The sequence below is a fragment of the Lactuca virosa genome, chromosome 2, assembly GCF_052849685.1.
Source record: "Lactuca virosa cultivar CGN04683 chromosome 2, Lactuca_virosa_CGN04683_v6, whole genome shotgun sequence".
Taxonomy (NCBI): Eukaryota; Viridiplantae; Streptophyta; class Magnoliopsida; order Asterales; family Asteraceae; genus Lactuca; species Lactuca virosa.
Window position 1 is genome coordinate 14,165,020 of NC_136427.1, and position 72,089 is coordinate 14,237,108.

The 72,089-nt window shown below is 36.8% G+C and overlaps 2 protein-coding genes and 1 long non-coding RNA gene across 4 annotated transcripts; 2 read left to right on the forward strand and 1 right to left on the reverse strand.

Annotated features, from left to right (window-relative positions):
* Positions 1-15,367: 15,367 nt before the first annotated feature.
* LOC145158904 (uncharacterized) lies at positions 15,368-20,018 on the forward strand. 2 transcript variants are annotated; one of them, XM_079077761.1, is made up of 12 exons: positions 15,682-15,793; positions 16,139-16,200; positions 16,531-16,588; positions 16,685-16,795; positions 16,937-17,074; positions 17,199-17,268; positions 17,356-17,411; positions 18,201-18,326; positions 18,560-18,699; positions 18,838-18,910; positions 19,193-19,267; positions 19,479-20,018. In XM_079077761.1, exons 3-12 carry the CDS (start codon positions 16,541-16,543, stop codon positions 19,785-19,787), a joined length of 1,146 nt encoding a protein of 381 aa, XP_078933887.1. In that variant the 5' UTR covers positions 15,682-15,793; positions 16,139-16,200; positions 16,531-16,540; the 3' UTR covers positions 19,788-20,018. The 2 variants fall into 2 exon arrangements, with proteins under 2 accessions (XP_078933886.1, XP_078933887.1); XM_079077760.1 differs by lacking the exon at positions 16,139-16,200 and having other exon boundaries at positions 15,368-15,793.
* A 9,839-nt stretch (positions 20,019-29,857) lies between these two features.
* Positions 29,858-31,745, reverse strand: LOC145156244 (uncharacterized). Its single transcript, XR_013736562.1, has 3 exons — positions 31,556-31,745; positions 30,563-30,626; positions 29,858-29,968 (listed from the first exon to the last, which is right to left on the reverse strand). It is a non-coding gene; the product is annotated as an uncharacterized LOC145156244 (long non-coding RNA).
* A 9,128-nt stretch (positions 31,746-40,873) lies between these two features.
* On the forward strand, positions 40,874-47,174 carry LOC145158905 (DHHA1 domain protein). The gene is made up of 9 exons (XM_079077762.1): positions 40,874-41,068; positions 41,170-41,363; positions 41,776-41,874; positions 42,033-42,372; positions 42,446-42,580; positions 42,695-42,777; positions 42,884-42,989; positions 43,062-43,133; positions 46,996-47,174. Exons 2-9 carry the CDS (start codon positions 41,224-41,226, stop codon positions 47,089-47,091), a joined length of 1,071 nt encoding a protein of 356 aa, XP_078933888.1. The 5' UTR covers positions 40,874-41,068; positions 41,170-41,223; the 3' UTR covers positions 47,092-47,174.
* The last annotated feature ends 24,915 nt before the right edge of the window (positions 47,175-72,089 follow it).

Consider the following 72,089-nt stretch of genomic DNA (forward strand, 5'->3'; position numbering starts at 1 on the left):
CTCTTAGAGCCGAACCTCCCTAAGAGGAGAGACCCTAAGGAGCCGAAGCCCCCTAAGAAGTTGAACCCTCCCTAAGGAGCCGAAACCCCCATAGTCGATCCTGCCCGAACCGAGCCCTGTCAGAACCGAAGTTATCAGCAGCCGAAATGAACCGAGCCTTCGGTCCATTTCGCTTCCTTTCCCCCTGCGAGCTTCGCCTTCGCCTCCCTTCCTCGCATGCGAACTTACCCGACCGAACCTCTCTCTCAGTTCTCACCTCCCAACCGAACCCCTCTCTCCCGGTTCACCTCTAATGACCGATCCCTCCCCTCGGCTCCCTCCTACTTTCGGTTCTAAGCATCAGGGGCTGAACCTCCGGCCCAGACTTCGGATTTTCGCATGATTTTCCCGGTTTTTGACCATTTTCACGTTTTAAGCCCGTTTTTCGTGATTTTAACGCGGGATTTTCACCCAAACTTATATTTTAACATATAAGACCCCACATTTCCATAATTTAAACACATTTTATGGGAATCTTTATTTAAGAATAAAATATATTAGGTAAGTTATGTGGGTGGAGTGTTGACTTATCCTTTGTACAATAACACAAGCAACCTCCCACACTCACTCCAGGGCCATACCCAGCCACTATTCCCCCATACCTAGTCAATCATTGTCCTTTTCCCACCATTTTTTCAGCCATACTCTTGAACAACCCTCATCTCTCTTCCCACTTCACTCCTCCTCCACCAAAGAACAAACTCCTTTCTCTCTCACTTCTCTCTCTAAATTTCGAGATTTCAAGGCTGATTTTTAAGTTATTCATCTACTTTTGGTAAGTAAAATCATCTTTCATATGATTATTCCACCTCTTTCTACTCCAATCATAAGCTTCTTACACAAACTTCATCATATTTATGTTAGAACTTCGAATCTTCAAGCAATCTTCTAAGTGTTCTTGAGTTGAACACTTCCGTTCTTCAACATCCATCCACTGAAATCACTCAAGGTGAGTTCATACCCCTACATTTTCATGTTTTCTTCAAGTTTTATGGGGAGAATACAAGTTAAATCACCAACAACATAACTAAACTCAAACAACAGCTTTCAACAGAAAACTTAATGTTCATTCACGAACTGTTTTGCACAGCTTAAACTTTTTAGTTTTCAAAACTGTACTAGGTGAAAATAGTTCAGGTTTATACCTTTAAAATGACTACTTGCACACATCCATACGATTTTTCTACAATTTGTGGTGATTTTATAAAACTGCCTATCACTGTAGGTACGAATTTGGACTAGTCTACGAATGTGAACATTTTTACACCAGTTAAGGACTTCTAAAAATTGTGAATAAACTAGACACATTTTCTAAACTCTTAGAGTTTACGGATCTAGTTTTCGATCTCGTGTGAATTTTCTGTGATTTTTCTAAATCAATGCAGAAATGGTAAAAACAAGTTCACAGATTACAACTTTATTAACACTTTGTAACTTTTTGAGCAAAGTGCAAAACCTTGATGTTTCCATATTTTGCATGAGTTTTCTGTTTGGATACATTTATGTTATAGAAAAATGTTCACTAAATTGTAAGAATTCTTTATCATTACAATTAATGCATTATGAAGCATGGAAAACATAGAATCGTTTTGCTATATATATTCTACTTACATAGAAAGTGAATACTACACACTACAAACATTTGGATAAACTATAATAGGTATAGTTTATGTTACATATACAATACAAAATAATACATTACTACAAAAGTGGTTTTCATTATTACACTACGTAAATCTGTTAATGAATAAATTTGTGAGACGTTCGCTTCACGTTACTTCCAAGTAGCGCAATAAAAGTCCTTTAATTATAACCAGAATCTCTTGTAGGGAGAACGTGATAGTTGTATATAGATATATATTGGGTTTGACAAACCCACACCTTAGCTACATGCAACAGCTAGACCGGCAGGTCTGGGGTGACAAATGTCATTAACATTCCGACGCCTGAAGAACGTCGTATATAAGGCCAACTAAGTCATAGTATGGTTATAATAACTCACATGATGTATTAACAAACACAAGATTTATGGGAATTCCATTTAAACTAACAAGTTTATGCCGATTTAAACTTGCATGATTCAAAATTAAATGGAAAAATATTAGCATACTAATAGTCTTGGCATTTTAGATTACAATACATTTTAGAGAGAAAATATGGGATTTTCTGGAACAAACACTAACTTTACAAGAAAGGATTTCAAGCTCTCATTCTAAAAGCTTATGAACTCACCAACTTAATTGTTGACATTTTTTTCAAAACTACTTGTATTCTCAGGGAATCCGTAAAACAGGTAAATAGCGGCTTTTGAGGATGGAACGCTAAGGCGTCAAACATTGTATTTTTGTCAACATAATGTAATTGATTTAGAAACATGTAAACCTATACTATGATGTAACTTTTTCAATTATATGTATGTTGGTTGTTTGTACTTTGAGCACTATTACACTTGTTGTTATGATACTACACATGAAGTCCTCCACCCCCGGACGTTTCCGCCATCCTTGATTTGGGGGTGCGACACTCTCGCACCTGAACTTCAAAGATATCAACAAGCTGGTGATTGGCGATCATGTGCGAGGGCTTCCCCTTCTCAAGTTTGATAAGGAACACTTGTGCGCAGCATGCGAAATGGGAAAGCAAAGTCGAAAGAGTCATCCTACTCGTATTAATACAAAGATCATCGAACCTCTTGAACTTCTGCATATTGACTTATTTTGCCCTTCGGCTATTGAAAGCATCGGTGGCAGTAAGTTTATACTTGTTATTGTAGATGATTTTTCACGCTTCACCTGGGTTTTCTTTCTTAAATAGAAATCCGAAGCAACTCCCAAGCTGAAAGTTTTTATCAAGCAAGTAGAGCTGCAATTGCGAAAGGTGGTAAGAAACATAAGAAGCGATAATGGGCTCGAGATCAAAAACAAAGATTTTGAAGACTTGCTGGCTGAAAAGGGAGTAACTCATAATTTCTCTGCTCCCTATACTCCACAGCAGAATGGGATCGTTGAAAGGCGAAATCGTTCATTATGTGAAGCAGCCCGAACCATGCTGAGCTTCGCTTCTCTTCCACTGTACTTCTGGGCTGATGCAATTGCTGCTGCTTGTTACACTCAGAACTGAACCTTCCTGAACAAGCGATTCTCCATCACACCATATGAGATTTTAAATAATCGCAAGCCTAATGTGAAGTTTTTCCATGTGTTCGGTTCAAGATGTTTAATTTTCAACTCCAAAGAGAACCGAAATAAGTTCGATGTAAAGGCCGACGAAGGGATCTTTCTTGGTTACTCGCTTACTTCAAAGGCATATAGGGTTCTGAATAAATGCTCAAAGAAGATTGAAGAAACCTACTATGTAGCTTTTGACGATAATTACTTGAAGAAGATTCGAACAAGCGAAAGTCCAACTGAGGAAATCTTTCCAGAATCAGGTCAAGTCTCGGTTCCAATTTCCAATCTATTTGAGGAGTACATGCTACTCTTTGATGAACCAGAGAAGGCAATTCACTCGGAAGTGGAAGCAGCAGATAATAAAATCGACAACTTGAAGAAGATTATCGACGAAGCTGTAAAAGACATGGAAAGTGAACCTCAAGTCAAGAAGCAGACTCCAAGCGTACCTATCGAATCAAGCAAAAGTCTAGCTTCAACTGACCCTCGAAAAGAAAGCTCTATATTCCAGGGAGAGGGTTCATCTGCACCACAATCAACCGAATTGCCTTTCCAGGGGGAGAATCCATCACAAACCTCAACACATGAAAGTCCAACCGAGGGGGAGCTTTCTGAACATGACATGGGATATGCTTCGCCATTTGAGGGGGAGAATGAAAATACAAATGACGAAGACGATCAATCAGAACTTGAAGAAGAAATTAACGCTGAATTGGATCCTGCCTAAGATCCAAATTACCCTCCTCTCACAAAATGGACAAAAGATCAACCTAAAACTCAAATAATTGGTGAATCATCTGAGGGAGTTCTAACTCGCTCTCAATTAAAAGCGAAGCAAACTGCTTTATTCTCTCAAGTAGAGTTTTGCATGTTTAATTCGTTCGTCTCCAAGATTGAACCGAAGACGGTAAATGCTGCTCTTGATCACTCAGATTGGGTGCAAGCTATGCAAGACGAACTCCATGAGTTTGAACGAAATCGTGTATGGAGGCTGATTTCCACACCAAAGGATGTATCTGTAGTCGGTTTAAAATGGGTTTTCAGGAATAAGTTAGATAAAGAGGGTAATGTTATTCGCAACAAAGCGAGGCTGGTGGTAAAAGGATATTGTCAGGAAGAAGGAATAGATTATGAAGAAACATTCACTCCTGTAGTAAGGTTGGAATCAGTAAGAATCTTTCTGGCATATGCTGCACATAAAAACTTTGAAGTTTTCCAAATGGATGTAAAATGTGCTTTCTTGAATGGAGAACTAGAAGGAACGGTATACGTAGAGCAACCACCTGGATTTGTGAACAAAAAGTATCCTAATCATTGCTACATTCTGGATAAAGCTGTCTATGGTTTGAAGCAAGCCCCAAGAGCCTGGTATGAAACTCTAACACGCTTTCTCAAAATGTCGAAATTCAAACAAGGTTCGGTTGACCCAACCTTCTTTCGCAAGAAAGAAGGCGAACACTTAATGATAGTTCAAATTTACATCGATGACATCATCTTCGGCTCTACGAATCCTAGCTTGACAGCTGAATTCAGGAAGTTGATGGAGACTAAGTTTGAAATGAGTGCAATGGGTCCAATTAACTTTTTCCTTGGACTGAATATTAGATAGGGACCAGAAGGCATTTTTATTAATCAAGAGGCTTACACGAAGACTTTGTTGGCGAAGTTCGGCATGACGGGAGATTCCAAAGTGAAGGTTACAATGGCTTTTGACACGAAGTTAACACCGTCTCTGGATAAACCGGTTGTTGATGTGACACTCTATCGCCAAATGATAGGGTCTCTTATGTATCTAACGGCTAGTAGACCAGATATAATGTTTTCTGTCTGTTATTGTGCAAGGTTTCAAGCGAATCCAAGAGAACCTCATATGGTTGCAGCGAAAAATATCATCCGGTACTTGAAGCGAACCTCGTCTCTCGGTCTCTGGTATCCTGCTAAATCCGAATTCTTTGTTCAAGCCTTCTATGACGCTGATCTTGGTGGATGTGGTCTAGACCGAAAGAGCACAACTGGCGGGTGCAAGTTCCTTGATGGAAAACTTGTCAGCTGGCAGTCAAAGAAACAAACTTGTGTGTCTCTCTCCACAGCCGAAGCTGAGTACATTGCTGCAGCATCCTTTACATCACAAGTCATATGGATACAAAGCCAACTTAGAGATTATGAATTAAGCATGAAGAAGATTCCCCTCTACTGTGACTCTGAAAGTGCGATTCAAATTTGTCACAATCCAGTGCAACACTCCAAGACTAAACATATTGCACTAAGATATCATTTCATTAAGGACCATGTTGAAGATGGTAATGTTGAAGTTCACTTTGTTCGGTCCTCAGATCAACTAGCTGACATCTTCACTAAAGCCTTACCAGAAGCAAGCTTTAATAAAATTCTACAAGGCTTGGGAATGATGGAAGCTGAGTCGGTACCGAAACCCCTTTCATCTCACTAAGATTGGAAGAGCGAAATAGGGTGAACGCTCGGTCTATTTCGGTTTCGGATTTTTCGGGGACCGAAATGAACCGAACGCTCGGTCCATTTCGCTTCATCTATTCTAATGTTTGGTTTCGGTTGTATATTTTTGTATATCTTCTCTCTTGCTGTTATTTCGGTTTTGTCTTAATTTTAAAACTTCAAAAATATTTTATTTTCTGTTTTTATTATTTTTCAGAAATTTTAAAACTCCAAAAATATTTTATTTTATATTCTGTTTTTATTATTTTTCAGAAATTTTAAAACTCCAAAAATATTTTATTTTATATTCTGTTTTTATTATTTTTCAGAAATTTCAAAACCCCAAAAATATTTTCTGTTTTTATTCTCTTTCAGAAAAATCCAAAACTTCAAAAATTTTCTTTTTGTGTTTCGTTTCGTTTTTGTTTCCTTTCTTCCTTAGGTTTAAAGATCACATATGTTACATCATTTGGAGTTAGGGCAAGTATAACATTTTTATCTATGTACTAGTTACGTGTCCCTAAAAGCATGTTGTTGTATGTAGACCGAAGCCTCCAAGACTCTGAGTGAAGCCTTAATGATTCGATCGACACCCATCGTTTCTTCCCAAATTAGGCTACTAAATTCACTATACTCATGAGCTACCTTACTCTTCTCAGATTGAGTTAAGAGTTTTCTGCTTTGACATTCTTAAATAGCAGAGGTACTTTCGGTTCCTTAACCACCTTATCTCACTTCTCCATCTACTTTTGCTCCACAATCGTAACCCTTGAGACTCTCCACAATTACCACTGAGGTTTATGGTTACACAACATATGTGTTGATGATCTTAGATACGTTTACCACGTGCTAAGTGAGACCCAAAATCCAACACCTTATATGAATTGACGGTGAATGCTTAAATATTCAAGCTATTACTTCTTACCTCGAAGAAATATCCTTTTATTTTTGCGTGGTCTTTATGAAATTGTCTGAAACCAAGATGTTTCTTCCCATAAGATCCAGTTTCGTTTTTGTTTTTGAGATTTCTCATAATCATCCAATCACTACATATTTTCTCAAACCTACTTGTTCAACAAACCACGTCGGTCTCACAAGTACTTCATCCTACTCTCGGTCTTATCTTAAGTATTGAAGTTCGGATGAAGATTAACCACCCGTTAAAGCCTATATATATAAAAAATGTCTTTCAGTGTTTCTTAACAAACATTTGATCGTATTTCAACGGGAAACCACACAGACACTTCTAAGTCTCTCTTGACTTTGAAGGACGAGATTCGTGCCCGGGATCCTTCGTTTCATGTCTTCATTGACATCACTTATATCCCAAACACATCTTGCTTTATTTCTTTTTCTTTGGCACACTCTTGCACGAAGATCTTTATGATTTTCCAAACTCTTGGTTGTGGTCCTAATAGCACTTTTTCAGTTTTGTGCTTTCGGTTCTAAAAGAAATGGTGGTTCACTATATTATGGAGCAAAGGTTGTTGCACATGACAAGATCGGATGAGTCTTGTTTGTAGCTACCTGTAAGGGAATTTGAAACGTTTTCAAAATTCAAGGGACGGTAACTGGATAAGCATTTAACATGACTCGCAGGATAAGATTTTGAATAGGCGCGTGAATTTGAAATGGTTACTAAACTCATGCCTAGTGACATATATATAGGGAACCCCAGCTGTCAAATCATGCTTTTTCAGACGCCATTTCAGGGATCGTATCATCATCACATCCGATTCTTTCTCTTTCTAGGCAACGGTATAAAAGGGGTTTCTCACACATCCTGTACCTCCTCATCACCTCCAAAACTCTCTCAATAATACAACATGCGATTTCCACTGTTCATCTTCTTTCTTTCAACAACCATGGCAGAATCCTCTTCCGTCCAAGAACATACTACTACTTCATCACTTCTGACCATCAAACCTAATCAGATTCTGATTATCGATCTGAATCCATTTGTCTATGAATCCTACATGCTTCATGTGGTCGAATTTATGAAGTATTCCCCACTGGTGGTTGCGCTCACTCAAGTTGAGTCTGTTCTAATGTCTCTACTCTCACAGGTCTATTCCACCGCCTCTTATGACAAACGCAAGGAACTGATCTTATTTTAAATCTTCAATCACAAGACATCAGTCTCAAAAGCTCGTTTCTGTTCTCTGCTACAGCTTGCTTCAGATGCTTCTGTTATCGCTCCAGATTTCATCACTACAACTCAGCTCTTCACTATGCTCTATGATATGGGGTACACTGATGTCCTCACCACAGTGACTATGTTCAAGAAGTCCTGCTTACCACCGCAATGGAATGGTCTTTTCACACTCATCTTCAAGGGATTAGCTGAACGAGTCGCTGGATCAGATGGTGCCAGTAAAGGCTTCATGACCATTATGTATGGTCTCTATCATGTCATCAATCTGGACTATGGCTCTCTGATATGGTCTCAGTTGGTGCAGAGTCTCAACTCATCGTCCAAACACTCAGAAATCTCATGTGGACGCTTCTGGACTCTGGTAACTCGCCGGGCAATCGAGCATTATCAAGTTCCGGTTATGGCGGATGCAATGCTGTCTTCAATCGCCACCTTTCACACGACAAAAATCATTGTTTTTTATTCCACCAAGTTATTGTTCAACGGGACAATTCCTGAAATGATGTCCCGCTGTGTTTCAAGTGCGAGTCGTGTTATGGCCGATTATCGTAAGCTGACACCTTCAGGGCCACAACCACTTACTCCAGAGATGCAGTCTGCTTTGGATGCTGTTGGGAAACCAGCTAAGAGGGGGAAGAAGCAGGAGTCAAAGAAAACAAAGACCGAAGGTCCATCATCTCCTGCTGAGACAACCAAAAACCGTAAAGCTGACAAAGCAGTTCCTTCCTCTCTGAAAAAGAAAAAGGTCAAGAAAATGGCAAGAAAACTGAAGGAGTCTTCGCCTGCTAACTCAGATGAGGAAGAGGAGGTTCACGTTGAAGGACTACAAAGGGGAACCACACCTCCACGATCTCCAACTCCTGAGGTACAACCTCATGTTTCGGTTCCTACTCCTCCTCCTATTACAACACCAATTTCTGTTGCTCCAATACCACCACCTGTCTCTTCTCAACCTACTATCGCTGCTCCACTTCCACCTCTAATATTTTCTCAAACTACAACAACCACTACAACCGAACCTACGGTTCATGTCAACGTATCTGATACGGGGGCACCTACCGGAGACATCGAAACCCCTGTTACCACCAAACCTCTTTCACCATCTCTTTCCATAGATTCTGCACCTATTCTTAGTGGTGATAACTTTGATTTTGACTCTACCTACTATAGTCCTTATCGACTTCCAAGTGAAGATGATGATGATGCTCCAGTGACAAGGCACCATTTAAAGAGTCTTAATGATAAGCTTGACAAATTAATTGCTACCCCGACAACTTATTCTAATGTGGTTTTAAAGGCTTTTCTCGACACAACTCTTCAGCAATATACAGCCTCAATTGACAAATCTACAAAGGTTGTGGATGCCTGCACATCTTCCTACAAGAAAGCAACAACCAAAGTGGCAGATCTTATTCATGATTCGAAGATTTTCTTAGACTCGTTCAAAGGCCATGCTGACTCCAATGTTGCCAAAGTCAATGCTTCGGTTGATTCTCTCTCAAAGTCACTTCAAGAAGAGAAAGCGAAGTTTGACTCCATTCGATCGGAAATCAAATCATATCACACTTATCTTATTTCTTCTGTCAATACTCGCCTTGATAAGCTTCAGGCTGATCTTGCTACAGAAAACAAGATAATGGATGAACTAGCTAGCAAAACTACAACGATTGAAGTCCAAATTGTTCAACTTGATCAGGCAAAGAAGGAAATTGACTCACTAAAAACTGAGTGTGTTGTACTTAGGAGTTGTGCTGGTGATGTTCTCTCCATTCTGGCTACTCTTGTCAATGCCCACGATCCGGTTCTCACTCTTACCATCCGGAATCATTTAACTGCAAAACTACTCCCATCAATTGAAATCCTGAATCAGATGAAGGGTGTTATGGAGCCGACTGTCACTCCACAACAAGGGGGAGAAGGTGTTCAACATCCTCCTATTCCACCTAAAGTTGTTATCAAATCTCAACCCAAAGAACCGAAGGTTAATGCAGCTTCGGGTTCTGACGGACAAGAAAAACTGAAGGGTGTTTTAGATGAGAGTGGTGAGGAAGATGAAACGATTGCAGATGCCTTGAAAAGAAAGAAAAGGGATAAATAAATCGATGATAATCTCTGAATAGCCAGACAAGAAGAAGAGAAAGAACGTAAGCAAAAAGAAGAACAAGATGAGCTGATCTGCAAAAAGGCTCTCTTTCCCCCTTGGACTCAGGAACAATTAATTAAAGATGCGATTGAGTCCCTAAGCACTCACTGGTTGGAACCGGTTGCCTCATTCGAGTGTGTTAATACGAAGGACTCTCAGTTTGATATGCCTATTACCTGCAGGGTATTCGTGTTTCATTGTTTTGATTCAACAGTTGAAGTTCCTACTCCTCATCCACAGGTTGATCAAGATCTTATTAACTATTATCTTGAATTCGCTCAACCTCAATACTTGACATGGAGTGCATAGAAAATAACTTTTGTCAAGGTATTGAAACCCTCTGCTGCTGGAAAGTTTCTCAATGTTCAATTCAGGTTGACCCGAGGTTCAGATAACTCGGTTCATATGATTCCTTTAGATGATCTTCCAAACCTAAATCCACATGATTGGATTTTGTTGTTCAACATTTTGCTTACCAATCAAGAGCAGTATGTGCCGATTCTCGATCATATCAAAAAGATGTTAGCTTCCTACATCCATGAAGTTGCTAAAATGGATCAGGAGATTGCAAATGTTTTAAGGAAGAAGCCGATAGTGAAGCCCATTGGGAAGCCGAGTGATCTTAATAAAATGAAGATGGGCAAGATTGATCCAACACATCATACTGTTATTTTTACAAGAGGCGAAGGTGAAAAATTCCTTTTCGCTCTTGTCGACAAGCACCTGTTCTCCACAACTTGTTTGGAGCATGTTCTTGAAATAACTCACAGTCGTAAACATAACAGTGTTTCGAATAAGAAGAACTTCTCAGACATGCTTCGGTGGTATATTGCTTTTCGTCAAACTCTATTGGCCATTATATCGAAGGTGTTCAAGACAGTGAAGAAGTCTGTTGTCACTCAACGGAACTGATCTCTCTCGCATCAATTGACGCAAAGGGGGAGATTATTGAGTTTATGAGAGTTGTGTCATTGGGCCTAACGCTTTTGTCTATTTTGTATACCCGATTTGGGGCTGTCCAACCGTGGATTATTATTAGGGTTAGCTTATATATAGTGCATGCATGTATAGCCTTAAGGGGTAACGATACTTATTATTTGTTGCATTGTAAGCCTAGACACCTCTACAGTCGAAGTTCTTAATCGAGCTCTTCTGAGGTGTTGAATATTAATCATTCGACATTATTTGATCCATTCTTGTGTTCTTTGCTTCATTATTATTAATTGTCTGTTTAGAATCTATCGATCTTATTAGTACATTATTCTCATCAGGGAGACCTTCAGTAGTACCATGTCGCCGACCTGAAATTCCAACTCCAATCGGCGCCAGTCGACATAACTCTTCTGCCGACTCTGAGTCGTCTGCAGTTTCTGCTTGAGACGCTGAATAAGCTTTGTGGTCTGAAGGACTACCTCAGTCCTTCCCATGACTCTGTGACCAACCTCCCCCCAACAAACTAGGGTACGACATCTCCGACCATACAGGAGCTCATAAGGCGGGGCACTAATTCTGGAGTGGGAGATTTATCCCCATTCCATAAAATTTACACGCTTAATCCTTTACAAGTCTGAAGCCAATAAAACCTCATTTGGTTAAATTTCACGTTTCATCCTCCGTTAGTTTAAATTTACACGCTTGATCCTTTGCGAGACATAAAATGACTATAATGTTCTTGGCAGTTTTATTTTTCATTTATTTTTATCATTTCTGATGATTTTTAATTATTAAAAATATTTTAAATAAAATTATAGGTCCACCTAATATCTCCCTGTCTCTTCTCTCTCCCTCACTCACACACATACATCCACTTTTTCTCTTTTACTAAAGAATACTTAACCACCACCACGATCACCAAAAATCTACATCGCCAACAGAAACCCTCACCTCACTCCACTTCACTCCCCGATACAAAGCTCAAGACCACCACCCTCTTTCCATCAAGCCACCCGTTTCACCTCCTCCTTATGCCACATGTTTCCGGGAAAAGAACCATAAACCACCACCTCCTTCACCATCACTACCCTCTTGTACAAACACAAGCCAAAAAATAATCATGAACCTCCATTAACCACCTAACAGCAACATCATCACCTCCAACAGCCTCCACCGAAAAACCCCCACATGTGATCACTTCAAACATTAGCTGTAGATCCTCGACCCACCACCATTACCACCAAAATACCACCACCCTCTAAGGTGATGTTCCATACCTCGCAGGTACATCCATGAGAGAGTTGTAGACGAATTTTTGATTTGGAGGATCGCCATCATCACAGCCTTTGGTGAAACCACCAACATCACCTTAATCATCACCACAGTCTCTGGTGGAACCACCAACTCTGCAATCACCATCACCATTGTCCGTTGTTCGACAATTTATTACACCATAACCTGCAACTCATTGTCTTTCTTCACTTCATTGAGATAAATAAACCCCAAATTAGAGAGGGGGTTCTCTAATCTTGATTTGTAGTGAACTAGAATCGGGAAAGAGAGGTTTAGGTTCAACTTCAGGTGGTCTGCTTTGAAATGTAGAGCAATCATGGACATGGCTTCAACTCCTAAACAAGAAACAAACTCGAAGAAGATGACAATGACTTCGAAATGTGCTGCCATCGATGAACCATCTAGGGTTCGTCATCACCTAAATCATCGTCACCCACACCTGTCTGTACCTCATATTCGTTGTATTTCAAACGGAGATGGAGGTGGATCTATGGTTTTGAACGGGGATGTAGGCGAAAATAAAAAAGAAATCATCATAAAAATTGCAAAAATGGTCCCTATGGTTTGCCAATTTTTTTGGGTAAGGTTCAAAAAAAAGTTTATTAGCAAAAAATGTCCTTATTTGGTAGTTTAGCTGTGGTTTTGGTCCATATTTCGTTAACTTTAACATTTGCCTGTTAACTTTTTTATAATGACAATTTTACCCTCATGGACCATTTTTGCAGTTATCTCTTTTTACCAAATTACAAGGACCATTTATGTAATTCTTCTTTTTAAATTTAATGAATTATTATATATTAATTCTTCTTTCTTTTTAATTTTATTGAACTATTATACATTAATTTTTAAATTTTTTTTTTATTGGATTAATTTTTTATCTGATTATTATATATCAGTTAATTTTATTTTTAATATATAATATTTATATATTAATAAATATTATATTATTATATTATTAATCTCTTTTAACTATTTTTCAAAAAAAAAATTATTGAATTATTTTTTTTAATATTAGATTTTTTTCTTGTGTTATTACATTTAATTTATTATATTCCACATATAACAAATAATTTAGTGGATCATTTTTTAAATGTATAATATTAATTCTTTTTAATTTTCTGGTTCTACCTCAAAGTCTTCGGAATACGCAAAAGCATTGCATCCCATTGTCGAAAATCGTCAGGACCAACGCTAATCACCTTCATCGGAGTTCCGACGGAAACACTACCAACCTATTTCACCCAACGCCGCTATCCAGTAGACACCTGCGACAACCTCTTCACAATCCGTCAGAATCCTTTATATTTGCCACCAAGTAACTATCACTATTTGAACCACCAAGAAGTCCAACCCAAACACCCCTATGAGTTCCTCCATTTGTTGCCTTTTTACTAGCTTACCCCACAAAATCATACTACCTGGTTAGTTCCTCCATTCGTTGCCTTCCACAACCTATGCACAATCTTATAACATCGAAGCTTCAAGTCGGTCGTTTTCTGTTACAATCAATATTGTGTTTAGGAGGTCCGATCCAAACACCGATGGTCAGTTCCTTTATTCGTTACTTTCTACCACCTTTCGCCGCCACATCATCTTGTCAGAAATCGTCGATCGTTGCCTACAATCCGTCATTCTCAACTAAAACTACACTAATTGACTACCCACACTGCCGTCAATAGTGACAATGTTAGATATAGGGTTTTCAAACCATCAGATCCACCGCTAGATCTTTTCAGGTAGTGCAGGCTTAAAGCTTCGATGTTATAAGGTTGTGCATGGGTTGTGGAAGGCAAAGAATGAAGGAACTAACCAGGTAGTATGGTTTTGTGGCGTAATCTGGTAAAAGGCAACAAATGGAGGAACTGACAGGGGTGTTTGGGTTGGATTTCTTGGTGGTTCAAATAATGATGGTTCTAGTGGAAAACGATCAGTTTAGTGGCAAATATAAAGAATTCTGACGGATTGTGAAGAGATTGTAGCAGGGTGGCTATTGGATAGCGGTGTTGGGTGAAACAGGTTGGTATGGTTTCCGTTGGACCTCCGATGAAGGTGATTAGCGGTGGTCCCGATAATTTTCGACAATGTGATGCGGTGCTTCTGCGTATTCCGAAGACTTTGTGGTAGAACCAATAAATTAAAAAGAATTAAATTATACATTTAAAAAAAATTAACGATCCACTAAAATATTATTTATTATATATAGAATATAATAAATTAAATGTAATAATACAATAAAAAATCTAATAAATACATTTTTTTAAATAACCCAATAATTTTTTTTAAAAATAGTTAAAAGAAATTAATAATATAATAATATAATATTTATTAATATATAAATATTATATATTAAAAATAAAATTAACCAGTGTGGTAGTCAGATAAAAAATTAATCTAATAAAAATAAAATTGAAAAAAGAATTAATGTATAATAGTTAAATAAAATTAAAAAGAAAGAGTGATCAATATATAATAATTCAATAAATTTAACAAGAAGAATTGCATAAACGGTCTTTGTAATTTGGTAAAAAGAGATAACTGTAAAAATAGTCATCGAAGGTAAAATTGTCATTTTAAAAAAGTTAACAACCAAATATTAAAGTTAATGAAATAGAGACCAACACCAAAGCTAAACTACTAAAGATTTTTTTTTTGCTAATAAACTTATTTTTGGACTTTATCCAAAAAAATTGGCAAACCACAAGGACCATTTTTGCAATTTTGCCTCATTATAAATTAGGAAAGGGGTTAGGGTGTTTTTGGGTAGAGATATTTTTTTCTTTTTTTAATCTAAAAAATAAAAAATAATAAAAGAAAATTAAAAAAAAATTATTAAGAGCAAAATAATTAGTTTATATCCACAAGGATGACCCAGTAAAAAAATAATAATACACGGACATTTATAATTAATTTTAAAAAATATAGATCGAACGGAAAATTTAACATTTGAACCATTAGTTGAACCATGAAGGAATCTTATAATTTACTGGTTTGATTATATTACTCCATTTCCCACTTTTAAATATCATTTTAAAAATTATTAAATATTTTACTCCGTCTTAATATTTCAATTAATCAGCCCATAATAACCTAGTAAAACATAGGAGTATCTTTCATTATTGATTTGGACGACAGTATATGGATTAAATAATACTTAACAACCCGGAGTAAATGAGAAAGAAACAAAACGCGTGTAACTAGGAAAGCCCACCCGATAAGTCACTTTGTCTGTTTTTCTCTCTCTAAGATCCCATCGCCATCGCCATCTTGCTCTGCAACTTATTTGTTGATTTCGTCGCTCCCCGCACAATAACAACTTCGCAAAGTTTACAAGAAAAAAATATACAAATCTATTAGGAAGCCGACAGATGTCTGGAAGTCTTTGATTTAATTGCTAATAGCTATTCAAAGTTCCAATTGAGATCGGAATGAGAAGATTACACTGTTATTTTTGCTGATTCAGATGGCGTTCAACCTTCATCATAGTCGTCATTTCATTACTTTATCCTATCTGTTTTTGTTGTTATGCTCTTGTTTCTCGAGCATTTTCTGTAGCAGCGATAATGATTTCCCTCCTGTTACGCCTATCAATCGTGATCTCTACCGCACTAGGTAAACTCAGTAGTCTCCAAATACTTATAGATTTGATATTGATTTCACTCGTTTTCGCGTTGTAATCTGTCTAATTTGATTTCGTGGTGCTGAATTTATTTTTATCTCATTTTCTATAACTTTTTGTTTGATTATAGAGGGATGTGATCTCATACTAAAAACGGTAGTCAGGGATCTGTTTTTGTAACCGTTAGAAAGTGTTAAAATAGAGGCAATTTGATCTGTATGTCAAAATGGTTTATGTGACTTAAAGATTTTGGGAGAATTTATTTGATAATTGGTTCCTTACATCAGAAATTGGAAATTATTGGTATTAAAATGCACATTTTACATTTGTTGTTTCAGCTTCCCAATATAGATCTATTTTTCATTCCCTGGTCATGGATTACTCTCGTAAACAAGGCAAAGTAAGCAAACCAAGAACAATACATTAAGTTAATGCACTAGTATTACTGATTAGAGTGCTTGCAAGAAGAGAAAACTACACAAGTATAGAATAATTAGTTGATTACAAATTAAAATGGAAGGATCTATATCTATACATGAGTGGTGTTCTTGCAATAACATAAATAAACACTATTTCTTGATCATTTACAATCACACAACTCGTACTTTTAGATCCTTCTAGCATCTTCTTACTCTCTCTTGAAAGTTCTTGATTCACATAGAACTTTCTGGAATTTTGAGTCGACCTTCTTGTTTATAAACCTTTTCATCGTGTTGCTTCTTTTTTTTAGTGACGCCTTAATGGAAGAGATAGAAGCATTGGTTAATCGACACCAAGATAGACTCCATGTAGGTGTACTTTGGATCTTTCTTTTTTTTTTCTTTGTCTCCTGCTATTTGTTGTACTATATATTATGCTCATTTGATTCCATAATTTTTCAACAGATGGAGACATTTCAAAGTACAAATAAAGGCTACCATGCTGAACTAAATGTAGTTACATATTGCCGGAATAGAACAGCCATTGAAGACAAATCAAAGTTTAGAATACTTCTTGTGAGTTCTTTCTTTCTCTTCAAACTGTTGCATCAAATGAAAGGAAAAAAATTTGAAGAAAGTAACTTTTTTTTTTTGCCATGTATTGTCTCATATTGTGATATTGCTGATTTTTTTGACAGATGATTACTTGTCTTCCAGAGTTTTGGGCAGCATGCACGGGAGCTTATTACAACCGAGCTTGCATTAAGGATCCTCTCCATCTTAAGTGAGGAGCAATTTTTACCTAAAATGGATCCACTGTTGCTGAACAAGACCCTTGAGAAGATTGTTATAAAGGTCATCTCTTTCATATTGTATGCTTCTTAAAGTTATCTCTTTATCATTACATGAAAAAAAAAACATACAAAATTAATGATCAAATTAAGCTCATGATATTAACACACATATAGCAATCTCTCAGGTGGTGCCAATGGAAAATCTAAATGGACGCAAAAAAGTCGAAGCAGGAGATGTTTGTGAGAGAAGAAATGGTCTCATTTTTTATTTTTTTTTTAAATTTCCTTACTTGAAAATAAATGTGATATTTCTTGATTTCATGACTGTTTGTTTCTTTGCAGGAAGAGGAGTTGATCTCAATCGGAATTGGAGTGTAGATTGGGGGAAAAAAGAGAAGGTTAGTGACTAAAAAGAGGGAAAATACGTGTAACTTTCACTCTTTTATAGCTACTTAACTATTTTCTATAGTCATCAAAACATTTCACTTTTTTCAACCCTTTAAAATAACTATTTCCCTGGTTTTGATTTCAGGTTAAAATACAAAAAAGAACCTTCTTTCACTATTTTATCAATTTAGCCATTGAACTATTACTTTTTATCGATTAAGTCACTTAACTATTTTCTGTTGTGATAAAAATATAATACCTTTTATACTGTATTAAAAAAAAATCCTGTTATTAGGGGATCATACCTATATATAGAAAAGCACAACATACTTTCACCATTTTATCGATTTAGAGACTCAACTATATTTTTTATCGATTTAGCCACCGAACTATATGATAATATGACTAAATTACAGAATTGGTCCATGTGGTTGGCATGATTTTGCAGTTTTAGTCCTAGTTTCTCGATTTTTTCAAAAACGGTCCCTATTTCAGGTTTGGATTTCCCCTTCAGTCCCGGGCTCTGTTACCATTTAACCAGCTTCTGTTATCTACATATGAAATGCTATTTTGTACTTTAACCTTTTTGAGAAAAATGTTTTTTTTAATGTTAAAAAAAAATAAGTATAGAAAAGGGTTAAGTTACCAATAAAATGGTGAAAGTAGGTGGCTTTTTTTAGATTGTTTTGTTCTCCATCTCTACATTTTGTATAGCAATAATACCAGTTTTGTAGGTATGTTATGTAAATGTTACATATAACATACCTTGGCTTGTTGTTTATTATTATTATATGTTTCAGGACTTTGATCCTTATGAAGAGAATCCTGGAATTGGCCCATTTAGTGAACCTGAAGCTCAGCTAATGCGAAAGCTCTCAACATCATTTGAACCACATATTTGGGTCAATGTACATTCCGGAATGGAGGTGAGCACTAATCTTTGTTTCTCTTCCCAAAATACCCCTCATTGCCCCCTTTTGTTTCTGGCTTCAAACTGCAGTAATTACTTATTTGATGTTAAATCTTTCGATGTTGCATAATATTACAAGATTAATTCCATTCCATGTCCTAAATTAATTGTTAATCAGTCATTCATTCATTGTTTTTTTTTACATATATATATTTCCATATGATTAGTTTTATATATAATTTTTTATAGGCTCTTTTTATGCCATATGATCACAAAAACACAACTCCATCTGGAGTAGAATCACAGAAAATGAGGTTGATGCTTGAAACATTAAACCACCTTCATTGTGGAGACCGTTGTGTGGTTGGATCTGGTGGTGGATCTGTTGGGTAAGTATTATTATTATTTATAATATATGTTAGACTCTAAATTCAAAAATATGGATTTTTTCAATAAGAAAAAAGTTTAAAATACAATGTTGTTAATTTTAAACAGAAATAAGTGAAAGTAGGTTGGTATTTAAACAGGTATCTGGCACATGGTACAACTACGGATTACATGTTTGATGTGGCAAAGGTTCCCATGGCTTTCACCTTCGAGGTTTGTATATAAAAATAAAAATAAAATTATTTTTTTGCAATTTGGCTGTTTAACCATTTATATGTTTTTTCAATCAAACCATAAAAGTTCCATTCAGTTTAACCATTTTTTGACATGATATAACAGGTCATAATGGTTAATTTGGAAAAATGTTTGAAACTTTTATGGTTTGAATGGGAAAAATTGAAGTATTAGGGGTTAAACTGCAAAACTGCCCAAAATATAATGGTTTTCCTGTAAATTTCCCTCCCTTATTTTCAACTCAATTTGTTGACTTGCCAGATTTATGGAGATGAAAAAGCATCTTCCAGAGATTGCTTCAAAATGTTCAACCCTGTGGATCATCCCACATTTAATGTAAGTGAAATAAATTTAATCATATCCATTTTGTATTCTTTTCAATGGATTACACAGTAATTTTCTCAAAGTTTTTTATCTTATAGCCATTGAATAGCAATGGCATTGTATTTTCAGTTTTTCTCTGATTGAATTCAATTTTAAAAGTATAATGTTTTAATGCTATTTCAAATTACTGAATCTACATTTTTTTTTATTTTTTTGACTCCAGAGAGTTCTGAACGAATGGTCAGCCACATTCTTTACAATGTTCAACATGGGAGCACATCAAATGAAAGATCCACAAGAATCAACCCCATTTAATATGGACCATTTGATCTCAATAGATGATTATTTAAACGGATATTTAATCGAGAGAAAAAATAGATATGGTGAAAAGAAGGAATTTCTGGACCTTGGTTTGCAAGAGATCCGAACATATTTCAGGCTCTTTTTGCTGTCTTCGGTCATGTTAATGTTCATGTTTTGTTCTAGAATTGCAAAGAGTAATAGATCACATTTGCCTTCAATTTCTCTATGAAATTGAATAAAAAGGTGTGTATTGTTTTAGTTATTTGTTACGAGTTTTCTCATTGATTCAAGGTTTCTAGCTTCTTTTTTTTTTTTTTTTTTTTTTTTTTTTTTTTTAATGTAACGGGGAGATTGGGTTGGTATATTAGTGTGATTTTGTGTAACATTATTGACATGTCATGAACGATGATTTGTTTGTTATTTATTTGTGCACTAATAGAAAAATGAAGGTTTTTGTCTTTTTGATATGTATCCCATTTTTGCATTTTATAAGTTGATGGCGTTGGATGTATGATCAATGCAGATGAGGCAACCATATGTGTCTAATGCAATTGCAACTGCGTATATACTTTGTATGTGCGGTAGTGCTCTTTTTGTAGCTTAATTGATTTGATGGAGATAAAAAGGTAAAATGGTCATTTATCTTTGTAATACTTAATAGGAAGAACATGGCTTTAGTTTAATAAGTTGTAAGCAATATATTGATGTTTTTAATGCAAAATAACAAATTAATTGAGATGGTTTGGAACAGAACGTTTTTTTTCACTAAACTCTTTATAATTTGAGTTTAATTCTCCAAGTTTGTACTGATTTTCTCAAATGTTTTTATATCACTTGTCTTGACGCCCATCTTCCAATTTTGAAAATTCAACATATTTTGGGCTTTTGGTTCATGTTTAAAGTCTTTTATACGTAAACTAAACAATTCTTTTCATATTAAACATCGAGCCTAGAAAGTAAAATATGTTAAACCCTTTCTTTTGTTCCTTCGATTTGCATGCAAATTGAAAGAAAGAAAGACTTTCTTCTTCAGATCAACTTCTTCATACGATATATATATATATATATATATATATATATATATATATATATATATATATATATATATATATATATATATATATATATATATACACACACACACACACAGAGAGAGATGATCATTTGAGAACTCATAGTTTCCCGAGAACCCGAGAACTAAAAGTGGAGCGTTGGATCAAAAAAATGGATGATCAAGATGCACCGTGACATTTTTGTAAATAAGTTGAAAAATAAAGGACGGGAGCATCAGAATTAAATGGAATCAGGGGCATTTTGGGGTTATAGAAATTGACTCGTACACATATGTCTCCTATCACCATTCCTTATCAGATCTCTCTCTCTCTCTCTCTCTCTCTCTCTCTCTCTCTCTCTCTCTCTCTCTCCACCGTATCTCTTCCCCTCGTCTCCATCCTCCCTCAATCGGTCCACCTCTATGTCCGTCGACAATGAACGTCGGCTACCAATCAACAATCTTTCATATCCAGATCATCGGTGAAGAATTTACGAACCTATAGATCGACAATGTTCGTGTTCATCTTTCGATTGCGATATTTGAAGCCCTAAATCGCCCGATTCATGATCATCTATTCATCGAGATCGATCAACAATAATCTCTCAAGTTTTTGTAAGCATCAATTTGTCATCATTGATCAGCTCCTGGGATCAAAAAGTCAAGCATATGACCATGGAAATTCATTTAGGTATCGATTCGTCATAAATTGGAAGTATTCTTCTGGCTCACTCTCCATCCTCCAATCTCCCTGATTATTTTTAACCATTAACTTTGTAACACCCCGAGTTCAGAAGTGCAAGTTCAGGGTCCTTAGTGTAAATAAGGAAGGTCGACTCAGCGAGTCGATGGATAGACTCGGCGAGTCGAGTCGCGATTCTGGTCATGTGTTAAGTGACCAACTCGGCGAGTCGGAAGTGGACTCGGCGAGTTGGTGCTGAAGGGAGAAAACCTAATTCCGGGAGTTGTGCCCTATATAAAGCACATTATAGCCACCCTCAGCCTCTTTACTTCCCATTTGAGTTCCAGAAACCCTAATTAGTGTGTGTGAGCCTCCATTGTTAAAGTTTGAGCTTGGAAGAAGAATTTAAGAGGAGAAAGTTAGGAGATCAAGAGGCTAGCATCGGGAGATCATTGTAGATCCGGAATCTACTCCTTCTTGGGCACATTTCTGAGGTAACAAGTCGTTACCTTGAGTTTTCTCCTTCTAGATCCATTCTTTGTTGTTGTTTTGGGAATTTTAGCTTGATTGGAATCTATTTCGGGTTTAGAGGTTAGATCTGAAGTTGCAACTTCAGATCTAGGTTAATAGTGAGCCATGGAAGCTTAAAGCATCAGCCATGGGGCTTTATTTAGAGTATCTATGTCCCAAAACCTCCTTGTAGCTTGATTAGAGCTTGTTGAGCCTTGCATGCACGTAAAGTTGGAAACTTTACGTGTGAATCTGGCCCTAGGAGTCCAGATCTATGTATTGGAAGCAATGAAATGGCCTGAAATCGTCTGAATGAAGATGTCATGTTTTGGACTCGGTGAGTGGAAGAACAACTCGGCGAGTCTGTTGAAGATTGCCTTGGACTCGGCGAGTCTCTTCTTGGACTCGGTGAGTCTGGTCGTGGAACCCTAACCTTTTCTGGTTAAGCCTCGAATCGGTGAGTCGAGGGACGACTCTGTGAGTTAAACAGGATGGGACTCTGAGATTGTTGAACTCGACGAGTCTTGGGGCGACTCGGCGAGTTGAGTCGTATGATGGGAGTTTCTGAGTAAAGGAACTCGACGAGTCGACGGGTTGACTCGGCGAGTAGGGTCAACCAGGAAGGTTGACTTTGACTGAGGACTTTAACTTTGACCAAGGGTTGACCAGTTTGACTTCCAAGGGTATTTTGGTAATTATTGGTATTTATTGGATTTGGTTAATTGGTAGTGTTCAGTGGTGGAGTTTGTGTCGGTGGTCGGAGCAGCGTGATCTTACCTTTTCAGTCAGCTACAGCAGGTGAGTTATCCTCACTATATCAACAGGGTCTAAGGCACCAAGGCCGACCCTTTATCGGATGGAAATCCGGATAGTTGTTATTATGTTATTGTTTTGCTATGTCTGCATCCCAGTAGTTAGGATGGTATATGTTAGGGACCTGGTGAAGGTCGGTATCCTGGTATATAGGATGATGCTATGCTAGCGACCGGTTAGGTCGGTATCCTGGTTAGGATGTTGCTATGTTATGTGATATGCTGGATCGGTTTGATTAGTTGTGTGATGTTATATGATTATATGTTTATGTGCCCAAGGTTGTTGGACTGGGGTTGGGTTGAGGCAGGTCCTGCTTTGTGCTGTAGGCCAACATACCCAGGGCAGACCGATTAGACCGAAGGCCCGGCGAGCGGTCCGGATAGGCTGAAGGCCCAAGAGGGCGGACCAGACATGCCGAGGCTCGGAGAGTGGACTAGACAGACTGAAGGCCTGATGCGGGCGGACCAGTCATACTATAGACTCAGAGAGTGGACCAGGTGGGCTGAAGGCCCGGTGCAGGCGGACCAGTCATACTGTAGACTCGGAGAGAGAGAGGACCGGGTGGACTGAAGGCCTGGTGCAGGTGGACCATTCACACTGTAGACTCGATATGCATGGCTGTTCTGTTTATGATATGATATGTGTATGGTATTGTGGTTGGTATTTTGGGGGTAACTCACTAATCTTTCGGGCTTACAGTTTCAGTGTATTGTTTCAGGTACTTCAGGAGACCGTGGCAAGGCGAAGGCGTGATCGTACCGCTCCTCTGTTTTATGTTGATGTTTCTGGGATGCTCTGATAATAAATGAGTTGGAAACCTTTTTGTAATAACTTAATGAATATGGGTTGTTTTTGAAAAGTTTAAATTGGTTGTAAATTTTCACGGTGTTACAAACTTCTAATTAATTACATACAGATTACATACCTTCCTATTTACACTAAAAGTAACCAAATCTCTCTTCATTGTCGTCTTCCACTACAATGGGCTAATATCATCGCTCTCTTGTATATCTGGAACTGAAGTTGTCGTCTTCAATCGCTGCCTCTCGCCCTTCCCTATTGATTAAAGATATCAAAATCTGATTGACAACCCTGTCGACTACAAAAGGAGGTTTGGATACTTTAAGGCTACCGATTCTCCTCTTCCGGTGATGATATATGGTCCACTAGCATGGCCTAGACAGCTCCGGCGCGCCAGCCTCGCCTGGCGCTCCCTTGCCAGCCTTGCTGGGGACTCTCCCGCCGGCCCGGCCTGGCTCTCCCTTGCCAACCCTGCTGGGGACTCTCCTGCCGGCCTAGCCTGGCGCTCCCTGGCTTGGCGCTCCCTTGCCAACCTTTCCTGGTGCGCGCCCGCCAGCCTTGCCTGGGGGGCGCCCGCCAGCCTCGCCCGACGCTTCCGGGCGGCCTTGCCCAGCTCCTTGCTAGTTGGGCCTGAACTGGGCTGGCCCAAGGCCTGACCTAATTGTACCCTATATAATGAAAAGTACCTCCTCCATGGAGAGGGATCCTTCCCTTTGGCTCAGCCGCCACCCTAGACCCCGGCCAGGTGGCTCCGCCACCACCCGACGCCGTCAGCTACCATACACCACCACTAGCACCAAGATGGTTCTCTCCAGCTATGGAGGACCATCTCAGATCTTCTAGCTGATCTAACTTGACCGTCGGAGCCCGCTCCCGGGGGCACAGTCCCTGGGTCGGCTCTAACGACTTTGCACTGTGATGTCAGATCTCCGCCGCAGTAGAAGACCAGAAGACTCGCTGGGGATCCATGTCGCATCATCCGGTAAGTTTTTCGGCGATAATTTGTTGTTTCAATCGTTCATTTTTGCTTGTTTGTGAGTTTTCCGTCGGTCGAGGTTGAATTTTGGGATTGAGGTTTGTTTTCTTCGTAGAAATTGACGGTGTTGCGCGTTAATCGTATGAACTTCTATTCTCTGTTCTTCACTACCAAAATTGCATCTCATTAGACAAGTTAATTTTTACTCATTGTATCTGATTTGTTTTCTGTTTTAACATATATTTATGTATGTTTTAGGTTGCATAATTTTGGGATTGAGTTTAGTTAGTTCTGTAGAAATTTTAGACAGCTGCGATAGTTAATTCAGGGCTGCTGATGGTTGTAATGGGAATGATATTTACAGCTGTTCTTCATTTTACACATACAGAAATTCATTTTGGGAATTCACAATTAGCACTTACAAGATTCAGTAGCTGTATCATGTTGGTGGCATATGCAAGCTATCTTTTCTTTCAGCTTAAGAGTCATGATTGCGTATTTAGATCCTGCTTTTATGTATATAAACAAAGATCCTGATCAAAGGCGTAAGGAAAACAAATATTTTTTTCTAACATTTTTTACCTTCTTTTCTACTAAATTACATGTTTCATATTTTAAGTTCTTTAAATATGGTGGCATGTGGAACATTAACCATTTGTTAAGATTCTAGTTTATAGGGTTTCAAGGTCCAATGTGCTAAAAAGCTAATCTACCTGATGTTCACATGTTCTAGTTATGTATCATGTATAAGACTCTATTTTAATAAACCAAAAGAATTTTACAGAATCAGGCACATAGAAGTTAGGATCAAAAGTATTATGAAGGGTAAATAATGGAAAGACAATATTTACCACTAAAACACTAGAGTAAAACTTTAAAGGGCCTTATTGTATTTAGGTGAAATGGAAGAGGTGCCATTGATTCAGAAACTTAATGTTTCACTTTCTTTCAGCCTCAAAAACAAGATCAAAGAATTAGAGTCAGAAAATGAATTACTTCGCAACCAAAAGGTGGTGGTGGAGCTGATAACCACCCCTGAAAAGAAATCACTGCAACTACAGGTAAATTGACCATTTTGTCCTTTCCCTATGTATGGGAGCTTGAGAATATATACTGATCTAATATGACATTTTCAGAGTTTGAATAATGGACATGAAAAGAAGGATGAGTTTGAAACACCACATGTGGAGCAAGAAAAGACAAAGGTAAAAAAGGAATCTTTGAAAAATCTACTCAATTATAGCAATGTGATTCAAAGTATAATGTCCTCATAAGAAATATTATAATGATGAATAATTTTTATTTTTTTGTAGTAGTTAGAAAACACCCCATCATCCCTAACAAAACAAAAATCACTTACAGACAGACAACATGTATGAATATAGAATGCATGCATAACCAGAAAAACCATGATTTAAAAAAATAAATTTATAAGAATTCAAAGTAAATTGCTATCAAACTGTTCTCCAATTATTGATATTCCATATTTGTTCGTCCCACAATGAGGAAAACCATGATGTTTTAATCAAGTGTCTTTTGGAAGATAAGAGATTTGACAAAACAAGACTAGTTGCAGCATGTATTGTGTATAAAACGTTGGTTCAATGGAGGTCATTTGAGGCATAAAAGACACATATTTTTGATAGAATTATTCACACAATCCGATCTTCTATAGAGGTAATATTCATTTATCAAAAAGAATGAAAATTTGCAATATATTTGTACTTATGTTCTTTATCTTTTGCCCATAATAGCAACATGCTTACATGTTTTTACCTATAATAGAAATATGTAACTAAAAACTTATAGAATGCACTTTAGCTTACCCGTAATAGCAATATACTTACATTTATTTACCTATAATGGCAACATACTTTTACTTTTTTTACCAATAATAGCAACATATTATATGAAACTTGTAAAATTTACAACTGTAAGATTACATATTGCTATTATAGGTATATAAAATGTAAACATAATGATATTATGGTTAATAAAGTAAGAAACAACATGTATTTTATAGGTATTAGGTCAAATATTTCTATTATTGGTAAATATATATATATATATAATTACATTGCTACTATTTGTAAAAGATAAAGAACAATGTCTATATTGGTAACAAGAGTAAAGTACATTGCTATATATTGCAAATTGCCCTTAAAAGGATGATGTATCTAGTGTCTACTTGTTTCTTCTTGCATTTGTTTTGTGTTGAAACTAATCAAAAGCATTTCATATTATTGAAGACTCAAGACAACATCAAAGATTTAGCATACTGGCTATCAACAACTTCAACTCTTTTGTTCCTACTGCAAAGTACAATCAAAGCAAGTGGTTTACCTTATAAGTATCTACATCGTAATCGCGGTTCACCTACCACATTGTTTGGTAGAATGACACAAGTAAGCTCTTTTTAACAATGTACTTTCATAATTTGCTTATTATAGCATCTTACTTTCATTTCTTCCTATTATAGTATTTTACTTTTAAAAAAGTGAAAGTATAATGTTATACTTTGGTAGATTTTTCAAAGTATGATACTGCCTAAATAGGAAAAGAACTGAAAGTGCAATGTTGTAGTAGAAAGAAATGAAAATAGGATTCCCATGTAAATCACAATTACATGTGATTACATGTAAATCACACGTAATTCACATGTAAATCACAAGTGAATTACATATGAGTTAAATGCGATTCGTATGTAATTTACATATTAATCACATGTACTTCACAAGTAAATCACAAGTGATTCACATATAAATTACATGTGATTCACATGTAAATCACATTTAATTCACATGTAAATCACAAGTGAATCACATATGAGTTACATGTGATTCATATGTAATTTACATATGAATCACATGTAATTAAAAAGTAAATCACAAGTGATTCACATATGAATTACATGTGATTCACATGTAAATCACAAGTGAATTACATATGAATTACGTATATATGTACACATTCATATGTTAATCACATGTAATTCACATATTAATCACATTTTATTTACATGTAAATCACATTTGATTCACATGTAAATCACATTTGATTCACATGTAAATCATATGTGATTCACATGTGATTCACATTTGAATCATATGTGATTCACATGTGATTCATATGTGAATCGCATGTGATTTACGTATGATGTCATTTGTAAATGTGATTCATATGTTAATCACATGAAAATCACATATGTATTTTTGTGAGTGTTTTTGCATCAATCAATTTTCTTTTTAATTTTCTTGTAGATTTGGAAGAAATTTTGGTGAATATTGAAGAGATGAAAAATGATAAATTGAAGAAAATAAGGAAATATTGACACGAAGACATAAAACACTTTGAAATTTGAAGCATTTTTTATTTTGTATCGAATAAAATACTTGTACTATTATGTTTATAGATTAATTAATAAAAATGAGATTTTTTATGATTTACTTACAAATATTATAGTATAAGAAATATGGATATATGCATTTGAATATATATATATATATATATATATATATATATATATATATATATATATATATATATATATATGCACCTAAAACTTGATTTTTATTGTTAAAAAAACAAGAGTATTTTTTTTTAAATATTGTAGTTCTTTTTTTTCTTAAATTTATTGATTTTTTAAAATTTACTTTTTAAAACAAATGCAGTTTTTTTGAAAAAATTGCAGTTATTTTTTAAATGCAGTTTTTTTTTGAAAAAAATGCAGCTTTCTTTATAAAACTTGCAGTTTCTTTTGAGAAAAAATTGCAGCTTTTTATTTAAAAATGCAAATTTTTTAAAAAAAATTGCAGTTTTTTTTTTTTTGAAAAAAATACAGTTTTCTTTAAAAAAAAATTGTTGTTTTTTTGAAAAAAATGCAGTTTTTTTGAAAAAAAAATGTTGTTTTTTTTTTAAATTGCATTTAAAAAAACATTTTTGTCAATTTTTTTCAAAAATTCATGTTTTCTATAAAAAATTAAAAAATCTGCCTTTTTTTTAAATCGAAAATTACTATTTTTAAAAAAATCCGAAAATTTGTTTTATTATGTAACTTTTTAAACATTTATATTAATATGATCAACAACACAGAAAATTAAACATTAAATGAGATTGGTAAGATGACGATCATGTCCTTAATGAATTAATTTTGATCCAACGCTCCACTTTTAGTTCACGGGTTTTCGGGAAACTATGAGTTCTTAACCGATCTCACCCCTATATATATATATATATATATATATATATATATATATATATATATATATATATATATATATATATATATATATATCATACATACTTATAAAAGTAACATTTTTTCTTGAATCTCATGCATTTGAAACCCCCATAAAAATTTGCCAACACCTCATGCATTTGAAACCCCCACACCCTTTCACCTTCAAAGTAATTAATCACATATAATCCCATTCCAAGAAAATCACACACTCTGTAAGTTCAACACCTCATGCATTTGAAACCCCCACACCCTTTCACCTTCATTATATATGTAGTTATATTAGTACATTTTTCTTACAAAAAGTCGTCATTTGGTTGAAGATATTATGATTCAAAAGTTTTCATATAGTTGAAGCATTCACGATCCAAATATGATGATTTGAAAAAATGAGTTATGTCGCATCGATGGTAATTGTAATATAATTTTTTCTTTCAACCAAAACAAATGAAGCTTTTCTATTCTTTCTTTATATTTAATTTCTCATTTGATCTTTATATGTGGTTTGTATGTATTACTCAATCTTGAATGTGACTCTCCAAACATCAATGTTTTGCTTGGAATATATTTCTCATTCTTCTTTTTCAAGAAAAATATTTTGATTGTAGGTTAGTGAAGAATTGTCATCAAGTTTCTATGGTTGAATGGTATTAAATAAAGAAAGAAGATTCAGAAAACGGATATAGTTTTTTTTTGTTTGAGCAAAGTAGATGAATGTTAGTTTTTTCTTTTGATTTAAACGTATATTTATGTAACATTTTTATTTATATATTCAATCACCCAATCTACTTATTTATTTGATTATAGTTTTTCTATTTTGATTATGTTTATTTTCTATTATTTTTTTGTTGGGTTATCCTACACAACATATTTACAAGACAATATTTAAAAGATAACATAATTTTTAACATTTGATATGTAATTATGATGACTTATCATGATATGTTCTTCATATGAAAGTAATTTATTCATATTACTACGACAAGAATTACATATGACATTTACGAAAATATATATTATATGTGATTTGTTTAACATATATATGCACGTATGTATGTTATAAATTTATAATTAAATATCTTTATGTTTAATAACTGAAGGGATTAAAATTGTCACATCCCGATCCTTGTCGGAATCGATCGAGGCGTGATATATTGTTCAAAGTCTCATGACAACTATGTTATAATATGATTAGATTCAATTAAGTGCTAAGTATGCAAACAAGAGCCACAACATACAAATACAAATCCAAATATGAACAACATTTATTACATCAAATTTAAATAGTCTTGTGGATTTCTAAGGCACAACCTATTTTTCATCAACTTCATTCTTCAAATCTGCATCATGGGTAAAAACAGGTCAACTACGAGAGTTGGTGAGTAATCTAATTTTAGTAGAGAAAATTGTGAAGTTGAAACCTTTATAATTGGAAATTTGTTTTCTTTTGAAGTCGGCAAACAATTGTATTTGAGATAACGGTTTATAAATCAAAAATTGATTAACAAATGATAACAACAACAATAAGTCCTCACCCTATATATACATATGTATATATATATATATATATATATATATATATATATATATAAATATATATAGGATGGAGCATCTAATCATCATACACACTCAACCACGTGCGATCAATCACCTTAGCGTCCCAAGGCGGGGTGGTCAACCCAATAGCGCTATTATTGTCCATAACATACCTCAAGAATACGGGCATAGTTATGGAGATTAGACTAAAAATGATAATGCACTACAAGTACATGTAGCGTAAACAAACAATAGTTATACAATTAATGACTCACGTATAAATGTCCCAACAATGTCTCAATTGTGATAAAAAAATAAAATGAAGTTGGAACATATTAGAACCACATGATACACCCCAAAAGTATTGAAAATTATAAAATATGTGGTAGATTACTCACCTTAGTCCCAAAACGAAATGCGTGTGTCGTACGATAGACGGTTCAGGTCAAAATGACGTAGAACCTAATATAATTAATAGTTTTGGTTTAGGAACTGCTAAACGAGAAAGGAGTACTAATACAAATAATTAGACACATATTATTATATTAGATGAATTAACAATAATTCATTTCGATTATAATATTAAGGTATTTATTTGTTAAATAAATTTTAAATTGAATTACTTACTTTGCATAATTAATTTATATTTTTAATTTAGGCCAGATTTTAATAATTTCTTATTAAAATAATAACTTGCCCAATTATAATTATTTACAGATTTTAACAATTATTTATATGAAATAATCATTAAAATGCATTTTTACATGCTTAAATACTTAGAAAAATAGTTTTAAATAGTAAACAGTATTGAAAAATTATGAAATTATTAGGAAATCATTATTTCATACAATATGAATTACTGTAAAATTTGTATATTTTTCTGAACTGTTTTAGTATTTATTTAATATTTTAATGATTAAACAACACAAAATTCGGGAAAAATAGTAAATGATTCTCAAAAAATCTGTAAAATTAACCATAGTTTTATAACATGATGTAGAGCTCAGTGTATAAGTTTCAGATATTTGTGACTATGGGAAGTATTTTTTATATATTTCATTATTAATTAATAAATAAAATCATAAATAATAGTAAACAGTAATATAAATGCATGAAACTTCATATATCATGTTTAATCAGTATACATGTCATCCCAGAATTTTCTCAGAATTTATTGAATGCAACAAGTATTTTATGTGAATTATTGCCCTACTTTATTGAAATAATTATGATAATTCAATAAGAATAAGTTATTTTCTGAAAATTTCCAGGACTTCTTATTTTATTGATGGTATTCTGAGAAAAATCAGGTTTATGAAAAAAATGAGTTTTAGATATTTTTGTGGATTTAATTTGTTTCTTGTATGAATTTGAAACTTTTAACAACATACCTTGATGAATGCTTCAAGAGGGATGAAGATTTGAGTATAATAGATTGTTCTTGGATGGAATATGAGTATTCTTGGAGGAAATTTCGAGATTGAGAGTGAGAGAAAGAATAGACAATGTTTAAGTGGTGAAGAGAATAATGTGTTGGGAGAAAAATGAAAGGAAAGTGGATGGGAGGTGTGAGTGGGAGACCATGGGAATAATCTTTTTGCTTTTGGTGGTCTTCATAATTTCCCACTAACACAAGCATCTTTTACATAATTAATATAAGAGTTTTATAAAATTTAATGTAAAGTTTATAAAAATAGAGTTTTATAAAATTTAATGTAAAGTTTATAAAAATGAAGTTTTATAAAAGATGAGTTATTATTTGATTATAACAATCTACTTTGATTTGAAGTTTAATTATAGCATTCAAGTTTGATTCTTTTAAATTTAATTAGAGCATTATACTTTGATTTGATTTTAATATGGTATCATAATTTAATTTGATTATAGTTATAACGTTGTACTATACTATGTTGCTATTAACGTCAATTTATATCGTAGTGTATGAGTTTTGATCCTATTAGCATCAAGTAATCTTGAGTAGGGTCTGAATGAGATCGCGAGAGGTTTCGTTTGTGATCTTTTTGAGTGACCGGCTTCGCAACGCAAGGTCCATAGACCCCGTTAAGCCATGATTTAGTGTCCTACACAATCCCGATGATTGTGCAATAGTGTTTTATCGCTTTGGTTCATTGTTTAGCACTGTTAAGGCTAAGGAAAATCAAACACATGAACTTTCCAAATGATGTTTTCTCATTAAAATAGCGAATTGTACAGTGATTACATAACGTAAACCCTATCATACAAGGGTTAATGGAGTTGACCGGTTTGACTAGTTGACTTTGTTTGACTTTGACTTGACCGAAATTTGATGGTTGTCACAAAAATGATGCATCAAAACCAATTATTTAGACGAATATAATAATAATAATAATAATAATAATAATAATAAATACACATTTCCAAGTACCGTATTCATTTGAAACTCACACTACAATTCAAGAGTTTTCTAATTTATGTATATTTATTAGTTACAACTCAAGAGTTTTTAACTTATGATTATTAATTAGTAATCACTAATAACTTTTTATTTTCCTTTCTTTTATAAGGTTGTAAAGTTTGTTCATCAAAAACATTAATGTATTTGAAGAGATTTGTGATTTAAATATGAAAAGTTAATATAAATGTTATAATAAATGTTTTAGTGTTTTTATGTTATTAAAAGTTGTAGTGTTTATTTTTCATATTTTTTATTATTCGTTGTATATATGTATATATCTTTTTTAATACAAATGTTATAATAGATGTTTTGTATTTTTATGTTACGAAAAGTTGTAGTTCATATTTTTGTTCATACATTTTGTTACCCGTTATATATAGATTATCATACGTTTGATATATAATTTACACAATTTTAAACGGTTTATAAAATTATCAAATAATTGTATATATCACAATGACTTAAAAATTAAAACTATAATCATCATATCATACTATATTATAAAGGAAGCATTTTTTATTTCACCACATTCATTTGAAACTCCCAACTTTTCATATTTTCATACAATATGCTTAATTTATTAACTTAAATATGTTTTTAGTTGTAAACATTATCATAAATGGAAGAATTTGTGACTTATCAATATGATATACTTAATTTGTTAACTTCAATATATAGTTAAATAGATAACCTACATTAATATATCAAATAAGCTTAAAAATTTAGTGTAGAACTTAAAATCTAAAGTAAAATATCAAATAATGTTTAGAAAAAAATTCAATATATATTTTTTAACATAGTTAAAAGGAAAACATTAAATATAATAATAATAAAAGAACCTAATTTGATGAATCGAATTAACTAAAAGGTGTCTGAAAACTATATTCTAACAATATATTTTTAACCTGTGTCGCGCAACGCGCGAGAATTCGTCTAATATATATATACCACTACCATTTATTCTTTAACAAGAATTAGTCTAGCTTGAAAATTAAAAACCACATAAACGTTGCAAGAAAACTCTTTCTCGAAACATATATATATATATATATATATATATATATATATATATATATATATATATATATATGTTTCGAGAAAGAGTTTTCTTGCAACGTTTATGTGGTTTTTAATTTTCAAGCTAGACTAATTCTTGTTAAAGAATAAATGGTAGTGCCATCAATCTGTTTAATGTGATCTTGATATAGATTAAATCTTGATACATAATGAAATGCTAACATGGTTTTTTTCGTTGAATGAAACAATATTAATTGATAGTGCAAATATTATTCGTCAAGTCGTTTAGTGTGCTAGAGAGCAATGTGATTTCAACTATATTTTTGAGGCCAAAAGACTTCTAGCCCAATGGTATTAGGTGTTGTCCTCTCTCCTTGAGGTCGATGGTTCAAGTTCCGTCGTGGACATAAGTGAAATTAAGAAGTAGTTTAGGAGTAGATTGGATTTGTCGTTAAAAAAACAAAACTATATTTTGAGTTTGGGAGGTACGAAATGCATGCTCACACTGCCAAAATTAATTGTCTTCCTCATATAATCTTATGATTTCAGTTTTGAAGACTTTCACTTTTTCGTTATGTTGTTTTATCCACAATTTATTGTCTCGAAAAGACAAAACAACAAGTATTTTGTGTTTTCTATGTCAAATTTTACCTAAAATCAAGATAATAATTTTTTGAATTATCCCAAATCTGATTTCATATAACCTCATACTATGAGATCGAAATTACAAATTTTAAAAATTAATTATATACACTCCAAAAATATCCAAGCCCATTTGATATTCATGGGCGGAGCTTTACTAGGGCGAGGGGTTCCCCCCCCCCCCCCCCCCCCCCCGATTTTTTTTGTTACAAATAGTCCTCTATTCTTTCTTTTTATACATATTAGACCAAAAAATATAAAATTTTGGCGGTGACCCTTTCTGTTCACCGATTTTTATACATATTATATTTTCGGCCCCCAAATCTTATGTTGAAGCTCCGTCCCTGTTGATATTCATTACCTTATTATATACATTAACATTTACCAAATATTTGATATTGTTCCCAAAATCGCATTATCTATAATGTCTTTTCCTTTTGGTCATTGTAGTTTTCAAATAGACATGATCGTGAGAAAAAATTACAAAAATAAAATGTTTTTTTCTTTTATTTTTTGAATTCGCACCCGTGGTAACCCCCACCCACCTTTTAAAATTTTCATTTTTATCTTTTTTTTAATATTTTTTTTTCTAAATTTGGTCCAAAGTTAAATTTCCAAATTTTATTTTTATATGTTTTCTAAACTTAGTTTGTTTTGATCAATGCTTTTTTCAAATTCTTTTACAACTATGTTTTTTACAAAATTGTTTTTTTACAAAATTACTATTTTTATATATTTGATTTTATGTATATCCTTATTTAGATTTTTCTTTTTTCAATCTTTTTTTTTCAAATTCGGTTTCTATTTTTTGACATATTCGTTTTCATGTATGTAGGTTGTAAAAAAGTATAAAGATTGGTTTCTTTTAAACATTTACAGGTGGAGATAAGACTATTGAGCGCATTGTTGGGTCGAATCGGACGACTAATGATTGTCCCATCATACATATTGATAGTGAGGAAGTGAAGAGGGTATTAAGAAGGATGGGAGGGACAAAGCCATTAGTCCGGACTAAATCCCCATTATCGTGTGGTTGTGCCTGAAGTTTTGTGTGACAAGAAGGTGTCGCTTAAAGTAAAGGGAAAATTTATAGGGTGGCCATAATGCCAACTTTGTTGTATGGATCTGAATGTTGGTTAATTAGGAAGGAACATGATAGAAAGATAATGGTAGCAGAAATGAGAGTATTGTGGTGGATATGTGGTAAAACTTTGTTGGACATGATACCAAACTCGTTAATTAAGAATTCTTTAGGGTGGCATCGACCATCAACAAATTGATAGAACGAAGATTACAGTGGTTAGTCGTCCATACGAGACAACTGATTGTTGTTGGTAGAGAGTGGAGTTGATTACTATTGAGGGTGCTAGGAGAACATGTCGGCTCAGACTTGAAGGTTAGCCCTTTCTGAGGACATGAGCTCATATAGGAAACTATGGAGACTTATAATCAAGGCATCTATCTAGTATTGACGTAGTATAGGGTCTAGCTCCCTTTTTAGTGGTAGTGCTTTCCGGTCAATTCTTACCTTATTTGTGTTCCCCTTTTTAATTACAACATGAATTGCTCTTAACAAATTTATATCTACATCCACTACTTGAGTATTCATTCATGGTCGACCCTTGCCCATCTTTATGTTTAAATTTTATTGGTCTCTTCTTTTAGACATTGAACACTTTATCTTTTATCATGAGTTGACATTTTATGTGCAAAGATCTTATGCATGGATACTCCAAATGTAAGCACGATAACAAAACTTTCACTTTTATACATTTATTTGTATTTTTTTTCTTTTGTCGGATGTCTCTTATGATCTATGGAAATAGACTCTCAACCTTACAGTGTGGGAGATGCTAACTGTAACACCCCGAGTTCAGAAGTGCAAGTTCAGGGTTCTTAGTGTAAATAAGGAAGGTCGACTCGGCGAGTCGATGGATAGACTCGGCGAGTCGAGTCGCGATTCTGGTCATGTGTTAAGTGACCAACTCGGCGAGTCGGAAGTGGACTCGGCGAGTTGGTGCTGAAGGGAGAAAACCCTAATTCCGGGAGTTGTGCCCTATATAAAGCACATTATAGCCACCCTCAGCCTCTTTACTTCCCATTTGAGTTCCAGAAACCCTAATTAGTGTGTGTGAGCCTCCATTGTTAAAGTTTGAGCTTGGAAGAAGAATTTAAGAGGACAAAGTTAGGAGATCAAGAGGCTAGCATCGGGAGATCATTGTAGATCCGGAATCTACTCCTTCTTGGGCACATTTCTGAGGTAACAAGTCGTTACCTTGAGTTTTCTCCTTCTAGATCCATTCTTTGTTGTTGTTTTGGGAATTTTAGCTTGATTGGAATCCATTTCGGGTTTAGAGGTTAGATCTGAAGTTGCAACTTCAGATCTAGGTTAATAGTGAGCCATGGAAGCTTAAAGCATCAGCCATGGGGCTTTATTTAGAGTATCTATGTCCCAAAACCTCCTTGTAGCTTGATTAGAGCTTGTTGAGCCTTGCATGCACGTAAAGTTGGAAACTTTACGTGTGAATCTGGCCCTAGGAGTCCAGATCTATGTATTGGAAGCAATGAAATGGCCTGAAATCGTCTGAATGAAGATGTCACGTTTTGGACTCGGCGAGTCTGTTGAAGATTGCCTTGGACTCGGCGAGTCTGTTCTTGGACTCGGCGAGTCTGGTCGTGGAACCCTAACCTTTTCTGGTTAAGCCTCGAATCGGTGAGTCGAGGGACGACTCTGTGAGTTAAACAGGATGAGACTCTGAGATTGTTGAACTCGACGAGTCTTGGGGCGACTCGGCGAGTTGAGTCGTATTATGGGAGTTTCTGAGTAAAGGAACTCGACGAGTCGACGGGTTGACTCGGCGAGTAGGGTCAACCAGGAAGGTTGACTTTGACTGAGGACTTTAACTTTGACCAAGGGTTGACCAGTTTGACTTCCAAGGGTATTTTGGTAATTATTGGTATTTATTGGATTTGGTTAATTGGTAATGTTCAGCGGTGGAGTTTGTGTCGGTGGTCGGAGCAGCGTGATCTTACCTCTTCAGTCAGCTACAACAGGTGAGTTATCCTCACTATATCAACAGGGTCTAAGGCACCAAGGCCGGCCCTTTATCGGATGGAAATCCGGGTAGTTGTTGTTATGTTATTGTTTTGCTATGTCTGCATCCCAGTAGTTAGGATGGTATATGTTAGGGACCTGGTGAAGGTCGGTATCCTGGTATATAGGATGATGCTATGCTAGCGACCGGTTAGGTCGGTATCCTGGTTAGGATGTTGCTATGTTATGTGATATGTTGGATCGGTTTGATTAGTTGTGTGATGTTATATGATTATATGTTTATGTGCGCACGGTTGCTGGACTGGGGTTGGGTTGAGGCGGATCCTGCTTTGTGCTGTAGGCCAACATACCCAGGGCGGACCGATTAGACCAAAGGCCCGACAAGCGGTCCGTACAGACTGAAGGCCCGGTGCGGGCGGACCAGTCATACTATAGACTCAGAGAGTGGACCAGGTGGACTGAAGGCCCGGTGCGGGCGGACCAGTCATACTGTAGACTCGGAGAGAGAGAGGACCGGGTGGACTGAAGGCCTGGTGCAGGCGGACCAGTCACACTGTAGACTCGATATGCATGGCTGTTCTGTTTATGATATGATATGATATGTGTATGGTATTGTGGTTGGTATTTTGGGGGTAACTCACTAAGCTTTCAGGCTTACAGTTTCAGTGTATTGTTTCAGGTACTTCAGGAGACCGTGGCAAGACGAATGCGTGATCGTACCGCTCCTCAGTTTTATGTTGATGTTTCTGGGATACTCTGATAATAAATGAGTCGGAAACCTTTTTGTAATAACTTAATGAATATGAGTTGTTTTTGAAAAGTTTAAATTGGTTGTAAATTTTCACGGTGTTACACTAACCATCATACATCCCCCTTACCTTGTTTGGATTGAGATGGAGTAATGTTGTTTGTTGTTATTGTACTTACTCTAAATTATGTCGTGATATAGTTAGTAGAATTTTCAAAATACAATTTTATAATTGTATGTGTTTGTGGTTATGTGTGTTTGCATATGATGTAGCTTTGACTTTGTCGGTGTATGGTTGTGTATGTGAGCGACAAAAATAGAAGGTGTATTGATATTTTTGTTTTTGCGACACATTCTATATCTATTTCCAACAAATATCAGAAGATGTAAATACAATACCTCTCGACGTTTGAATGATATCGAGCAAACTTATGTTTATTAAATCACTAGGATACAACCCGTGGAATCCATGAGAGATAAAGTAAAAGAATATTGATAATTCAAAAGCATAGTCATCATGTTTTCTCGGTATCTTTAATGGTTAGTTCAAATTAATATGTAAAATGGTTTGAATATATGAGCAACGTTTTTTTATGTGTAGATTAATAAAAAAAAATGATAATTTTATATAATAAATATAAAACTGAATAGACTGAAGAAGAAAAATAAAGAAGAAGCAAACACTACGAATCATGAAAATGATATTATTATATGCAAAAAAAAAAAGATAATATAAGAAACTTATACGAACACAATAAAATAAATTACAAATTCAAATGATTAATAAAATGTGTTTTACTAATTATAAAAACAATATTATATAAAAAAAATTCTACAAATTGTTTACAAATTTTTAAAAACTTCTCTATACACAAAAGTAATCATTAATCATAGATTTGCAAATATTAATATTTTTATAAAATTTGATATGTTAACGGTAACAAATTAGAATAACTTAGATAATAATAAAAAATGATAGATTTATAAACGCTTCTTTTGATACAATATCTTTATCTACAATCTCTATATCAAATGGTTTAAAATTGTAATAAATGTTATTTGAATGATGATTAATAAGAAAATGATGATAGTGTACATAGAAAAATAAATTTTGAAAAGGTCAAAATAAGAACGACAATCATACACGGTAATAAAATGAAATTTTAAATCCGAAAAATGAGGTAATGTAACAAAACTACATGTATATAAAGACGTATGTAAATGAACTTTGATCGTTTGATGTTGCAGCCATTTTATTAGATTTTATGTTGTTCAAATATAGTTCTTTAAATTTTCTATTGTCTTTAGCGCCACCAGTATAATAAATATTATTTGAATCGTAAAAAATTAGCAATTTCATGCAATAAAAAATGCCGATGAACATTCTTAGAGTTTTTATAAGTTTCATTATGATTATATGTTTAATTGTTAATGAATAATTGGTCAAAAAATAAATAGGCATAAAATATCAAATTTGAAGTTGGAAACTCTATTTCGAAAAGTACCCAAAACTATTTATAATATTACTAGGTATGAGACCCATGTATTACATGGGTTCATTTAAAAGAAAAAACTGAATATAAAATTCTAAATATTTGAGAAGTTTGAATTTATAAGAAAAATGAGAAAAATATTGAATTATAAAAATTAAATTGGTTTTTTTTCTCTAAATTTAAACAAATGCTTTACATAAATAAATAAAGAAAATCAATGAAGCTTTAATTTAGTAATTTTGAAATTAAAAGGAAAGTTCATTAAGGATATTAATATGCATTTATTATTGCATTTAAATGCTATGTGGAATTTAATAAAATAGAAAAAACATAAAATGACATGTGGAATAAAAATTAATTTAAAATAACCACAAAATGACATTTGGCAAATTGAATGAAAGTGTGACAAGTGGCAAAAAAAACCTTCATTTATTAGAGTATATTTTGTGGGTTTCTGCAATGAAAACTCTATTCCGAAAAGACAACAAATAAAGAATTAGTTGGAAATTAGGAATCATAAGGTAATAAGGTAACTGTTTTTTGTGATGTAGAAAGTTTCTGTGGTGAAGGAAAAAATATAACAACAGTAGTAACAAAAAACAATAGAAACAAACAACCAACCACAATGACACAAAAACACATACACATACAAATACAAAACACCAAAAGCAAAAAAACATGTACTAGAAAAAAATATTTTTGATACACAGGAGACAGTTTATGTGATGAATAGTATATGGTTATTGAATTTCATTGAATTGGATATAATATAAATATTGACTAAATGAAAGGGGTAAGTATATTATTGTTTTACATATTAAAGATGATTTCCGGAAATATTGATAAAAAATTTCAAATTTGAAATATGAATTTAAACCAGCAGCTGATGTCAAGGGATATCAATTTATATATGGCTAATGTATTATTTATCATTTACTCATTTATTAGTTCCTAATTTAAACGAATTTTTATTGGTCGTTGCAATTAGATATTATGGGTGAAGGATAAAAATTATCGGAATTTATGTTGCTCGAATGAAACAAAAAGTTGTATGACATAAGGATTGGGGGTAGGAAGGTAATTAAATTTTCATATGGAATGGCAAAGAGGTAGTGACACGTGTCAAAATGATTCATTTATTAGGATTAGGATTAGGATTGATATTGTTAAGAAATGCTCGAAAATGTTTCCTTAACAAATTACACATTATTACACATATACCTGTTATTAACACTTAAATCTACATCCATGCAACCAAACCCTCAAAAAACCATAACCCTGAAAAAATAGAAAATGAGTGTTCGGTTTAAATCTCCACTCTCAAAAGAAAATAACAAAAAAAATCCTTAAGTGCACCACGTGTGTAACACGTCACTACTTCTATTCAAACCCTAGTTCTTCTTTGCCCTAATCTCCAGCCCCAAATCCCAACTGTATAATCTCAAAATTGAAACCCTAAAATTGTTCGTCTCATCAATTTCAACTTACAGGCGTAGCACTTCTTTTTTCACGGTAGCGTTTAATCAACCCTATTATTCAATTTCGATTGCTTGATCATGTTTCATACACGTGAGTTCTAATTTAATCCTTTTGGATTACTTGGTTACATCCAGATTACTTGTGATTATGTGACTGTAAACGCTAACAGAACAATATCTATCGATAGAATGGCGTTGAAGCAAACAGCAGTGCTCTACCATTATCCATGTCCTGATGGTGCATTTGCTGCTTTGGCAGCTCATATTTACTTCACTGCTTCCTCTGTTCCAGCTCTCTTCTTTCCCAACACTGTTTATTCCCCACTCAAGTAATTTCTTAATTACTGTTTCTTGCTTTACAGAAAACAATGGGGCTAACTGAAAAAGATGCAATCAACTGTGTTCCAATTTCTAATTTAGTCGCCATAAGTTTGAAAATCAACAAAAAAATGTTTGAAATTTGCAAAAAGTTTGATTTTGGGTAATTTGGGCTAAGGTGGCAGCATTTTTTACCTCTTATTAGCACCTAGAGTTCAACATGAAACTTTTTGCAAAGTTCAAATTTTTATGGTTTTAGTGATTTCATGAACTTTAATCACCAAATTAGCAATTATGACAAAGTTAGCTGTCATTATTTGAATTTGATTCAAAACCAGTGATATATTTCTAACTATGCCTGATTTTAGTCAATTGATTATCTTATTCTAATTCTAATTTCCCAAGTTGTAATAATCATATCAGAGTCGAAGACCTTCCTCTTGATCAAATCGGTGATGCTTATCTCCTTGATTTTGTTGGACCCCCGGGTTTTGTTCAGCAACTCTCTCCCAAAGTTGACCGGTTTGTTTCTCGTTTCTATGGCTTTCTCTATGAAGTCCATTTTTTTACATTAAGTCAAAATGCAAATGAGGTTGTAATGAAGATAGATCTACTAGTCTAAACATATGCTTATGTCTGTAATTCTGTATCATTCATGTCTTTTGTTTTAATTTGTGTAGTGTGATAATATTAGATCATCATAAAACAGCACTCAAGATGCTTGATGAAGGTGAATTTTCCTATAAGAATGTGACAAAAGTGATAGATATGGGAAGGAGTGGGGCCACCATTGCCTATGATTATTTCAAGGAAAAAACCCTAGCTCTTAAAAATGGAAACAATTTGAGTAATCTTGAATTGGGTATCCATAAATTTGAAAGCTCTCGAAGGATATTTGAATATATTGAAGATGCAGATCTATGGAGGTGGCATCTTGACAACAGCAAAGCTTTCAGTAGTGGTCTTAAAGATATGAACTTTGAATTCAACATAACATTGAACCCCTTGTTATTTCAGCAGGTAAATCTTTATAAATGTGGATGTATTTTATATTTTTTAATACTAAAAGTTACTATTGGTTTTTTATTTGTAGTTGCTATCTTTGGATCTGGAATATGTTATAAATCAAGGCAAGCAGAGTTTATCACAGAAGCAAACTTTAATAAATGAGGTTCTTGAGCAATCATATGAGATTGTTCTTGATGATGGAGCATCTGGACATTGTCTGGTAAATTTCACTTATAAATCTTTAAGTTTATTCTGTTCGATGTTTGGAATTGTTTTTGAAGAGATAAAAAGGTTATTCTGATTCCAATGACTAATGCTATTCCATTCCTGTCAGGCTGTTAATGCTGATTCCGTTTCCGATCTAAGAAGTGAACTTGGCCACCAATTAGCTGAAAAAAGCCGGAATCAGAACTTAAGGTTTGTCATACCTCCATTATTGACAAGATTTTTAGGACTATTTTCAAGAGTGAAGGTGGGAAAAAGGAATTACAATTGTTTTGTTGTCTCATTTATTTTGGTGTAGGGGAATAGGTGCAGTGGTCTACAGAGTACCGGATCTCAAAGATGATGAAATTTTAAAAATAAGCCTAAGAAGTATAGAAGATGAAGATACAACAGTTATATCACAGGTTTTGTTCTTCTTCATTCAATTCCTTATTTGTGAACATTGTGAGTTTTGAAACTCTTTTTAATCTTTGCAGAAACATGGAGGTGGTGGCCATAGAAATGCAAGTTCATTCATGCTAAAATGTGGGGAATTTGAGCAATGGAAGGTAGGATCTAATGACTCTCGGTATGTAAACCAAAAATAGTTAGCAAGCTTAACAAAAAATGGTGGTAGATTAATGTATTTTATTTATTTTTAGTGGTTTTGAATCATCTTACATGTTAAATTAATGGTAGTAAGTTAATGTAAACTGATCTATATTAGACAAAAATATTAAAATATGTTTTTACTAACGAAATAATCATTTGAACTTGCCCAAGATTGCTTATTATGTTTAGCATTTTTGTAGTATGTTGGAGTGATCCTTTGTTGTGAAGGTAGACACTAGTTTTTTTTTTCCTTGTAGTATTTATTCCTTTATTAGGATAGGATGTACCACGCTCGGGATGAAGGATACATGTTTTTTAAGGTTAGTTTTGATGACGAGGATACGGAGGGTATTTACGTCTTTTGAAAAAATGCAATATGGAAGCAAAAAAATAAGTCCATGTCCTACCTTATTTCTCCATTTTTTTTAAATAGAGAAAAAAAAAAATTCAAATTTTGTTGTATTAACATTGAACTTAGTCAATATGAATAAATGGGAAATCCGTAAATTATATCTTGCATTTGAAAGTGAGGTTTAACCCTCAAGTTATATACAAAAGGATTACCTAAACATGAAACTAGATAAAAGCTACTTCAAAAACTAATAAAACCTTATACTACTTTTATCTTAACACCCCCTCTCAAGTTGGAGCATCAATAATGTTCGACTTGACTCCGAGAGTCTTGAAGTGGAAGTTAGAAAATGATTTGGACCAACTACAACTGAAACATGAATCTTGATGTGGAATGTTACTAAAGCAAAAACGTATATATGAGCTAGAATCTGGTATAGGAAACAAGAACGCAAAGCAGATAAAAGAACTCATGCAAAACATCTAGTGAGATCTGGAACCGGAGGCAGTGACGACATCAAGATCTAAGGGCGAGCAAGCGGGAAGAAGGGTTTCAGGAGAACAAATTTGGAATTCGAACGAAGTCGGTGCCGGAGGGTGCTAGGGTTTTGGCCAGATGTCGACAACCAAGGCCAGGCAAACAAGGGGAACTAGAGCACGACTCGGCAAACATTTTATGGTGCTGAAGGTTTCAAGAACGGGAGTCGGAAGGTAACTCCAAAGCTAACCAGGGTCCCGATTAGGTCAAGACTAATGTCTAATTCCCAAGTTTTAGTAAAGAAAATAAAAGAAAGGGAGAGAAAAGATGAGAAATGAAAGTGCAATAAAATTGTATTTTGTGTTTCCGAGTTTGAGAGAACCGAAAGGAAAGTTAACCGTTTTGTTCATTTCTCTTCAAATCCTTCCAGATTGGAAGGAACGTTAGGAGGGAAAGTTTTCCTTTCATTTCTTTCCATTTCCTTCGTTTAATGAAACTTAGGAACATCAATTTCTTTTACTTTCTTCTCACTTCCATCAATTTTCCTTATTTTCCCTCGTTAAGTTGAACTCAGGGGCAGGGTGTTTCGTACCATGTCAATAAGCTGGAAATCTGAAAATCATATCTTGCATTTGATAGTGAGGTTTAACCAACAATTTATATACAAAAGGATTACCTACACAAGAAACTAGATAAAAGCTACATCAAGAACTAATAAAACCATATATTACTTGTATCTTAAAACTCCCCTTAAGTTGGAGCATCAATAATGTTTAACTTGATTATGAAAGTCTTGAAGCGAAGGCTAGAAAATGGCCAAGAGTTACAAGTGCTCATAGTAAATGAAACAGAAACAAGAATCTTGGTATGCAATGAGACCGAAAAAGGAAGATATAAAAAAATTGGAATTAGGTACAGGAAACGAGAATACGACACATATAGAAGAACTCGGGCGGACTTTTTGTGAGATCTAGAACTTAAAGCAGCGCGTCGACAATATGTGATGGAACCACAAACGGGATGAAGGGTTTCAAGGGAGCACATATGGACAATCGAGAGAGCATAGGGAGTGAAATAGACCCGGAGGTGAAATAGATCCGGTACAACCTTGAGCTGACATATATGTATTGTAACACCCCAAATTTAGAAGGCCAAGAAATGAAGGGAAAAACCCCAAGTCAAGAGGTCTACTCGTCGAGTCCAGGGAGGAACTCGACGAGTAGGAGCGAGTTCCGTGCTGCGGATTAAGTGGCCGACTCGGCGAGTCTGGCCTGGGGTAGGAAACCCTAAATTCGGGACTTGGCACCCTATTTAAGCATCTTATTCTCCTCCTCTTGGTTCCATTCCCAACCCCCATTGTCCAGAACCTAACCCACGAAACCCTAGATCATTTGGTGAGTGTGTGAGCCATTCTTGAGTATTTTGGTGTTCTTGGAGGCTAGAAGAAGAAGAAGGAGATTGAAGGTTCAGGGAGGAACTTGTAGATCCAGCAACACCATCTCATTTCCATCATTTCCTGGTAATCAAGTCTTCATCTTGGCTTATAGCTTTTTAGATCTATTTATGTCCACTTTTTGAGAGTTTTGGTCCATGGAGCTTGATCTATGGGACAAGGATGTCCCAAGCAAAGATCCTTTCAGATCTGGGGTCCCTAAGAGTGGTTAAGGCATAAAGGTGCAAGCTTTATGCCATTAGAACTTCCCATGCAAGGTTTAAGAGGTTGTTATGGCCTTTTGAGCAAAAAGGGTCATACATGGATGTAAAGGCAGAGGCTTTACGAATTATTTCGACCCTAGAAGGTTAGATTTGGGTCTTGGATGCTTTGAGACCCTCAGAAATCGTCTGAATAGATTGGGACATAGAGGGACTCGGCGAGTCACTAGTGGGACTCGGCGAGTCAGACCGTTTTAGTGCCCCAAAACGCTTCTGTTAAAGGGGATGAGTTGAGTTGGAAAGGGGCTCGGCCAGTCTGGGTTCTTAGGGGACCTGGAGATCATCGTACTCGACGAGTTCAAGGAGGAACTCGGCGAGTCCAAGGCAATCTCCCTAATTTATGAAGGTGGACTCGACGAGTTCAAGGGAGAACTCGGCGAGTCAGATGAAGGAAGGTCCCGATGTGTTGAAGGTGTACTCGACGAGTCCACGGAGAACTCGACAAGTGGGATCGAAGTCCAAAATTTTGTGTGGAATGTGGGACTCGACGAGTTGGTAGGCCAACTCGGTGAGTTGAAGTCAACTCGGAGCGTTGACTTTGACCGTTGACTTTGACCAAGTTTGACATGGGTTGACTTTTGGAATATTGTGGTCTAAATGTTATTTTGGGTATTGATAGTTCGGGAAGCCAAAGGGTCAGCAGTTCAGGAGTTGCCGGTTAGTAGTCAGAAGTGTTCAGTTAGTCTTCAGCAGTGCGGGGTGAGTCTCCTCACTGTTTGTATGGGTCTACGGCCACAATGCCGACCCATTTAGTTCATGTATAGTAGGAAGACCCGGGGGTTAGCCCTAGGCATTATGTACGAAAGACCAGGAGGCGGCTCCTGGCACACTGCATGATATTATGTATAGTAGGAAGACCCGGGGGTTAGCCCTAGGCATTTTGTATGAAAGACCAGGAGGTGGATCCTGGCACACTGTATGCTATTATGAATGAAAGACCAGGAGGTGGCTTCTGGCACACTGTATGCTGAGTAGCCTAGTAGAGTAGTATATATAGTTGTCTTTGTGATGCTTGCATGGAAGACCAGGGGTGGCCCTTGGCACTTGTCTGTAAGACCCAGGGAGTGGCCCCAAGCTTGGCAAGAAAGACCACGTGCGGCCCGTGGCATAACAGCAAGACTATGTTTGGCACATAGCACCTTACTTGATTATGGACATGTTTGTTATGTATGGCTCGTGGTTATGTATGGCATGTATGGATCAGTTGATATGTATGGTATGTGGTATCTAGGGAACTCACTAAGCTTCGTGCTTACGGCTTCAACTATTTGTTTCAGGTACTAATGTTTTTTCCAAGGAAGGAGCTAGGGGCGATCGCAGCGCATCACACCATGTTTTCCGCACTAGATGATCTTTGGGATTTAAAACTCTGATAATTGTTTTATTATGAATGCTATTAAATGATTGAGCAATTTATTAAGCGGTTTTTAATTAATCAAAACGAAATTTTTGGTCATGAATTTTGGGATGTTACATGTATGGTATGCGGTATTTTGGGGAACTCATTAGGCTTTGTGCTCACGGTTTTGTGGTTTAAACATTTTCAAGTACTTCCAGTTTTAAAAGAAGAGTCCGGTTTGATCGCACTACATCCCCTGAAGATTTATTCCGCAATGATTATTTTTTATTTTACTCTGGTGTTTTGAGAATACTTTTACTCTAATCGTCTTTTGAGATAATATATGAATGGTTTTGACTTATTTAAAATAAAAGTTTTACTCGGTATTTTTTGGACGTTACATATATGCATGTATCTTATATTTGTTCCTCTATTTGCATCTGCTTATTCATCCCATTATATCTCCCTTTTACACGTTCATGTATTCATATGATGGAGGTCATTAATATGAAATAGTTTGTTCTAGAGGTGTCAAAAAATCTCGTGGGACCCCGATCCCACATGGAGGATATTTGTTAAAATAATCAGGACGGGGCGGGGGTAAGATTAACCCCCGTTTTAATTTCGGGGGTGGGGACGGGGATAGGCAGTTTCGTCCCGAACCCCTATGGGGCCCTGTTAATATATATATATATATATATATATATATATATATATATATATATATATATATATATATATATATATATATATCAATGATTTTGAGTTTCCAAAAGTTAACAAAAAAATCATGTTTTTAATTTGTTAGTATAACGTTTTTGAGATGTAATAACATTTTTATTTTTAACATTTAAAAATTATGTTATAAATAACTATTTTTAACCCAAAAAATTAACTTTTTTAAACCCAAAAAACAATTTATTTTAGCCCAATAAAGAATATCTCAAAATCAATCAGGGGCGAGGGCGGGGGCAGGGGTGGGGGTTATGACATCCCCATTTTTACGGTCAGAAAAAACCAATTTCGTTTATGTTTTTTTAATAAAAATCAGAGTAAAAAGTGTTACGGAATTTGTTCCCAAAACAAAGTATGATAAAAATTTATCAAAGCATTTCTTAAAGAAATGTATTTTCATTACATTACAAAAAACTCGGGATGTCAATCATCGATACAGATCATAAGCATAAGCCAAAAAAAAACATCATAGGCCACAAAACACAACCTGACCTCAAAACAACATAGGCCTTACAATATTCCATTTATTATCTACTGGCCTAAAATCCACAATCTCTCGTCAAATCATCCAACTATGCTTTTGCCACTACCTGTAATACAAGAAACTGAGTGGGTCAGGCTCGGGAGCCTGGTGAGCATATAGGGTTTTCAACTCACAATAAATAAGTTTATTATTTCAACAATCATTAAACCCGATTACCCGTTCCCGTTATCCTCACCTTACGTCCCTAAAGCATCTATCATAAGAGACTTATCCTAAGGAATTTCATCAGGATGGACACTACTGCTAAGGGGATTCCTCAGCCATATGTGTCCGTAAGTCAACCATGGGGGGGGGGGGGGGATGGAGTACACCGGTGAACACTTTGTTCACAACACCTACAGGTTGCGAGCCTGCTAGCGTTCCACTGGACTTCCTAGAAAAGTCTGTGGTCGTCATCCATACTCCGCTAGATGACTGGATCAACGTCAACATCGAGGCCTCTCATCATTTTATTTCACCACACACCAACTATTTTATCTACCCATGTTCTACCCAACATATATGTAGATATAAAATACATACATGGTCCAGATATGTAAAACAAAGCTTACATCTTTTATCCAACATAACTTTCAAAGCATAAAATACATATACGGTCTAGACCTGAAGAAAAAGTTCAGATCTGAAGGAAAGAAGTTCAGATCTTTCATCCAACATAGATCTCAAAGTATACAGTTTAGATCTGAAGAAAAAGTTTAGATCTGAGATGAGGAAGTGTAGATCTGAAGCAAAAAGTTTCAGATCTGAAAGAAAGAAGTATAGATCTTTCATTCAGCAAACATCTTAGGTAAACAGATAGCATATATATATATATATATATATATATATATATATATATATATATATATATATATATATATATATACATGGCACATAATTTATATAAAATACTTTATATCTATGTGTAAGATGAAAGTGACTATACACTCAATTGATACAGAGTGATTCGGACAACACTTCGCTTCTTAAAATAATCTTCTTTGACGAAACCGGGAAGTTTGCTTGAAAACCGGGCTCCTCGCGGGCAGAGTTTCAAACCGGAAAACTCTTTTTCTTGGAGCCTTCGGGCTCTCCGAGGCTTCCTTCGGGGGCTAGGGGGTTTTCCTAGGCCTTAGGGGGGTTTAGGGGGGTAGTGAGAGAAGGTAGAGAGAGAAAGTTGTGATGGAAGGGGTGAGAAAGCCGGTTCCCCTCGCAGCTCTTTTATAAACTGGTCCTCGGACGTACGCTGGGTGTACAGGGCCTCGGACGCGGGGCGTAAGTCGGATAAGATCACAGGTGTCATCGCTTCGGTGGGGCGACGTGGACGATGTTGGGCCGAGAAAAGCAGTTGTACGCGGCGCGTTCCGAGCTCGGACGTTGGGCGTATGCGAAGGCGACGTGTCACGATCCGAAGCGATCTCTATGATCAGCATCGGATGGCTGGGATTCGGCCACGTCATCGAGTTCGCATCAGGCTTCGCAAATTCATACTCCGACTTTAAAAATTTGTATCTTTCGCATACGAGCTCCGTTTTCGACGTTCTTTATATCCACGTGTAGGCGGGAACATACTCTACAACTTTCGTTTAGACTCCGTCAGCTAATTTTGACTTTATTTTAAAAGTTATATTTTTAACAGGCCGGGACAGGATTAGTCCGTTAAAATCCATAACTTCTTCGTCCGATGTCCGTTTTCATCTGTCTTTTTATCGTTACGCTACTATTAACGAGATCTTCAATTCTCGTTTGGGTTGTGTTGGCCAACAATTGACCGATCTACTATTCGAACTTCGGGTTGTGCACTGCCGATCCGAAACTTAGAAAAATCATAACTTCCTCATACGAGGTCAGATTTTGGCGTTCTTTTTATGCACGCTCTCGGTTTAACAAACACTATGACTTTCGTTCATATTGTTAGGGCTAAAAATTCCTCTATCATAAATTCACTATTTACGTCACACAGTGTCGTGCCGGTTCTGTCGCGAAACTTCAACATGCCATAACTTCTTCGTTATAACTCGGATTTTGGCGTTCTTTATATCTCCGGAATCCTTGTCACGACCACTACAACTTTCTTTATCGATATCGGGCTTATCTAACATTTTATTTTTGACGCTTATTTTTATCATTTATTTATTATATTATTATAAACAAGTAATAAGCACACAAAAGCACATAATTCACATGATATTCAAGTAATTCATCTTTATTACTTTAAAATGAGTTACAATGGTTGACATAGACTATTACATCATCTACTAATGCTTAGCCCCGAAACACGGGCGTTACAATTCTCTCCCCCTTAGAATGATTTCGTCCTCGAAATCATGCATCAACAAACAGATGCGGATAGCGACTCATCATGTCACTTTCCGTTTCCCAGGTGAGATTTGGCCCATTAGAATGTTTCCATCGCACAAGCACTAAGTCGATCATCTTGCGTCGCAACTTCTTCGTCTTACGGTCAACAATTGCCTCAGGCTCTTCGATTAGCCTCTTATTCTCATCCATCCTTAACTCTGAAATTGGAATTATGTCGGGAACTTCTCCCGTGAACTTCCTCAAATAACACACATGGAATGTGTTATGAATACCATCTAGTTCTTCGGGTAATTCGAGCTTGTAAGCTTGGTTCCCAATCCTTTGAAGAACTTTGAACGGTCTAATGAACCTTGGACTCAACTTTCCTCTTTTTCCAAATCTTATAAGTCCCTTCCACGGCGAGACTTTAAGCAAAATCGAATCTCCAACTTCGAAAGTCATCGGTCGTCTCTTCTTGTCAGCATAGCTCTTCCCTAATCACCTTCAACTTTTCAGCAGTCTGATGGACTATCTCGGGGCCCATAAACTGCTTTTCTCCGGCTTCAAGCCAACAAGACGGCGTACGACACTTTTGTCCATATAAAGCTTGATAAGGTGCCATCTTGATGCTCGAATGGTAACTATTGTTGTAGGAAAATTCAACTAGAGGCAAATGCTCATCCCAGTTACCTTGAAATTCCAGGGTACATGCTCTTAGAATATCCTCGAATGTTTGGATCGTTCTTTCGCTCTGACCATCGGTCTGCGGATGGTAAGCTGTACTGAAACACAATTTTGTACCCAATTCCTCTTGTAGATTTCTCCAGAACCTTGAAGTGAAATGACTATCACGATCTGAAACGATCGTTAAAGGAACACCGTGAAGTCTTACCACCTCCTTCACTTAAGCATTTGCGAGCTTATCCATCGACCATCTTTCATTAGCTGCTATGAAGTGTGCACTCTTACTGAACCGATCAACGACCACCCAAATGATGTCATGACCGTCCTTCGTTCTGGGCAGTTTAGTGATAAAATCCATAGTAATGTCTTTCCATTTACCCATGGGAACAGGTAAAGGTTCTAAACTCCCATATGGTTTCTGATGTTGTGCCTTAACTCTCGCACATGTCACACACTCGGCCACATACTTTGCAACATCGAGCTTCATCGTCGACCACCAATAGTAGGGTTTCAGATCCCTATACATTTTTGTGTTGCCGGGATGAATAGAGTACATGGCCTTGTGAGCTTCTTCCATCAGAAGATCTCTCATCCCTCCCGTTTTAGGTACCCAAATCCTATCTTAGAATACCTTCAATCCTTGATTATTCGTACCAAACACCAGCGTTTTGCCCAAACGCTCCTCCTTCCGGTCATTTTTCTCTGAAGCTTCTTCCTGAGCTTTCTTAATACTTCCCACAATAGTCAAGACTGTTGGATTAGTGTCTAAGCCCGTAACTATATTTGGTATGTACTTGACCCGGTTATGCATGGTCCTTTTGGGTTGCCTTCTCCAAAGCAACTTGACAAGGTAATTTTAGGAGAGAGAGAATATTATGGTTTATTTATATATTATAAGAATAATATATTGAAGGAGAAATCATATTTATTTAATTAGTATTGGTCATAAATTAATTAGGAATTAATTTGGTGACTAAAAGAGATTAATTAAATAAAGGGGCATAAACTGTCAAATGTATGATAGTTGAGTTTTGGGCTAGGAAACCTAATGGACTAAGGGGGGAACGAAATTATGATGGGGATCCATCATATTTTCGTCCAAGGCCCTAATCTAGAAGGTTCATTGGGCTGCTTGGTGATTAAGCTGTCCATTAGGGTTTAGACTCAAACCCTAGAAGCCTGCAGTATAAATAAGACCCCTAGGCTATGAAAAACAGCAAGACTTGATTCCAAGGGAACCCTAGGGCCGATTTTAGCATCTCTCATCCTCTCTCATATTGCCTTCTTGCTTGTGGGGTTTGTGAACCATTAGAGGAGTTACAATTGTGACTCTAAGCTCAAGATCAAAAAGACTACAAGTATTTCAAGCTATTTGAAAGAGGTAAACACTTAGATCTGTTCTTATAATGTTAATTTCGAATTCTATATGATAGATCTAGGATTGTAAGTCTTAGATTCAAAGCATGTTCAATAGAGAAACCTAGATCCAAGCATTAGGGTTTGTATGAGCATATAGGAAAGTTACGGACGAAGCTTGGAGACTACTTTACTATACAATTCCTATAAATAAGAGATGAACTCTTCATAATTTCCTCACACCTTCAAACCTTTCTTTCTCTCTCTAACTTCTCTCTAACCTCCCTAACCCCCTCCCAAGTCTAGGGAACCTCCCTAGCACGAGAAGAAAGCCCCGGAGCGCCCGACGGCTCCGAGAAGAAAAGCTTTCGGCTCGGAAACGCTGCTCCAGCGAAGCCCGGTTTTTGATAGAAACCCGCTGTAAGTGAGCTACGCCTATACTATATTTAATATAGCTTTTATTTAATTATAGTAACATTATTAGGACCTTAAAATAATTATTTGGGCTATTATTATGAGTTATATTGAGTGTTATTTAACGCTTTTATAATAGTAATAATAGCTAGACTATTAATTAGTCGCGGTTAACGTTAAAACTAAACCCGAGTGGTATTGATACTAGGTTTTGTCGAGGAAAATTATTTTGAGATAACGAAGCGTTGTCTGAGTTCGGAATCACCACCTAATCAAGTGAGTGCATAGTCCCTTTCATGAACATGATTTTAATGCAAGTATTTATTGAAGTATTAATTATATGTTTATGTGCGAGTTAATTGATGTTGCCTGAAATACGTGTGAAAGAACATACCTGATTATATATGATAATTTAGGATAAAGAGTAAACCTAAATTAATTATGAGGAACATTGGGTAGTATTTTCTTATGAGTACAAGTGAGTTATACTTAGAGAGTAGAACTTTAGTATATGTCATTGATTCAGGAGCACGGATTAGACATAGTCATTGTCCCTAGTCTGAGAGTACGGATTGGACATAGTCAACTGTCATTAATCCGAGAGTATGGATTAAGACATAGTCAGTTGTCCTTAGTCCGGGAGTATGGATTAAGACATAGTCAATTGTCCTCAGTCCGGGAGTATGGGCAGGACACAAAATCCGTCATTAATCCGGGAGTATGGATTTGGACATAGACCAATTGTCCCTAACCCGAGAGTATGGAATGGGCACAATTATTTATCCGAGAGCATGGATTAGATCCGAGAGTATGGATTAGGTAAGAGGTAAAGTTTAAGGTCCGAGAGTATGGATAGTCTCGTTGTGAGGATTAACGGGGTGGGGTAAGAGTTGATTATATATATATGGGGAAATCGTATATTTTGTGTTCTAAATTATATATGATATAACATTGTGGGATTGAAATCCCTATGTACTCACCAGGTTTCCCAACCTGACCCACTCCAGCTTATTTGTATCACAGGTGTCGATAGGAAGCTACTTTGCACTGAGAGATCTAAAAGTGATGTAGATCACTAGTGTAAATAAATGTAAGTTCTGTTTATGCTTATGTTCCTGTATTGACGATGACATCCCAATGTTTTAAAATGAATAAAAATACATTTCTTCGGAAATGCTTGATAACGCATTTATCATGTTTTTTTCTGAGAACAAATTCTGCAACATTTTTAAAAGAAGTACTCTGATTTTTATAAAGCATAAACAAAATCGGTCTTTTCTGGCCGTGAAAATGGGGATGTCACAGTTGGTATCAGAGCATTAGTTTAAGCGAACTAGGAATATGGATTTATTTATAGACTTAAACTTAAAATGCTAAGCAATGATTGTGAGGAGTGTGTCTTAGGTAATACACCTGAATAGACACAAGCACTAGCTTATTTAGGGAAAATTCCTAACATGCTTTTATGTGCTAAATGATTTATGATGCTTTATGATATACATTATATGATCGGATCTATGGTCTGTTGCCGACCGGATCTGGAAACTTTATGTGTTCAGGTTTCTAAACGTTTAAATACGATATTAGAACTGGCATATAAATTTTCGGAGTAATAGGGAGATTATACATCAAACGTCAATAAAATATTTCCTATCTTAATTCTCGTCATTACACATCGAACGTTTAAATGGGTGTATAGATCGAAATGGCAAGAACCCGCAGTGGAGCCGGGAACGCGAATGGGAATAGGAATCAACCACCAGTGGTTGAGCAAATACCTGTGGTGGTAGCCGCTCCTGAACCAATCACAATGGCCGGAGTGCAAGCGATGATCCAGACAATGTTGGATCGTCAAATGGAGGAAACAAGACGATTACTTCAACAGAATCAGGATGAGCCCACGATGCCTGTTGAACAGCCCGAGCTGAGTGAGGGGCAGTCTGAGGAGGGAAACTACAGCAGGTCTGTGGGCCAAGCTGATCCGCCAGTGATTAGGAGAAACGATCATGATAATGTAGTCGAGGGAATCAGATGCAAGTACAAGGATTTTCTGACTTGCAAGCCATCGACCTTCACTGGGAAGGAAGATTCGATCGGAGTCATGGATTGGATCTCATAAATGGAGTTAGCTTTTATGACATGCAGTTGCAGAGGCAAGTTACAGACTACCTTTGCAGTACGTCGGTTTCGAGGAAGAGCAGTGCGCTGGTGGGACACTCTGGGGAAGACTTTAAGCCCCAACGAGCCCCTACAGCTGACATGGGCAGAATTTTTAGTACAGTTCAAGCGCAAGTACTGCTCAGCCCAAAACTTGCTTGAGCTAGAGAACCAATTCCTGACCTTAAAGAAGGGAAGCATGTCAATTGACGAATACACCAACAACTTCACCGAGAAAATGGAGTTTGCCTTGCGACTTGTCCCATATGAGCTGACAAGAATCGACAAGTACGCCAAGGGACTTCCGTGGGAGTATGCAGTGCCAGTACGTCAGGCACCTACTTTGGAGGCAGCTATTTGGGCTGCCAAGTCTGTTGAAGATATGATAACGGGAGGAGCCGCCAGCAAGGTTAAAGTAGGCAATAAGAGAAAATTTGAAGGATCCACAAGGTCCGACGAAAAGAGAAAATTCTCGAAGTCTGGAGAAGGAACACCATGGTGTGACAAGTGCAGAAGGAAGCACATTGGGAAATGCTCTAAAGAGATGACCTGCTTCAAATGCGGGAAGACTGGTCATTACGCCAGCGAATGCACAACCAAGAAAGAAGTCTGCTTTAAGTGTGGTGAAGAAGGACACTTCAAGCAAGACTGCCCAAGGAAAGAAGAAGCTGCAAAACCAAATGTGCCGCCAAAGCCGAAGGCAAGGGCATTTCAGATGATCCTTGACGATGATGCAAGGAATCAAGAGTGAGGACTTGATATCCGAAGATTTAGTGATGCAGTAGCCATATAGATAGTATCGTATGATGTAGCCTAGTAGAGGCATAGTCTAGGGTGAACTTGAACACCCATGTAATCGTTGCAAGAAATAATATAAGACCTTCGTTTTGCCATCCGATGTGTTAAGTGATTATCTGATTTTCTTGTATGGTGACTTGGATAAGCTGCGAGACAATACTTGGGACGAGTATGAGTAGGTGTGAATGGTATTAGAGATCTATACTACCGGAAGCACATGACTCACACTTGGATCAGGGAAAGTCACAAGGTTACCAAGAAGCTAGTAATTGATTTCGTTTTATTCGAGTATGTCGTTACCATCGAAGATGATTGTTATTCCGATCCTAGTGGTCATATCAAATTGAGTTCGACTACGATAAGTAGGTTACGTGGTTCAGAGAACCAAGTTTAATGTAGCGTCCGACTTAAACCAAAAGATTGAAATCAAAGCGATCAATAGAAGTATCGCGATTGTCGCTAAAGAGGCTTGTAGCTAGAGATGCTAAGTTTTAAGATGTGATTATGTCACATTAGAACATGAAGGAAGGTATAGTCTGTTCTGGAATTTAACTCTAAGAGATTTGAGTTTAAGCACACGATGAGAGGTCATTAGAATATGACACATCGGTACGTTGTAGTAACAGAGGAGCTTATCTTAAGCTTTCTAAGAAGAAGAAGGAGTCTCCATCAAGGATCGATATTGTGACTCGAATGTCATAGTTTGGAGTCTAACGAGCAGGTGCAAGTTCGAGCACCGCTTGCAGTCAAGAAGACCAAGAGTTAGATACACATTTGAAGGAACATAGAAGTTACGATTAATACCTAGGATGAAGAGATAACGTATGGAGTCATTATACAACCCTGTTTCGTTGATGATTCCGGGACGTAATCATCCTAAGGGGGAGATAATTGTAACGCCCGTAGATCCGGGCTAGTCAATTTAGAGGCAATGAGTGTCGAAAATGAATTTTCGGCAAAAGATTATTTATAATAAATAATCTTAACCAAGTTGTAGAATATTTCTCAAGGTTTCCGTACGTATAAAGAACGCCGAAATCCGAGTTATAACGAAAAAGTTATGGCCCGTCGAAGTTTTATGGCAAAACCGGCACGGCACCGGGAAGCGTAAATAGTGAATTTACGATGGAGCGACTTTTAGCCTTAGTGATCTAAACAAAAGTTGTAGAAAACTTTAAACCGAGAACGTCCATAAAAAGAACGCCCAAATCTGACTTCGTATGAGAAAGTTATGATTTTTCGAAGTTTCGGCTTAGCAGTGTACAACCCGAAACTCGAATTTTAGTTAGAGCGGTTTTTGGCTTACGAGGTCTAAATGAGAGTTGAATATCTCATTAATAGGAACTCAACAGTAAAAAGACAGACAAAAACGGAGCTCGTATGCGAAAGTTATGGACGAAGCTTAGTCTCTACTTTTCGAGCGCGGTGAATTCGATACAGTTTTGTAAATCCGAGATAGAATGAGAATTAGCCAACGAGGTCTAAATGAGAGTTGAAGATCTCATTAATAGGAACTCAACGGTAAAAAGACAGACAAAAACGGAGCTCATATGTGAAAGTTACGGACGAAGCTTGGAGACTACTTTACTATACAATTCCTATAAATAAGAGACGAACTCTTCATAATTTCCTCACACCTTCAAACCTTTCTTTCTCTCTCTAACTTCTCTCTAACCTTCCTAAACCCCTCCCAAGTCTAGGGAACCTCCCTAGCACGAGAAGAAAGCCCCGGAGCGCCCGACGGCTCCGAGAAGAAAAGCTTTCGGCTCGGAAATGCTGCTCCAGCGAAGCCCGGTTTTTGATAAAAACCCGCTGTAAGTGAGCTACGCCTATACTATATTTAATATAGCTTTTATTTAATTATAGTAACATTATTAGGACCTTAAAATAATTATTTGGGCTATTATTATGAGTTATATTGAGTGTTATTTAACGCTTATATAATAGTAATAATAGCTAGACTATTAATTAGTCGCGGTTAATGTTAAAACTAAACCCAAGTGGTATTGATACTAGGTTTTGTCGAGGAAAATTATTTTGAGATAACGAAGCGTTGTCTGAGTTCGGAATCACCACCTAATCAAGTGAGTGCATAGTCCCTTTCATGAACATGATTTTAATACAAGTATTAATTAAAGTATTAAATATATGTTAAAGAGTTTATGTGTGAGTGCATTGTCCCTTTCATGAACATGATTTTAATACAAGTATTAATTAAGGTATTAAATATATGTTAAAGAGTTTATGTGTGAGTGCATAGTCCCTTTCATGAACATGATTTTAATACAAGTATTTATTGAAGTATTAATTATATGTTTATGTGCGAGTTAATTGATGTTGCCTGAAATACGTGTTAAAGAACATACCTGATTATATATGATAATTTAGGATAAAGAGTAAACCTAAATTAATTATGAGGAACATTGGGTAGTATTTTCTTATGAGTACAAGTGAGTTATACTTAGAGAGTAGAACTTTAGTATATGTCATTGATCCAGGAGCACGGATTAGACATAGTCATTATCCCTAGTCTGAGAGTATGGATTGGACATAGTCAACTGTCATTAATCCGAGAGTATGGATTAAGACATAGTCAGTTGTCCTTAGTCCGGGAGTATGGATTAAGACATAGTCAGTTGTCCTCAGTCCGGGAGTATGGGCAGGACACAGAATCCGTCATTAATCTGGGAGTATGGATTTGGACATAGACTAATTGTCCCTAACCCGAGAGTATGGAATGGGCACAATTATTTATCCGAGAGCATGGATTAGATCCGAGAGTATGGATTAGGTAAGAGGTAAAGTTTAAGGTCCGAGAGTATGGATAGTCTCGTTGTGAGGATTAACGTGGTGGGGTAAGAGTTGATTATATATATATGGGGAAATCGTATATTTTGTGTTCTAAATTATATATGATATAACATTGTGGGATTGAAATCCCTATGTACTCACCAGGTTTCCCAACCTGACCCACTCCAGCTTATTTGTATCACAGGTGTCGATACGAAGCTACTTTGCACTGAGAGATTTAAAAGAGATGTAGATCACTAGTGTAAATAAATGTAAGTTCTGTTTATGCTTATGTTCCTGTATTGACGATGACATCCCTATGTTTTAAAATTAATAAAAATACATTTCTTCGGAAATGCTTGATAACGCATTTATCATGTTTTTTTTATGGGAACAAATTCCACAATATTTTTAAAAGAAGTACTCTGATTTTTATAAAGCATAAACAAAATCGGTCTTTTTTCTGGCCGTGAAAATGGGGATGTCACAAAATAAGACCCCTAGGCTATGAAAAACGGCAAGACTTGATTCCAAGGGAACCCTAAGGCCGATTTTAGCATCTCTCATCCTCTCTCATATTGTCTTCTTGCTTGTGGGGTTTGTGAACCATTAGAGGAGTTACAATTGTGACTCTAAGCTCAAGATCAAAAAGACTACAAGTATTTCAAGCTATTTGAAAGAGGTAAACACTTAGATCTGTTCTTATAATGTTAATTTCGAATTCTATATGATAGATCTAGGATTGTAAGTCTTGGATTCAAAGCATGTTCAATAGAGAAACCTAGATCCAAGCATTAGGGTTTGTATGAGCACATAGGATTGTTCTTATGCATAAAACCCATCAGTGGTATCAGAGCCTTGATTGGTTTCAATTGTATGTGATGCTTTAACTGTTTACTTGTTGAAAATCGTTTTTTGTGCAATCTGTTTGATGAACTCGACGAGTTTCCATGAGGAACTCGACGAGTTGCTTGAACTCGACGAGTTCCAAAGTGGACTCGACGAGTTTCGACGTCTGACAGAAAGATTTTCGGGATTTTGTTGCTGTTTTGTCATGGGATTAATGCCTAAATCGTTTTTTAAAGATAAAATCTGAATATTATATTATTTGCATGTTTATCCCTGCCAAAACAATAGATAATTTCAAATCTTTTAAATATTAGTTGTTTATATGATAAATATGGATTATTTAAATTATTTGGTAATTATCTTATGTCTAAAATTGGATTAGATCAAATATAGATAATTATGAAATTAATTGTTTAATTTAAATTATTTGTTATTTGATCCCTTTTGTTTTGAAAAGTTCAAAACTTGCCCTCAAGTTTTGAAATTTGAATTTTGTGATTAAAAGTTTAATTTTGAATAATTTAAATTTCAAACCCTTAGAATTTTACAAGTTTGAAATTCAACCCTATACTATTATATTATTACAAGCTTAATTAATATATATGTATAACTTTAAATGCTAGTCTTACCGTTAGTAGGCCTCATTCACGAAGCCAGTCTATAAGGTGGGTATAAGGTTGTCTATAAAATGGCGCTTAATGGGTGTACATTCACACCCACCGCTTGCTTGACTGGTGGAGGGTCGTTAGCCGAACAGGTAGGATAGGGCAATCATCGCCTCATTAAAAGTATAATGTAAAATACAAAGTAACTACATGTTTTTTCAAATTCCCAATCTTAGTTACTTTAGGATAAAATGTGAAAGTGATGCTAATCCATGGAATTACACTTTGTGCCCTTGTCAATCGTTGGTGGAGCGCGTGTGGTTAACCGGCACACTAATTTGGGATTGACATTGGTGACAAAGGGTGGCTCGATGTTTTATCATAGATCAATGGAGCGTGTGTGGCTAACCGGCACATTGATTAGGTGATGAAGACATTGAGTGCACCATGTTGATTCGCATGGTTATTCACAAACTTGTTTGCGATCCTCGGCATCCCAGTCGCAAATTTGTAGTGCATATCGAGATTTAAACATGCCATTGAAATGTTCAATGAATCTCAAAAGAAATCTAGGAATTTTCAAATACATTTAAAACTTAATTTCTTTTCGTTTTGCATGGTTAAAATTAGTGAATCGTCATTCACTTACCTTCAATATTATTTGCTTTTAGATTATGGCATCCCTTTTCTAAGTTGTAAATAATGTTGTTGGATCCTAGCCCTAATTTCTCATTTGGGTGTTTAATTAGGGATTCATTTCTAATCAAACTTTGTTCCTTTCGATTTCAGATGTCAAACGCAAACGCAAACAACAACGCTTCTGGATCATTCTCGTTGATGAACCTGTGTCAAAAGGTGACATTTGATGGCTCGAACTTCAACGAGTGGATGAGATACATTCGCATGATAACTCGCTACGAGGACAAAGAATATGTCCTCGATGAGAAGCTCGAAAAGATCAACCCAGAAGTTGCTACTCCTGAAGAGATGGCCGCCTTTGAGGCCCATGAGCGTGATGCGACGAAAGTTCATTGCATCATGCTGGCCACCATGAACCTCGAACTCCAAAAGTCCTATGAGGACATGTATCCATATGAAATGCATCAAGATTTGCTGGACAGGTACCACCAGAGCGCGAGGCAAGAGCGCTATGAGATCATTACCAACATGATCACCGCTAGGATGGGGAGTGGAGAATCCCTAACCGCTCATTTGCAAAGAATGCAAAGGTATGTTGATCGTCTTCTCAAACTTAATGTTAAGTTTGATGAGGATTTGGCTATCGACATCATCCTCCACTCCTTGCCCTCATGCTACAACCAGTTCAGAATGACCTACCACATGAATAAGGAAGAGGTCACCCTGAGTAAACTTCAAGGGCTCCTGAGGACAGCTGAGAGCAACCTCAAGGACAAATCTATTGCATCATCCTCTACTGTAGCTGCTCCTGTGTTGGCAATTGGCCAAGGAAAGGGAAAGAAGAGGAAGGCTCCTTCTAAGAGCCACCATAAGGGTAAGACCCAAGATGGTTCCTCTTCTAGTGGGACCAAAGCAGGTTCTGTTAAGCCCTCTTCTGACCCCAAGGAAGCAGAGTGCTTCTATTGCCACTGGAAACGAAGCTGCCCTAAATATTTGCAGGATATTAAGGATGGGAAGATAAAGCCCACCTTTGCAGGTATGTATTTAATTAAATCTAATAACTCATCACTTGCTACTTCATGGGTCCTTGATACTGGATGTGGTTACCACATTTGTTTTGATTTACAGGGGCTAAGAAAAAGTAGGGAAGTGGAGCATGTAAGGATAAACTTGATCATGGGAAACAAGAAGTCTTCACCAGTAACCAAGATCGGAGTTTATTCCTTAGTGTTGAGTAATGGGTTAGGGCTAGATTTAAATAATTGTTGCTATTCGCCAGATATGGCAAGGAACATCATTTCTTTTCATGGATTGTTTAGACAAGGTTTCAGATATTCGTTTGATAATAGTAATGGTTCTATTAATGCTTATTTGAATGGTGTCTTTTATTTCAATGCATTGCCTTGTAATGGGATTTATGAATATGTGTTAATTATTGATAATTTAGGAAATGATGTTTTGAATATTGATTCGTCCACAAGTCTGGACAAAGCATGCTTGTGGCATTGTCGCCTTGGCCATGTCAACAAGAAACGCATAGCCCAACTCCAAAAGGATGGAGTCTTGGAGTCATTCAAACTTAGGGACGATGACGTGTGTGAATCTTGTTTACTTGGGAAGATGACCAAGTCACCCTTTACTGGCACATGTGAAAGGGGTGAGGGTGTATTGGATCTCATACATACTGATGTATGTGGACCCTTTAGATCCACCACAAGGGACGCTTGTCGCTTCTACGTGACTTTTACAGACGATTATAGCAGATATGGATATATCTACTTGATCAAGCAAAAGTCAGAAACCTTTGAAAAGTTCAAAGAGTTTAAGAATGAAGTGGAGAATCAACTGGGCAGGAAAATCAAGATGCTTCGATCTGATCGAGGAGGAGAGTACCTGAGTCTTGAGTTTCACGACTATCTAAAAGAATGCGGAATAGTTTCGCAATTGACGCCTCCTAAAACGCCACAATTGAATGGTGTGGCTGAGAGATGCAATCGAACCTTGTTGGACATGGTTCGTTCTATGATCATGCTTCGTTATCGATCTCATTCTGGGGGTATGCCTTAGAGACTGCCGCCCATATCCTTAACTTAGTTCCCACCAAGAAGGTTGCCAAGACACCTCACGAGATGTGGACAGGGAAAGCTCCCTCGTTAGCACATATCAAGGTTTGGGGTTGTGAAGCTTTCGTAAGACGAGATACTCACGACAAGCTAGAACCTCGTAGTGAGAAGTGTTATTTCATCGGCTATCCACAGAAGTCTTTTGGCTATCTCTTCTATAGACCAAATGACAATGTTGTTTTTGTTGCTAGGAGAGGGGTTTTCAGAGAAAGAGAACTCATAAGTCAAGGAGACAGTAGGATTCAGATTGACCTTGAAGAACTTCAAGAGTCAGGAGATGAAGGAACCTCCTACACTGGCGTTCAACCTGAGGAGGAAACTCCTGTTGAACCAATTGACCAGTCCTTACCTCTTAGACGTTCGAGTAGAGTTATTGTTCCACCCCAGTTTTATGGTTTCCATATTACTACTGACGGGGATACGTTTATTAGTGATAGTACACTAGTAAATCTGGACAAACCTAATAGCTACAAGGAAGCCATGGCAGGCCCAGAGTCTGCTAAATGGAAAGAGGCAATGGACAGCGAGATTCAGTCCATGTATGACAACCAAGTTTGGAATTTGGTTGATAACGTACCAGGTCGTAAGACGGTCGGGTGCAAGTGGATCTTCAAGAAGAAGACATACATGGATGGGAAAGTGCACACTTATAAAGCGCGATTGGTCGCGAAGGGATTTACTCAAACTCCTGGAGTTGACTATGATGAGACCTTCTCACCAGTTGCCAAGATAAAGTCTATTAGGGTAATGCTCGCAATAGCTGCGTTTCATGATTATGAAATCTGGCAGATGGATGTAAAAACCGCTTTCCTAAATGGGAAGTTGGCGGAGGATGTTTACATGAATCAGCCGGAGGGTTTTGTCGATGCGAAGTATCCAAATAGAGTGTGCAAGCTTGAGAAATCCATTTATGGATTAAAGCAAGCATCTCGCAGATGGAATCTTTGTTTTGACGAGAAGGTCAAAGAGTTTGGCTTTCTGCGAAACGAAGATGAGTCATGTGTGTATGTCAAGGCCAGTGGGAGTATAGTGAGCTTCCTCGTATTGTATGTCGATGACATACTACTCATAGGAAACGACATCCCAACCTTGCAGGAGGTCAAGTCCTGGCTTGGGAAGTGTTTTGCTATGAAGGATCTCGGAGAGGCGGCATATATTCTGGGAATAAGGATAGTGAGAGACAGAAGTAAGAGACTGATAGGACTCAGTCAGGATACATACTTGGAAAAGGTACTAAAACGTTTTAGTATGGAAAATTCCAAGAAAGGGGAGTTGCCAATTCAATGCAATACCAAACTGAGTAAGACTCAGAGCCCGAGTACAGAGGCAGAGATAGCTGATATGAGCCGAGTACCTTACGCTTCCGCAGTTGGCTCGATTATGTATGCTATGACCTGTACTCGCCCTGATGTAGCCTTCGCTTTGAGCATGGTTAGCAGATATCAAGGGAACCCTGGTAGAGCACATTGGATTGCTGTCAAGAATATTCTTAAGTACCTACGAAGGACCAAGGAATGGTTTCTAGTCCTTGGTGGGAGTGATGACTTAAGGGTGTGAGGGTACATTGACGCTAGTTTCCAGACAGATCGGGATAATTACCAATCACAGTCGGGCTGGGTCTTTACCCTAAACGGAGGAGCAGTGACTTGGAAAAGTTCCAAGCAAGAGACCGTAGCTGATTCAACGTGCGAATCAGAGTACAATGCGGCAAGCGAGGCGTCAAAGGAGGCTATATGGTTGAAGAACTTCATTGTAGACCTTAGAGTCGTGCCATCCATAAAGGAGCCCATGGAAATATTCTGTGATAATGAAGGAGCGGTTGCCTTGACCAAGGAACCAAGGGATCATGGCAGATCTCGACATATCGACAGGAAATACCATTTTATTAGACATCGGGTAGAAGAGGGACTCCTCGTTGTGAAGAGGGTATCGTCAGAAGATAACCCAGCAGATCCCCTTACGAAGGGACTGAGTAGGGTCAAGCACTTGAAGCACGCTAGGAGCATTGGGCTAAAGGACGATATTAGTTTAGATTAGATAGGTAGGAAATTTGTAATGGATAATTTTGTATTCAACATTTGATGATTAAATAAAGGTGTGTTATTTATAAGAAAGTTTCTATCTTGTGTTGATCATTTATCTATTGTTTCGATTTTGCATGTTTTGACTTCCTGAATAATAGGATTATTCGAAAGGTCCACAATCGCTCATATGTTGGAAGTAGATATGAAAGAAGATTGTCATAAATTAGTTTGTAGATTGTCTAAAAGGTTTTAGACATAGCAAAGGTTTGCTACAAAGTTTATGAGTGCTTATGAAATATGATTTGAGCATTGGAATAGACCCGCACTTGCTAGTATCACTTCTTGAAAGTTATCACAAGTGATCGCAAGATGATAATATCATATAATCTTTAACCTAGAGATATGGTTGTTGTTTGCTAGTTTATTATACATTGATAATGCGAAAACACATCAGTAACTTGATGTTATAAAACGCATTATTGTGTGTGACTTAGCTAGTAAATGATAAAAGCATATAAGTCGAAGTTTTTCTGTACCTTTTATTCTAAGAGAATAAAAGCGATATCTTGGCCACTCGATGATTTAGTTTGACTTATGTGCCGGGCCCGGTCAGAATGAAGTTGATGTGTTCAACTAAATTCTATGTCGAATAAATCAGAGATCGAGAAACAAAATGTTGGACAACAAGTATTGTCAGCATGATATCTGGAACAGAGGATTATACGATCCCTTATCTGAAGGACAAATTGTTGATCAGAGTTGACAGCAAAGTATAAGAGCTACGATTGCTAATCGGATTCTAAAGACATATATGAAGTATAGTTACTAGACTTATCCAAGTGGGAGACTGTTGGATTAGTGTCTAAGCCCGTAACTATATTTGGTATGTACTTGACCCGGTTATGCATGGTCCTTTTGGGTTGCCTTCTCAAAAGCAACTTGACAAGGTAATTTAAGGAGAGAGAGAGAGAGAATATTATGGTTTATTTATATATTATAAGAATAATATATTAAAGGAGAAATCATATTTATTTAATTAGTATTGGTCATAAATTAATTAGGAATTAATTTGGTGACTAAAAGAGATTAATTAAATAAAGGGGCATAAACTGTCAAATGTATGATAGTTGAGTTTTGGGCTAGGAAACCTAATGGACTAAGGGGGGAACGAAATTATGATGGGGATCCATCATATTTTCGTCCAAGGCCCTAATCTAGAAGGTTCATTGGGCTGCTTGGTGATTAAGCTGTCCATTAGGGTTTAGACTCAAACCCTAGAAGCCTGCAGTATAAATAAGACCCCTAGGCTATGAAAAACAGCAAGACTTGATTCCAAGGGAACCCTAGGGTCAATTTTAGCATCTCTCATCCTCTCTCATATTGCCTTCTTGCTTGTGGGGTTTGTGAACCATTAGAGGAGTTACAATTGTGACTCTAAGCTCAAGATCAAAAAGACTACAAGTATTTCAAGCTATTTGAAAGAGGTAAACACTTAGATATGTTCTTATAATGTTAATTTTGCATTCTATATGATAGATCTAGGATTGTAAGTCTTGGATTCAAAGCATGTTCAATAGAGAAACCTAGATCCAAGCATTAGGGTTTGTATGAGCACATAGGATTGTTCTTATGCATAAAACCCATCAGAGACAACTTCTATTCTCAACGCTCTTGGCCTTTTTCTTTCCAGGTTGAATTTTCGGCTTAGAGCATCAGCTACGACATTTGCTTTACCAGGGTGGTAAAGTATCTCGCAGTCGTAATCCTTAAGCAACTCTAGCCAACATTGTTGCCTCATATTCAACTCTTTTTTATTAAAGAGATACTGAAGACTCTTATGATCTGTGAAAAGCTTTCACTTCGTGTCGTAAAGATAATGTCTCCATATCTTTAGTGCAAATACCACCGCTGCCAACTCCAGATCATGAGTGGGGTAGTTCTTTTCGTGTTCTTTCAATTGTCTCGATGCATATGCTGTCACCTTGTCCCTTTGGGTCAGAACGCAACCTAACCCAACTCCAGATGCATCGCTATAGACTACGAAGTCTTCAACTCCCTCGGGCAGAGAAAGAATCGGTGCTTCACATAACTTATTCTTTAGCTTCTCAAATGCTTCATCGTGCTTCTCACTCCAAGTATAAGTAGCTCCTTTATGGGTCAAAGTTGTCAATGGAGCAGCTATCGAAGAAAAGCCTTGGATAAACCTTCGGTAATATCCGGCTAATCCCAGAAAGCTTCTGATCTCCTTAGGACTCTTTGGTCATTCCCACTTCATTGCAGCTTCAATCTTTGTTGGGTCAACCATGATCCCTTCCTGGTTGACCACATGACCCAAGAATTGGACTTCCCGAATCCAAAAATCACATTTGGAGAACTTTGCATATAGCTTCTCCTTCTTCAAAACTTCTAGCACCTCTCGTAGATGCTTGCCATGCTCCTGCTCGCTTTTTGAGTAAACCATAATGTCATATATGAACACTATCACATATTTATCGATGAATGGTTTACAAACCCTGTTCATCAAGTCCATGAATGCTGCTGGAGCATTGGTTAGTCCAAACGACATAACCAAGAACTCATAGTGTCCGTACCTCGTTCTAAATGTGGTTTTCTCAATATCTTGCTCGCGCACCTTCAGTTGATGATATCCCGACCTAAGATCGATCTTGGAGAAATAACTTGAACCTTGCAGCTGATTGAACAGGTCATCAATCCTTGGCAATGGATACTTGTTCTTCACCGTTGCCTTGTTCAGCTCTCGGTAGTCTATACACATTCTCATGCTTCCGTCCTTCTTTTTCACGAATAACACATGAGCTCCCCACGGTGATGAATTAGGTCTAATGAAACCGTTGTCTAACAACTCCTGAAGTTGCATCATAAGCTCCTTCATCTCCATCGGTGCTAATCGGCATGGTGCTTTTGCTATTGGTGTTGTTCCTGGTAACAAGTCTATTCGGAACTCCGCTTGTCTATCAGAGAGCAATCCAGGAAGATCTTCGGGAATGACTTCCGGATAGTCACACACCATTAGTATTTGTTGTATCTCTTTCTTCTCTTTCTTAGCATCGATCACAAATGTCAGGTATGATATGCATCCTTTGGACAAGCATTTTCTAGCTTTCATTAGGGAAATGATTCCAGAATTCACTCAACGTTTGTCCCCGTAGACCACAAATGACTCTTTCCCAGGCGGGTTCACTCTTACTATCTTCTTCTTGCACAGTATCTCGGCATCATTGGCGCCAAGCCATTCCATTCCCAGTACGATATCGAAACCATTTAGCTCAATAGGCAACAGCTCCTCATGGAATTCGTTTCCGTTCAAGTCGATGACGATATTCCTAATGCAATCAGTAACAAGTATGAATTTGCCACTGACAACTTCTACAAATAGAGCATCATCAAGTTTTTATATAGGCAATGCTAGTCTTCCACCAAATTTATGTGATATAAAGGAGTAACTTGCTCCAAAATCAAACAATACATTGGCAGGCAATCCATTTACAAGAAAGGTTCCTGAAGCGATGTCTGTTGCTTCCTTCGCGGCTTCAAGTGTCATCTGGAAAGCTCTGGATTTTGGCTTCGGTGGGAGATTAGGCCTTGCTGCCTCCTTCTTCTTCGGGCAGTCCTTCAAAAGGTGCCCTTCCTCGTTACAACCATAACAAACTTTTTTGTTGAACGTGCACTCGTTGACATAGTGCGCAGGCTTCCCACATTTAAAACAAGTGACCTCCCTGTCACATTTCCCATGATGTTTCTTTTTGCACTTTTCACACCATTTTGCTTCGCCTCCTCCTCCTCTCGAACCAGACTTCGAGGATTTACTTTTCTTGTTGGATCTTGAAGATCCCTCAAACTTCCTGTTCTCACCCACCTCAGTTCTCTCCAGACCCCTTTCTTTTAACTGGGTCTCAACATTCTTGGCTGCTCTAACGGCTGCCTTCAGCGTGCTTGCCATTTTGACTGTTGGGCCAATGTCTTATGGCAATCCGTTAGCAAATTTCTCGATCTTGGCGAGTTCAGTCGGCACCAAGTATGGAAATAACTTCATCTTCTCGGTAAACGCAGTAGCATAGTCATAAATGCTCATTTTCCCTTTCTTCAAGTTTTGGAACTCATTGTTTAGATCGATCAGATTTATCTCGGAGCAGTACTGCATCTTCAACTGTTCCATGAATGCTTCCCAAGACATCTTCAAAGCTTCTCCTCGTGGCATCGTATCCGCCAACAATTTCCACCAGCTCAAGACTTCGGTCTTTAGTTGTCGAACCGCAAAGACGGTTTTCTGCTTATCACTACAGTTACAGCTTTCAAATACCATCTCCATTTCGGAGATCCAGTCCATAATCTCTATAGGCTTTGGCTTTCCGGAAAGACTTGGTGGTTTGGCACCCAAGAAGTTCTTATACATACGTCCATCTCGGTCGATTTCCCTCTCCGGGTCATTCCTTCTCACCACTGGGGGTTCCACTTGACTGACAGTGCGACTGTTATTCCCTTCTTCAGAATCTCCGTCATTTCGTTCTGGTTGTTCAACAGGCATTGAAGGTTCACTTCTGTTATTCAGCAACAGTTGTCTCATTTCTTCCCTTTGTTCCGCCATCATAGCCCGAATCATGGCTTGAACTCTAGCCATTGTGACTGGCTCAGGTGCAACTTCGACTATCGGCACCTACTCAATCACTTCGGGACGAGGCTGCTGATTCCTGTTTCCATTTGCGTTTCTAGCTCCACTTCGGGTTCTTGCCATTTCGATCTATACACCAAATTAGGTGAATTTAGATCTTTATTTATGATAGACGTTTAAATTCCCCTCATCGCTCCAAAACGTTGCATGCTAGTTCTAATATCGTATTCGAACGCTTAGAATCCTAAACACATAAGGTTTCCATATCCGGTCGGCAACAGACCATGGATCCGAACAAATAATAGCATACAAGGCAAACATAAAGCAATTAGCACATAAAAGCATTTTAGGCATCCTTCCTAAAATAAACTAGTGCTCTTGTCTAAAATATGGAAGACACTCATCTCACCATCATCGCTTAGCATTCTAAGTTTAAGTCTAAAAATCCTACAAATTCCTAGTTCGCTTAAACTAATGCTCTGATACCAACTATGACATCCCCATTTTTACGGCCAGAAGAGACCAATTTCGTTTATGCTTTTTAATAAAAATCAGAGTAAAAAGTGTTGCGGGATTTGTTCCCAAAACAAAGTAAGATAAAAATTTATTAAAGCATTTCTTAAAGAAATGTATTTTCATTACATTACAAAAAACTCGGGATGTCAATCATCGATACAGATCATAAGCATAAACCAAAAAAAACATCATAGGCCACAAAACACAACCTGGACTCAAAACAACATAGGCCTTACAATATTCCATTTATTATCTACTGGCCTAAAATCCACAATCTCTCGTTAAGTCATCCAACTATGCTTTTGCCACTACCTGTAATACAAGAAACTGAGTGGGTCAGGCTCGGGAGCCTGGTGAGCATATAGGGTTTTCAACTCATAATAAATAAGTTTATTGTTTCAACAATCATTAAATAACCCACACACCCGTGCTAAATGTACTGCCGAGCCCTGGCAGCTGAACAAAACCCTGAACCCACTCTGGTGCCCTCGCCATAAACAATTAGTTCTCCCCCACTTGGGGTTCGAACTACCACTCTCTGGACCTCGTAATCTATCATGGCACCAAAACGGCTAAGCCAATCCATCCCTACGATCACGCACACCTCCCCCATGGGAATCGGTATCAAATATATCGGAAAGGACACCACGAAGATCTCCAACTCACACCCTCGATAGACCGAGGAAGCAGAAACTCCATGTTCGTTGGCGATAGAGACTCGCAACGGACACTCTAGATTGCCTACTGGCATACTGAACTCCCTACTGAATGACTGTGATACAAATGACCGACTCGCCCCCGAGTCAAATAAAACCAATGCAGGAAAGGAGTTCACTAAAAACGCACCTAAACACAGGCATAGACAGATAAGCATAAAACATATAAGATCAATAAGATAAGGGATAGAAACATATCGGCAACCACATCCTGTGCTGCCCTGGCCTCCTCTGCTGTAAGCTGGAAGCCACGCCCCTGAGCCTTCGGAGGCTCTGCCCTAACCGGCCTCCCATCTATAATCCTCAACGTAGCCGGCGTCGGGGCTTGCGCCGACCTGGCTGCGAGCTGTAGACAGTTGGTCTTCACGTGACCAACCTGATGACAGTGATAACATAACCTCATCTCCGATGCAGGGGCGGGCTGGCGACAGTCCCTAGCATAGTGCCCCTCCTTGACACACTTGTGGCACCCACTACCCGCTCGACATGCTCCAGAATGACACTTGCCGAATTTCCACAAGTGTGGCTCTGTTGACCCCTGGTCCTCGAATCAGCGGTCTTAGACCGCTTTGGCGCCGGCTGAGACTGTGTCGGGGCCTAACGCTGCTCCCTCAATTGCAGCTCAATCTCTAACTCACGCCACCTAGCGGCCTCCTATAGCTCCAGAAGAGTATCACATCGTTGTGAGCATGGTCAGATAACGAGTCATCTGAGCCTGCTAGGAAGCAAACTCTGGGCAGAACATCGCCCTCTCTGTGAACATACAGGTGGATCTCCGTCACCGACTCCCTATCCTGTCTCAAACTCAAAAACTCCTAAGCCAATCGTTCCCGCTCAACTCGAGGAATGTATCGAGCGCGGAACATATCCCTGAACTGCTCCCATGTAACGGTAGCTCTCTGATCATCAGTGTACGACCCTGTCATAAATCTCCACCAGTCCTTGGCCCCGAGCCTCAGCAGGTTCAGGGCACATCTGACCCTCTGGTCAGTGGGACACGAGCAAGTAAAGAAATATCCCTCCACATCAGAAATCCACCTCATGGCTTTGATGGGATCCTGAGTCCCATCAAAAGTAGGGGGCTTTGTGTTATCGAAGTCCCTGTACTGGAAAGCCCGACTGGCTCCTCCTACTCCTCCTGCCGTTGTTATAGCCGTGGTAGCTGATGCGGC

Coding starts and splice junctions, on each gene's coding strand:
- LOC145158904 (XM_079077760.1), top strand. CDS start 15,645: ATGGCGTTCAACCTTCATCATAGTCGTCATTTCATTACTTTATCCTAT. Junction 17,075..17,198: donor TTGAGAAGATTGTTATAAAG/GTCATCTCTTTC, acceptor GCAATCTCTCAG/GTGGTGCCAATGGAAAATCT. Junction 19,268..19,478: donor TGGATCATCCCACATTTAAT/GTAAGTGAAATA, acceptor TTTTGACTCCAG/AGAGTTCTGAACGAATGGTC.
- LOC145158905 (XM_079077762.1), top strand. CDS start 41,224: ATGGCGTTGAAGCAAACAGCAGTGCTCTACCATTATCCATGTCCTGAT. Junction 42,373..42,445: donor ACCCCTTGTTATTTCAGCAG/GTAAATCTTTAT, acceptor TTTTATTTGTAG/TTGCTATCTTTGGATCTGGA. Junction 42,581..42,694: donor GAGCATCTGGACATTGTCTG/GTAAATTTCACT, acceptor CATTCCTGTCAG/GCTGTTAATGCTGATTCCGT.